The 72,089-nt window shown below is 40.8% G+C and overlaps 1 long non-coding RNA gene across 1 annotated transcript; it reads right to left on the bottom strand.

The window, feature by feature from the left end:
- Nucleotides 1-15,899: 15,899 nt before the first annotated feature.
- On the bottom strand, nt 15,900-60,630 carry LOC142108738 (uncharacterized). Its single transcript, XR_012680219.1, has 5 exons — nt 60,423-60,630; nt 59,656-59,733; nt 33,448-33,496; nt 26,463-26,548; nt 15,900-16,015 (listed from the first exon to the last, which is right to left on the bottom strand). It is a non-coding gene; the product is annotated as an uncharacterized LOC142108738 (long non-coding RNA).
- Nucleotides 60,631-72,089: the final 11,459 nt, after the last annotated feature.

The following is a 72,089-nucleotide window of genomic DNA, read 5'->3' as shown; positions in this document are numbered from 1 at the left end:
CTTGTAATCGTTAATAGTCCGGAAATTGGTGGGTGGGTGTCGGTCCTTGGAGGTGGAAGAATGTTGCAAACAGACGCTCCCGAAACTGAGCTGTAGCTGATACATAATACACTGAGACACATTAGATGAATTTTGATCTGTGGCCTTTCTTGGGTATACATCAAACATTTGAATTCCTTTTATATTGAAAGTTGTTGTGGTGTCCTGCACAGTGTGGTTGATTGGTGAGTTGTCTGGTCAACCACGTCCTGCGTGCTCTTGTGATAGTCCGAGTCCTTCTCATTTGGGGGAGTCCCTAGACCTCCTGAGAGGGTCTTTCTAAAATATCAAAATGAGAGCAGTAAAAGTAGTTTCCCAAAACAGATTCAAAGCTTTGTCACTAAGCTCCCCGATTTCTTGGGTGAAGTCACAATTGTTCATCTGATGCTTGGCAGAGCGGAGCATCTACTAGTACTGTTCAATAAACAGCTTCAGAGAAGGAGTCCACCTTGAAAAAGATGATTTAGTCACGGTCAAAACGCATTGGGAGACTGGGGGAACTTTGCAAATTTCTTTCTTCCTGGAGAACATCTGTGGGAAGTAAAATTCTGTGAGTCCTTTACAATCCCCGGGAATTTACCATCTATAAGAGACACTGCATTTTAACATTTCCATTCTGGTAGGAAGACTTGCACTTGTATTGTAATATTGGTTGATTATATGTTTGTTTTAACTTTTTTATTATGTGAGTGCAGTTTTTTTACATTAAAAATGGAGCAATTTTAAAGAGGTGATGCACTAGATCTCTCATCGTTTCCATGTTATACATATCAATGTGAGGAAGGACTGGGAAGTAGATAAACAGCTGGAAGAGAACCTGGTTTAATATTCTAAATAAGACTAATGCACAATAATCCATCTAGTAAGTGTATCATGTGAAGGGGAAATATCCCCGAAAAATAGGCACCAGCACGTGGATTTCTGGGAATCTTTTGGAGAATACTTAGAACTTGCTCAGAATACTTTTGACATTTTTTTTTTGTATTAATCACTGAGGTTAAGGTGTTTGTATTAACAGAATTACACGTTAATATTTTAAATGTAAGCAAAAAATAAGAGGAGAAGGATCTCAGGATCACAATTTAAATATAAGTATATATTTATTTTTTATTATTTATTTATTGTTACACTTTGCAGAGGAAAGACATTGCTAAATGTTTCTTTTATTTATTCATTCAGTTTGTTTTGATATTTTGCGCAATTTCATTAGAAATGTTTTGCTGTTGTCCTTTTGGGCGCTGTAAAGATCTATATGCATATTATATATCAGCTTCAAAGACGCTTTCAACACCCTAACTCCAAGTTGTTCTCTTGGAGTTAACATCCATACTTGTCCCATTTGTCCCTACTAGACCTCCCCCGTTGTATGTTCTCTTTGTAGTAAAAGAAGGGTTTCCACCTCTCAACCTGTTCTCCTACTATCCATCATCTTTATATCACCAGAACTGTTTCTTTGTGGCACTCAGATATGATACAAAACTCTATTCCGAATACAGCCCTATCCAGTGCCGAGAGCACAGGATATAGGGAACCAAAATAAACAATGCAAAACGATGACATAAAAACATTACTGAAAAGCACATAAGAAAGCTTTACTGACTTGCAATTCCTAGCAAGAGGATATTTTTCCTCTGGTCCTTTTTCTCGATATATATTTTTGTAAAGCGATCGAGCTTTGGGAAGTGATTGTAACTCCTTCTATCTTTATCACAGATCCTTTTTCTAAATGTACTAAGCACATCTTAATCCTAGAAGAGTCACTACTTTCTTTCCACTCCCTGTGATGTTGCTCTAGATTATCATATTTATATGTTAAATAAAAAGCACAAATATAATAACGTATTAAAACTAGATGTAAAAAATTCCCCTTGGCATGGGTTGAAAATAATCTCCCATATGTAAGTAGCATCGAATGATGGAATATTAATGTGGCCACTCTAAACTCGCACAAACTTAACTGACAATAAATTTAAAAAGTTACTTTTTTTTAACATTCTATTGTACATATTGCCTTGAATTTTTCTCTGTAGCTGCAGATTCCATTTTTCTACCTCGTGGCGCAGATTGCATTTTATAATCAAAGATTTGATGGAAGAGCGGTCTTTACACTAAAATGCAATCACCTTTAATCATATTTAATATGCTTATTTTTCACCTCATCAAACTTCTAACATTTGATTTCCAGCATCTGATTTTCCGGAGATTCAGTATCTCGCATTAAAAAAATATTAACTTTCTTCTGAGGCCATCGCACGGCCGAATATTCCAATTCTACATGTCAGAGTCTTTCTTTTCCTTGTTTCGGTCTTCAGGTCTTTAAAAATGCTACATTTACAGAATAGGATATTAGTAGTCACGTGACCGCATAGGTCATAGGTCTATTGCCTTTGTGCAGGTCATAAAAGTACAATGCAATATTAAAATAGCAACAAAATATGACATTAAGGGTGCATTATTCTTTATAAAACACAGGTTTTCCTATTGAACACTGATGTAAAAACTCCCAAGCTATATATAATTTGCAGGAATATATATATATATATATATATATATATATATATATACACACAGGGTGATTCAAAAGTCGCAGTACACCCTTTTATTTCAAAAACTCTACAGGAATTGGGCCGATTGGCCGATTTCAAGATGGCGCCCATCTTTGTTACATACTGTAAAAGATAGACCACGTCACCCATACATTATTGGAGTGTTCAGGTTTTCCAATTTCCTGTAGAGTTTTTGAAATAAAAGGGTGTACTGCGACTTTTGAATCACCCTGTATATATATATATATATATATATATATATATATATATATGTACTGTATATTAACACCACTTTTGTCTTTTTATATTAAAAAATACATGTCTTAAACAAACACAGAGCACATATATATATTTTCATGTTGGAAAATGGACCTTGGACACGATTTTGCTATCAGGATGATTTTATGTAAAATAGGATATTACGCTCCCTACTGCATACCTCTCAACATTTAAAATCACAAAATCAGGTCAAAATAAGCCACACCCATGATCCGACCAAACTTTGCCCACAAACGGGCACATTTGGGTAAACCCCCAAGCACTTTTTGTTAAGCCCCACCCACTTTTCCAGCTGAACATTGAAATGATGACATCAGAAGTCACCGATTATAAGCAATGACATCAGAGCTCATTACTAACATGAGTTTATACAGGTTTATTATTAGTTTGGCAGACAGAGAGTATCTGAGAAAGGTATTTCACCATAACTCCCAACAATTAAAGATCAGGACCTTTCGGAGTGGGGGCATGACCTGTTTCATGTTAGGGATGTGATCACGTCCCTGGTGATGTGTCTAGTGCTTGACTGCCCCCATCTCCATGTTGAATTGCCGTGTGCAACAGTGGTGGGACTCTCTGCCTAAAATAGGGATAGCTGGGGGTATGCATGTGTCCATATTTATCATGAGTTTTGATTGGTTTGCACTTAAAAAATGTGTTAGGAAAAATCTTTAGAAGTATTCTCTGCCCTTTTAAAGACTTTCATTTAGTGGCTTTTACAGACCCTCTTGCAACAATTGCCGCATACATTGCTGTATCTTTCTAGCTATCTTGTTTGCTTTTCATCCATTTCTTTATATCACCAGGCAGTGCTCTTTCTGTTTTCTTTTGTTCCCTGTTGCCCTGGGAGATATTGGATACAGTTGTATCCAGGGAGCAGCTTTGTGTCGTATCCCCCGGCAACAACAAGAGACGACTTTACTGTGTGATAGAAAAGTATGTCTGAAAATCACAATAAAAAGAATCCCTGTGTTTGTGTAGTGGAGAATTTAGACTGTAAGCTCCGATGTCGTAGGGACTGATGTGAATTATTAAATATACTCTTTAATACGCTGTGTGGTATAGTGACGCTATAGAAATAATAATAATATCAAGAAAAAGTAATGTGTTAAGTAAAGTTTGCAGGTGGGTCTGTATAAAGTAATGACAAAGTAATCTGATGGTGAGAATTTTTTTTCTGCTAATATACTGCTTGTTAATTTAGTCTGCTCCAACTCTTCCTATAAAGACGTCATCACCTTTATTTAAAGCAAAACATATTTTAATCTCCTTTAATTAAATCCATTGGTTTACATGTGGATCGTGCTTTAATTGCCGCATGCAGTGCACATACATGTTCCGAGTAAATAGTTACGTGCATAGGCAAACCGAGGGGGGGGTCCTAGTGCCTGGAAACCCCCCTCCAAGCCTGGGGCACTGTATAATTGAGGTGGCTGGACTCTGCTCCTGCTTCACACAGCTCTGCTTGAAAAGGGAGAGCTGTGTGCACCTAACAGTAGTGCACGTAGCATTGCCCATTAATATTATGGGGATAGGAAGAGTTGGAGAGCAGCCAAGCACTGTCTAAAATTATAGCCACGCCCCCATGCATGCTGGTCACGCCCACTGGCGGCATGGCGTTGAAACCCCCCTCTACAAATCCTGCATTTGCCCCTGACGTGATCTGCAAATACTCTTTCATAGTGTCACAATGACATGTATGCACTGTATGTGTTGGTTCACATATAATCCTTACTTTTCCTTTCTATAGATGGAAATGGCAACGAAACGGAAAAAAAAAAATCTAAATAAATTAGGATATAATGCACAAAAAATAGTACAGTTCAATTGATTCCAATAAAACCATAACAAATTGGGACAAATTGCAAACTGTTATCATTGTATCAAAACAGTTTATTTCTTGTCTTCTACATTTAAAAAAACAGAACCAAAAACTGTTCCTCGTGCTGTATATTTTCCAATGAACACCTTACAGAAGTCTTTACCGTTCCATCCTGGTTTAAACTTCTGAGTACAATGTAATATTATGATGAGAAATTAGCCCGGTGCCCACAGGACAGAAGACAGTGATGTGCCGTAGCTTTATTCTCTAATAAAGAAGAAAACTTATTTTACTTCTAGTCATGGGTGTAATGGATAAAAGCGCAGAGCCCATTCCAGCCCACGGAAGGTGTACCTTGATGATGTTACAAGCTTATTGTGCCTCTTAAAATGAAATATTTAAACAATTGAAACCCTGTGGCTCTGGTGCATTAAGTCGACTCTAGATGTAAATCAAACAACATTCTGAATGGCCTTTGAAAAAAAATCAATTATGTTATGTAGGTTTGAAAGAGATGTAGCAGCATTGTACGGGGATCAGACGTTCCTGATTTCCATGAATATTGAAAATTAATAATGCTTCAACTCTGCCTTATTAGAAATGTGATACCTTAATAATGATGGTTGCAAAGTCGAGGTTATATCTGTTTTCCTTGCAGATAGAAGCTTTGCCCGTGTTACCCAAACATCTATCTGGCTTTCTCGAAAATTTACCTATATTAGATTATGCAGATAAAATCTATGAAAATGCTGCTAATCTCCTTCGGTTCCGGAGAGTATAAGCATATGCTTAGATTTGCATTAGATTCTGACTTTGAAATCTATTATTATAAGTCACTTGCTGACTGTGATATCCCGTCTTTACATCTTACAGAAAGGTGGAACATTCGGTGATAGATATCCCGCTTTAAGGATAAGGCCATTCAAATCTCTTTTTTTTTTGAAGGTCAATTCGACTCCTTATGATTTAAAAATAATATTAAAAAGAGATAGGACAGTGAAGGCTGATTGAGTTTTTCTTCTTAGAAAAAAAAAAGAGCAATAACCAATGACTGTTGGAAAGAGCAGAGTTGCTTGGTAAGTCCCACGAGAATGTTATGTCCTTCAATGACCTTGACTTTTAAATATGAATAATTTTTTTAAATACTGTACATCTATATACACCGAGCAGTCTCAACATTAAAACCACTGACACGAGAAGTGAATAACATTGATTATCTGGCTACAATGACACCTGTCAAGAGGTGGGATATATCAGGCAGCAATTGAACAGTCAGTTCTTGAAGTTGATGTGTTGGAAGCAGGAAAAATGGGCAAGTGTAAGGATCTGAGCGACTTTGTCAAGGGCCAAATTGTGATGGCTGGACGACTGGGTCAGAGCATCTCCAAAACAGCCGGTCTTGTGGGGTGTTCCCGGTATGTAGGGGTTAGTACCTACCAAAAGTGGTCCTAGGAAGGACAACCAGTGAACCGGTGACAGGGTCATGGGCGCCCAAGGTTCATTAATGCACGTGGGGAGTGAAGACTTGCCCGTCTGGTCCAATCCTACAGAAGTAGTAAAATGGATTCCCCGGCGCGGGAAGGGAAGATGGAAATGGGGAGAGGAGGGAGGGGGGGGGGGGGGGGCGGACTGTAGAAGAAAAATATGAACGAGGTTGATGATAGAGAACCATGAGTGTGTAGGATATTGAAAGCACTCAATAGCATATAACAAATAATCCAGCCTGCTTAAGGTATTTATTCAAATCCAAAAGGATAAGCAATGTTTGTGTGCTCAGAAAATTTAGCAGTAAGTAAATCAGACTGTTATATAAATAGTACAGAATCTAATCGATACGATATAGGTCCAAAAATCAAGTCTTATATAATGGCAAATAAATATCGTAATTCAATAGGGCCAGCCAGCTTCCTGTGAATGTTAAGTTCAATTAGATCATAAAATATAAATAACAGCAGCGATATTAAATTCAATCAAAAAGTATAGAAACAGCAGCGATGTAATATTCAGACAAACTGACATAGGGATGGTTCATATAGAAATATAGTTGGTGCGGTATAAGTCCATAAAGCACAAAGCCCAGTGTGATGTATCTGCTGAATTTCAGTGTGACGAGCAATGTCTTGATTGGTAATACACAGACGAGCTGTATAGGCTTATAGGCGGACACTCCTTGAGACAATAAAATAAAAATAAGAATAAGCTGTGAACCTACGCGTTTCGCCCCAGAGGTGCTTCCTCAGGGAAAGCTAAACAGCTGTTTATTTGCTATATGATATTGAGTACTTTCAATATCCTACACACTCATGGTTCTCTAACATCAACCTCGTTCATATTTTTCTTCTACAGTTCCCCCCCCCTCCCTCCTCTCCCCATTTCCATCTTCCCTTCCTGTGCCAGGGAATCCATTTTACTATTACCTACAAGGGGTTTGGGACCACTCCCCTACATCATATTCCCCTTGGCTGCAAACACATTTTTTTTGGGAAGCACAGGATCTCCTTCCTTCTTTGTGTTATCAATCCTACAGAAGAGCTACTGTAGCACAAATTGCTGATAAAGTTAATGCTGACTATGATAGAAAGGTGTCAAAACACACAGAGCATCGTAGCTTGCTGCGTAGAGCAGACCGGTCAGAGTGCTCATGATCAACCATGTCCAACACCAAAAATGCCTACAATGGGCATGTGAGCGCCAGAACTGGACCCTGGAGCAAAAGAAGAAGGTGGCCTGCTCTGATGAATCGATTTCTGTTACATCATGTGAACGGCCGAGTGCGTGTGCTTTGGTTACCTGGGGAAGAGATGGCACCAGGACTCGCTATGGGAAGAAGGCAAGCTGGCGGATGCTGTGTGATGTTCTGGGCAATGTTCTGCTGGGAATTCTTGGATACTGGCATTCATGTGGATGGTACCTTTACATGTACCACCTATGTAAATATTGTTGCAGACAAAGTACAAATCTCCTAAAAGACCCAGGGGGTAAATGTATCATGCTGAGAGTGTCCGGCGGGTTAGAAAATTGGAGATGTTGCCTATAGCAACCAATCAGATTCTAACTGTCATTTTGTAGAATGTTCTAAATAAATGACAACTAGAATCTGATTGGTAGCTATGGCAACACTTCCATTTTTCAAACCCGGGAAACTCTCAGCTTGATACATTTACCCCTAGGACTCCTCAAACACTTCACACTTCTTATGTGGTGCCAGCCATTTAACCTTACAAGCTGTAGTTGTTCAGCGGGAACTGTTCTTGTCATTAAGCTTCTCCTGACCAATAAAACAAAGCTCAGTATGCCAAAAACATGTTCTCAGAGGCCATGAGACACCTATCCAATGCAAAGATTTGCCAAAATATCCACACGGACAAGGTCGTAGCCATTAGTCGTAGACCAATTTGCATTGAATTTATTAGTAGCAAAACTGGAGAAGACATATTTGAGTCTATGATTACTCTTTAAGTTGCATCCTGGTAAAAAAAAAAAGTGACAATTAAAAGTAAGAACAAGAAGCAAACCCAAAATTCATACCCGGTTTTATTATACAAACTGATATATTTGTCATGCACAGAGGAATTGGATGATTACATTTCAAGAAGAATTTCTAGGATTGCTCCGAGTATGTAAAAGTATCTACGGGAAGAATTATGTTTGTCGCCTGATTTTTCTCTTTCCAATGGCTGTAAAATAAAAAGCTGCACAATTCAATATATCACTGGTAGAAATTGCTGTGTCTTGAAAATGCAACTCAAAATTAGTTTGGGTAGGTTAATAAGTGTAAAAGTATTTTTTTAACAACTTTCGGTCTTGAAGTGGTTATGGCTGACTAAAGCCGATGTATATTATTGCTGGGCGCTACAGCGTTAAAAATAACGCTCTAAGGGTAACGCAAGTCTGAATGTCCACTCTGAGATGTATTGTGATGTCTTCTCAAACCAGCGTTGCTGTTGCGTAAGAGGGTTTTATTGAGTTATGTCTCAGATTGCAGTTTAATAAGAAGGCACCTAAATAGGTAATGACTGTGTTCCTTCCCAAACAGTGACAGAGGTCACCTTTCTTTGTCTCCTCCCACTCATTTGCATACTGCAGTCTCTGGCATAGTAAACGACATTCCAGCACAATCGAGAGGAGAAAGTTTCAAAAAGAAAATAAATGGTATTATTAAAATGGGTTTTTAAAGCACTTTCTCCTAAAATACAGCCGGTGTAAAGTGTCACTGTGGAGCGGAAATGGCTGTAATTCCTATTGCAATGCGCTCTCTCCTCCCCTTTGTGATACCGACACCGTACGTGGTAAATATATTACCCCCACTCCACTCAACTCCCCCCAACTGTGCCCATTGGCTGGTACAAAATTCTGCTTCTCCGCAAATGCCACCATTTTGCACTGTATGCCAATACACATCTCTGGGTGGCACCAATGCAAAGCGGGGTGTCTGGTGTTACCATAGAGGATCGGGCTCATTAATAGCTGCATCATGAAGACACTCATGTGGGTGTCTTAGCCTTATAGAGCGAAAATAGGTTTGTTACCCCTTCCCCCCAACACCCCCATAAACACTCAACCACACAACCACACAACCACACAACCACACATACACACAACCACACATACACACATACACACAACCACACATATACAAAACGTTTAAACTGCCTTTAATGTAGATAAAATGTTAATTGGTGGTATAAGATTTATGTAGAAATTTATTTGGCTAATAATAATATCTGCCCTTCCTCTGTCTTCCTTTCTCCCACCTTCATAGTCACTATATCTATCTCTTCCTCTCTATCTCTATTTCTCTCTGTCTCTTTCCTCCCGTCCCCCTCTCTCTCATTTTTTCTATCACTCCCTCTCTCTTCTCTTTCTTCCTCTCTCTCTTTATCTCCCACTCTGTCTTTTTCTCTCTTTTTCTTTTATCTTTTTCTCCATTATTCTTTCTGCTTCTCTCCATCTCTCTCTTTCTCTCCATCTTTCTCTCTCTCTCTTTCTCTCTGTCTCTCTCACTTTCTACCTCTCTTTGTCTCCATCTGTCTCTCTCTCTTTCTTTCTTCCTCTTTTCTCTCTTTCCCTGCGTCTCTTTCTTCTCTCTCTCTCTCTCTCTCTCTCTCTCTTTTTACCTCTCTTTCCCTCTGTCTCTCTCTTCTCTCTCTCTCTCTCTCTTTCTCTCGGTCACTCTCTCTCTTTTTACCTCTCTTTCCCTCCGTCTCTCTCTCTCTCTCTCTCTCTCTCTCTCTTTCTCTCGGTCACTCTCTCTCTTTTTACCTCTCTTTCCCTCCGTCTCTCTCTCTTCACTCTCTCTCTCTTCTCTCCCTCTTTCTCTCTGTCTCTCTCTTTCTTTTTACCTCTTTCCCTCCGTCTCTCTCTTCTCTCTCTCCCCCTCTCTCTCTTCTCTCTCTCTCTCTTCTCTCTCTCTCTTTCCCTCCGTCTCTCTCTCTCTTTCTCTCTTTCTCTCTCTCTCTTCTCTCTCTTTCTCTATTCTTCCCTTCTGTCTCTTTCAGAGGACAATACTCAGCTATCTTAGTGTCCTCCAAACCATCCGACCCTATTTGTAGCCTGAAACCTGCTCTCTCTTATTATCATTAGATTCTCTTTAGCCCATCTCAAATTCCGCTTGTCTGTCATGTGGTTACAGCTGGGTCCAACATTCCACTTTAAAGCTGACTATACAGCAGGAATATATTTCCCTCCCCGTACTTCATGGTCAGGAAATGTCATTTCGAATTTCCACCTTTATTGATCCTGGTCAGCTCTTATTGACAGCTGAAAAAGATAATATTTTAATTGGGGATCAGATAGATGTCGCCTGGTATTATGTATCGCTTCTGTCTCCCAGTAGAATAGGTGAGTAACTCTGCAGCCAGAGGACAAAGATTAATGTGTTGTCCTTTTATTACGGTGATCAACAGCAGGAGTGTGACTGTCTGCAGTGCCTGAATAGTGCTCAATGTTACATGGCTTAAAGGTTGACTGAGAAATAATCAATGTTTGTTGCCAAGAACAGTGACTACAGATATACTATAGCTTATTTCTTTTAGTGCGTTTAGGTTACACAGTGACTGGACGGGAGTTAACCCATCACCAGCATTGAACTCCTTAGATCATGAGACTATCGTTGGCGCGGTTGTTGTTATCGCAAAGAGATTTTGTATATCCTCAAAGTGATAAGTTCTGGCAAAAAAAGAAGACACGGATAGAGCTGTGAATTCTATTATCTGGAAAGCTTAGGACAGGGGGTCTGATTTTGAGAGGAACGCAGGCGCAATCGTAATTTACGATTGTAAAAGCTGCAGGTAAGTGTCTGCGTATGTGGGCCGTATTCAGGGTTGATGTAAGTTACAGATACGTCCACTTGACACAGGACCTCAGCCCTCAGATACTTGTGTCTAACGTCAAACCTCTTCAGGCATATAGGGGCACATTTATCATTATTCACATAAAGTGAAAAGTAGTTTTCAATCCTTATCGCAATGATAAGGATTGAACTACTTCTCACATTTATGTACAGCCATGCAGAGAAACAGCAGTTCCGAAAAACTGCTGTTTCAGTGATAAAAAAAATCATACTTACCCCCCTCTTCGGAAGCGATGTCTTCGGGTCTTCTCTTCACTCTTCAAGTGCGCATGTCCAGTTCCAAGAACTGGACATGTGCACACAGATCCCCTCTCTGTCTCTGCAACGATAGTTGCAGAGAGAGAGCGCTGAGTGACAGGGAGGGATCATGTGATCCCTCCACACATGCGCTGTACAGCTCTGCTCTCCGGAGCAGAGCTGACATCATTAGATTTCCTCAATTCGGATGATGTACGCCAACTTCAGCTGTACATTAACATGACAAGTTCCCGAAAAAAAAAGTTTTTTCGGGACTTGTTAGATTGCGGCCAGGAGCAGTCACCATTCTGTTGAATGGTAACTGCTCCCAAAAACGAAGAGGAATGCAAAGCAGCAGATATCCATGATATCTGCTGCGATGCCCCCTTAATAAATTTGCGGAGGACACTGTGGGACCTTAATGACCCGTTAAAAGCACTATCGTGCTTTATTAAATATGCCCCATGGGGTCATAAGTGGGAAAAAGTCGCAGATCAAAATAGCCGTCGTTGGGCGCGTCCACTTTCTGTGCTGTGCCGAAAAAAACGTAGATATGCCACCAAAACGGGCGCGTGTCTCGCTCTGAATCAGGCCCAAGGTCTTCTGGATAACGTTGTCCCATAATTTGGGGTACCATGCCAAAAACATATTATATTATCAAAATATTATTGTTGTTTTCCCCGCATTGGCTATGGATCCCCCCCCCCACATTAAACTGTTTTGCAGCGCTCCTTGCAGTGACTGTAAGAAGAGGTCATTACTGATCATGTGTGTGTGTATGATATTATTCCAGAATGGTAAATATTAACTTTTTTCTTCCTTGCTTTCGGATCTCTCTGGTAATTGGGTTTCAGATTAAACCATCCAATACCTGTACCGTAGAAAAACAAAATACATAGGATTCAATAGGGTCATATACAATCCAGAAAACTTGCAAATACGTTTGTCCCTATGGACATTTGCATGGGATGGCCCCAAAAGATCTCGTTTGTTGTGAGTGGAGCAAATTATTGCCCCTCAGGACAGAAGGATCAGATGGGGCATCCCACGGAGAATGCGGGCGAGCTGCAGTAATTAGCCCATTCTTCTGATACTTTTCTTTTGGCTCCTTTATTAAATGCCAGCAGATCCATGTATTGACCCGTCCAGGACCTGGTGTGGTGGGAGAGCTAAGCAGCCCAAATGGCTAGCACAGCGACTGGTTATATATTGGAGAAGGTGAACGCTGTTACGTAATGACCGTGGGTATTATTTAAAACAAATCATATTACACAGACATGGGCATAACTAGAAGTCACCCGGCCCCAGTCCACCTTGTGTGAGCTTTTAATGCCCAGTGATGTATTTCCACTCGGTAGTTTCAATCTGGTTGTGTTTAGTAGACAAACACCAGCCCCGCACTGACCACACTAGAGTCTGAATACCATGGTTGGGGGTGGTGGTTCATGAGACCTTGGTTGTACATTCAACAGTAATGTCTAATGCCCTGACATGGTCTGGATTTACTGCCTTATGTCGGGTACACACTATACAAAATTTCTCCGCGTGTGATATCCTTAACGATTTTAGCAACAATTAAAAAAATAAAGTCCCGATCAGCATGCAGATTCCTGTATTCCCACTGAACATGTTTTACACCATTTACCTTCAGATCTGTGCTCTTCATCTGTCATAACCATCGGTTGAAAAGATCCTGACTCTGCATACTGCATAGAGATCTATGGACACTGCCGGTCCTGAGTGCAGACACACTGCAGAATTGGAACGGCATCGTACCATCGTTGAACGAGATTTTTAGTCCGATTTAAAAATAAAAGCATGCAATACGATGTGGATTGGAACGATAGCCACTCATCATTGCAGTGTACACACTAATGTGATATCGGGCTGAACGGTCGTTTGTAGTTTGATTGGCCGGATAATCAGCTGAAACAACTGTAGCGTGTACCCAGTCTTTCTTGGCAATCACCAGACACACCCAGTGATATGGCAATGATTCCCACTTCCTGACCTATTCCTGGATTCAGTCTATCCCAGGAAATAAGTGCATCCTACAAGGTCCATTAAACACTGTGCCCTGCGCCCCTTCCAGACTCTTGCCTGCACCAACTGCTGTTTGTCCTGTGCCATGCCTCTAAACTTCACAAAACCCCTAACGGCCACTGCTCTGGCCCATTGGCTATCTCCGATTTCTCCCTGCCAGAATCCTTGTATTTGCAACTCTGTTGTTCTGGTCTTCGGCACCCTGTTAAAAGACCCTTAAAAGACTGTTAAAAACTATCCATTCCTGACATACCACTCCAGTCCGAGGACTACCCAACCCCTGTCAATCTTAATTTCCGCTATGTGATATTCAAATATTCTACACTTTATCACGTCTCCTTCTCCAAACCTAACATAATCCCAGGCTAGCCAGCCAGAGTGCTGATTATAGATGGAATGTGGGGGGGGGGGGGGGCTGTCTCTTTTATCATTAAAAAAAACAGTAATGACATTGAAGCAACACTAATGTTTTCATACCTTTATTAAATAAACAATTGCATGCAAAATGTTTTAAAATAAAACAAACTTTCCTCTTCCATCTTGTTGTTTGACTGTTCCTCCTTTAATGTTTTCCAAAGCAAAACTTTGAAACTTTAAACACAAGAGTGATGTACCCGCTAACAGTTTGCAGCAAAGCACAACAAATACATTGTGTTATCACTGTTGCCCAGGTCGCAGTAACGCCCCTTTCAAACTGCACTTTATAAAAAAAAAAGCAGGGATCAGCTCACTGCAAACCCTCTGCGTTCTTAAGCATTGTCAGGCTTCACCTCAACAAGAGCAGAAGAAAAGGTTCCACTGTTCCTCTATGCCTTGTTAGGTCTATCATCTTTTTTAATTAATAGTGTTATTTTGAAGCCGTCTGAACTGTGTCATTTCCATTATCAAAAAACCAATGGCATTAATGAATAATTTTCATTTCTGATCCTTGATATCATTCTAGTTGATCTTCTGTTTCCCAAGCCGGCGAGTGATAGCATCGTTTTCTGCCTGCGATCAAACTTAATTTGGACTCTGATTATATTATGCTGTTGCGACTGAAGTGTCAATTTTTGTCAGGCAATTAGAAGCTATAACCTGTGAAGTTAAGTTTGATAGGCATTGTACTGTAATTGGATTGTTACAGTAATAGGATGGAATGTTCTTTTTCCCCCCTGACTACTTTCATTGCTAATACTTTGCTAGTACGAACAAAGGACTCTTTATACCATGCAACTTTAGGGCATCGGAGAACACAAAGGGGTCTTGCGGGTTTATTCTGAATGGATCGTTTGAAAATAGTGATCTTTAAACTAATTAGGATTTTGATACCATGTCAACGTTTACCAGCGGTGATGTTAATGGTATCTTTTCAATCGGTGAAATTACATTCACTTATAGGCGCAAAAAAAAATGGCAAACGGGAAAAGATTTAATCATAATATTGAATCCTAGAGTATGGCGGGAGAAAATTTGAAATTAATTGAAAGACTAAAAATAATAGGACAGTACATATGTGTATGTATTTATTTATTCATATTACACAACTGGTCTCTTCACATAGATGTGAATAGAGTATGAAATATATTATAGAGTACAAGTACAATGATATAGAAAATAATGGGCAATAAGATATGAGCAGCACAGTGGCTTAGTGGTTAACACTTCTGCCTCACAGCGCATGGGTCATGGGTTCAATTCTTGATTATGAACTTATCTGTGTGGAGTTTGTATGCTCTCCCCGTATTTGCGTGGGTTTTCTCTGGGTGCTTGGGTTTCCTCCCACACTCCAAAAACAAACTGGTAGGTTAATTGGCTGTCATCAAATTGACCCTAGTCTGTGTGTGTTAGGGAATTTAGACTGTAAGCTCCAATGGGGCAGGGACTGATGTGAGTTCTCTGTACAGCGCTGCGGAATTAGGGGCTCTATATAAATAGCTGCTGATGATTGCACTGAACAGCTAACAATCATCCTTATCTGGCAACTGTCCTCCTTGGGATCAATGTTTTATCGGAGATCAGATACACCAAAGGTTTATACATTTATGCAGATTTAAGATCTGATTCATCTTCGAATGCAATGTCAACGCAAGTTGCGTTTAAAAAACACGCACGTAAGTAGTACGCACGTACGCCCATATTCAAATAGAAGCGGATCTCAGGATACATTTCCAATTGAATTTGGGTATAAGTGCACACTGTCTATACGTTACTTTCCGTCTTTATACAAACAGTACACGCGAAATTAAAAAAAATATTCGTAAAAGAAATTAGCAGCTCATAATACTATAGTCATTAATAAAATATGTGTTTTAAAAACTTTATTGTTTTACATTAAATGCATAATTCAGGACATTGATAATGCATACTGTACAGAAAATGTGTTTTTAACCCCCAAGGTGCAAAGTTTGCAGTGTTATTAGCATCGTAGAATTGATAGCGATTTTTTTTATACTATACCACATAGAAAAAGAGTGGGTTTAAATATCAATGCATTTTTCATAAACAAGTCTTAATGCATAAATGACACAGTTTTTACTGTCCGGATATGATAGATACAAGTACACGAAAAATAGTTTAAACTAAAAAACATGTATAATAGGAAGGAATAAACGTTTAGAAGATGTCACAGAAAATCTTTCTGTGTCCCCCCTATTTGCGTTATTAAATGTTCTAAACTTGCAGTGAAGTCCGTAGAAAAGGATTTTGTACACGGTTCTGAAAGAAATAGTAGAAAATCATAAAGTCCCGTTAGAACGCGTGCAAACAACATATTTTATAAAAGAAATTAACGACTCACAATACTACAATCATTGATAAAAATGTGTATTAAAAATATATTTTTTTTACATTTTTTGTTATATGAAATACATAAATCAGGATGCTCTAAAGGTTACAAGGTTGAAACTAATTAAATACAAACTAATTTAAGATTTGATTTAGATTGGCTTACATTTAAAACGGTATTTCAACTTCAGATTAATTTATTGGTTTAAGCAAGCAACTTCGGTCCCTCTAACCCTATAATGATATAACCAGGAAGAATTGTTTATTTCCTTTCTGCCTGATGATATAAAGAAATGTCTGAGAACACATAGAGAAATTTGACCTATAACTTAACTGTATTGACTGCTAAAAAACGCAAATTTGCGCTAAAACCTTAGCAAACCAATCAGATATTTGCTTACATTGTCAAACCTGCACTAGACTGCAGAAATGGTGATCATTTTCGTGGAGATTTGAGCCATATCAGTAAATAACCAACAAACGCCTTTAGTGGAAGTCGTAGTAGTGCATCCACAAACTAGTAGAAGTCACTAGAAGGTGGACAGCGCCTTTAAACCTCATGTCGCTTCACTTCTAAATTATTCTTCATGTGTCTGTTATATCGATCTCTAACGCTACAAAAACTCTGTGCTGTCTCAGTTCTCCAAATTGCAGAACTATTATGTCTACTTTTCAAAATGTACTTCCACTTATGTTTAACAAACATAAAACAGAATTGTGTCCACAATGTTTATTGACCGAGTTTATTGTTTGGCTTCATTTCTGGATTTGTATAGTGAGATATGTTTAATGTTATTTATTTTACCCATAAATGTTTTTCTATAAAATCTGAGATGTATAATATTCAAAATAACATTTGGCTGATTCCAATGAACTGAGTTGAATTGTGGGATAATACACAATTGGATTCAACAATTATTTGCCAGCTTAATGCGGCACAACCACCGCTGAAAATGTTTTCTTAAGGTGACCTCTCCCCTAGGTGAAGCCCCCAGAGCTGCTACATGTACCATCTTTCCTATATGTAATGCTGCATCTGTAATACATATGCGATAAAGCAGTAAATATCAATAACACACTGACACTTGGGGTCCTAGAACAATGACACAATGACACTTGGGGTCCTAGAACAATGACACAATGACACTTTGGGTCCCAGAACAATGATACAATGACACTTAGGGTCCTAAAACATTGATACACTGACACTTAGGGGGGTATTCAATTGTTAGCGAGACGGGTGAAAATCCTGCGCTCGAAAAATATTAACGTTAATACGGAAATTACACTCTGAATTTCAGCTCGCAGCTTCCTGAGCTGCGAGCTGAAATCCAGCGAGTAAATTACCGTATTAACGGTATTTACGCGCAAATTACCGTATTAACGGTAATATTTTTTCGAGCGCGGGATTTTCACCCATCTCGCTAACAATTGAATACCCCCCTTAGGGTCCTAGAACAATGACACACTGACACTTAGGGTTCTAGAACAATGACACACTGACACTTAGTGTCCTAGAACAATGACACACTGACAGTGTCCTAGAACAATGACACAATGACACTTAGGGTCATAGAACAATGAAACACTGACACTTTGGGTCCCAGAACAATGACACAATGACACGTAGGGTCCTAGAACAATGATATACTGACACTTAGGGTTCTAGAACAATGACACACTGACACTTAGGGTTCTAGAACAATGACACACTGACACTTAGGGTTCTAGAACAATGACACACTGACACTTAGGGTTCTAGAACAATGACACACATGGTCTAGAACAATGACACACTGACACTTAGGGTTCTAGAACAATGATACACTGACACTTAGGGATCTAGAACAGTGATACACTGACACTTGGGGTCCCAGGATAATGACACACTGACACTTGGGGTCCCAGGATAATGACACACTGACACTAGAGAGTCCCAGGATAATGACACACTGACACTTGGGGTCCCAGAACAATGACACACTGACACTAGGGAGTCCCAGAACAATGACACACTGACACTTGGGGTCCCAGAACAATGACACACTGACACTTGGGGTCCCAGAACAATGACACACTGACACTTGGGGTCCCTGAACAATGACACACTGACACTTGGGGTCCCAGAACAATGACACACTGACACTTGGGGTCCCAGAACAATGACACACTGACACTAGAGAGTCCCAGGATAATGACACACTGACACTTGAATCCAGACAACAAACTATAGTAAAATGAAAAGAGAGAAATATAATAATGTCACTGTTTACATAATCACCCTGATAACACCGGATTTGTCATCTATATCACAGTTGTCTCATCACAGAAAACTATCACTTTTTAAAAAAGAATCTGAGGGATTTGAAATATTACTTTTCTCCACAGCATAAAATGATCTTTTTTACCAGCTGGGGCAGAATTACATGCCAGGAAATCATACGTAATATAACCCATCTATAAGCTACTAAGGGGGTGTTTGTGTATGAATCTTTATGGTAGATAAGGATTTATTAAAGTTTAACAAAATGACAGACAACGATGTTATTATAAAGCGTTGGCTTTTATCTCTGCAAATATTGTGCTTGTCGAGTGATTCATGTAATCTGAATATCGATGTGTGTTATAATTACATATATATTTATGACATGAACAGCTAGATGTTGGAGCTAAGATTTTATAGGTCTCTGAAAATTCAGGATCAATAGATGTTTATTTGCTTAAGAACAATGTACGATGGTCGTTTCGAAATGCCGCAGTTTTGTGACCAGGAGATTCCAGCGTTGTAGAACAATGACACGGTCAACGATCAGTCCGTGTAACATGAATGGGGCATAATGTAGCCCGGTCACTCCATAATGATTCCACTGTCCAATTGCTGTTTGCTGATTAAGAATATCATTATTTTAGTATACCTTCCAACAATTAGAATCCCGAAAGTGGGACATTATAAGCCCTGCCCCCTTCTGACCAAGCCCAGCCCACAAACTGGCATAATTAGCCAAATCTCCACCCTCTTTCCTGTTATGCCCCACCCCTTTTGTGTCCCTGGTAATGGAGATGTCGATCCGAAATTGGGACCATTGGGAGGTAAGACTTAGAACGCTGCGTGCTTCCTGGTTTAAGATCTAAAATGCTCATCTGAGTTGGAAGCAGGGACACCAAGAGGGATTTGTGCCCAAGTACAGCAACTTCTTGGGGTCCCTTCCACAGTCCCGGAAGGGGTTTGGCCTCAACATGTTTGTGGCACCTCCCACTACAGAGATACCGGACAGTACCCGTTCAAATACCCCGCCCTTCTCGGCACCCCTGGTTTGAGCATAATGAGGAAATAAGTGATATGTTGTGTACAATTCAAAATAGATTAATTTAAATGTAAAAAAAAGCAATAGCCCAAATTCATTTAAGCTATTTGTGTGTTTAAGGAAAACCCTTAACCGTTCTTCCCTCCATGCTGTTTTTCCTTTGCAGCTACTGCCCCTGTTACCAACGTCTTCTGCCGACTGACCAGTGAATTGGCCAATGAGATTATAGGCGGTGTTTAGTACAATCCTGTTGGCGTTACGCTGTAAGTCATCTGACTTAGTCCGGGCCAATTATATTGTTAAGAGGTATGAACAATCGGAGTTGGTGTCAAGTTATCTTTCTGAATCTAGTACACATGCTAAAAATGTCATTATGCAGACTATTTACTCATAAAAATGTTGCATCTCCTAGATACATTTTTCCTGCTCCAATAAACCCCTTTACCGCTGTGCAATTGTCTAATGTCTGGTGGACTATCTCCTTATCTCTGTCCTTGTTGTGCGCTGTACAAGCTAACTGTTGTGTGACTTTTGTAAAAACTATCATTTAAAAGCATAATAATTTTTACTAACAGGATCTGAGCACAGTAACATCAGTATCATCTCAGAGATAAAAACTTAGATATTGCAATTCAATTTCCTGGCATTTTCACCGATACTAGATTTATAAATGTCCCTCCTTATGTCATGCAGGGGCAGACGCAGGGTTTCCACAACACGCAGCCAGTGGGCGTGACCAGCATGCATAGGGGCGTGGCTATAATTTTAGACAGTGCTTGGCTGCTCTCCAACTCTTCCTATCCCCATAATATACATGGGCAATGCTGCGTGCACTACTGTTAGGTGCACGCAGCTCTCCCCTTTCAAACAGAGCTGTGTGACGCGGGGGCAGGGTCCAGCCACCTCAATTATACAGTTCCCTAGGCTTGGAGGGGGTTTCCAGGCACTAGGAAACCCCCTTCGGTTTACCTATGTCATGATTGTAATCAGGATCAAAGCATAGCCCCCGGACACCCCCGGCAATGCTATGGGTCTCATCTTCCCACGTACACTTAGAGCACATGACTGATTGACAAGTGAAAGGTACGTAGTGCTTTGACCTGATTTCACCTTTTTCCATCTCATGTACAGGCAAAATCAGGACACAAAGTTGACAAATCTACCCATATTGGTGGTATAAACGGAGACATGCAAGGTTGCAAATATTCCGTTTTCTAAATTCACTACATCAATTAAATCTAATTTCTGAATGATTGCAGATGCCGTGGGTTACTGTACATTTGAGGTTTTCTTTATATTAAATACCCTAAAATTAACATTCTAATTTGAAAATCATCTTAAAAATACCTTCAGATGTTTTTTGTTTTATATATGGGAATAATTATAGCAAAATCTATGGCAAAAAGGGTTACGTTGTTTCCTTTATTGTCACCCTGTAAGAAAGATGAATATCAATATTAAATGCTTCTGGCAATAATAGAATTCATAAAAGTACGCACACTGTTTCATGACGACACAAGGACACTCAGTTTAACCCTATCTGTGTCCGCCAATCTAGACTGTAAGCTCTTAAGACCAGTAATTTTATGGGTTTTAATTAGAGATGAGCGGGCTCGGATTCCGCTAATTCGAGCCCATCCGAACAGTGCGGATCCGAACGGGATCCGAGCACTGTTCGGATATTTCCGGCGGGCAAAAAATTGAAAACGAGGCTCTGTCGTCCAAGTCTCGTGTCGAATCTCGCGAGGGGTGGGAGGGAGGGCCCAGAACAATTCCATCTTGTACCTCTTTTTTTGGCATTATGTGCTCAAGCTACCTCGGTGCAACCTTTTGGCCTAAAAACAATATTGTGAGGTGTTCAGAATAGACTGGAAATTAGTGGAAATGATTGTTATTGAATGTTATTGAGGTTAATAATAGCGTAGGAGTGAAAAAAAACCCCACAAAACTGGTTTTTAGCACTTTTTATGCTTTTTTAAAAATAAATCAGAACCAAAACCTTTCGTCGGATGTTTTGGCAAAACAAATCAGAACCCAAAACCTCAAGCTAATCAGAACCCAAAACCTCAAGCTAATCAGAACCCAAAACCCCAAACCCAAAACACTAAAAGTGGCCGGTGCACACCCTTAGTTTTAATGTGATTATGTCAATGTGTTATTCGTATTTATTTTAGTTTTTCACTTTTACTTTGTCATTTTCAACATTTTGTTGTAGGTTCGGCGCTGCGGAACCCTTGTGGTATCTTATTAATATAAGACAATAATAATGTGTATAGAGCAGGTATAGAGGAACGGAATGGGACCATTTGTGAGCACCCACATCTCCCTCTCTCCTTGTTCAGCTGTCCTGTGTTGATAAAACACGTATTTTAGTGATTGTAAAGAGGGTTGAGGTCAGTTAACCTCTCCAGACTGCACATGGCAATCAGACTCCGTCCCTGGCACAAATCCAGGCTTAAATTAGGTGAAATAACCTGAGTGACACCTTCCTTCTTATAAGAGACACCTGCAAGCTGGGTGATCACTTTAGGGAAACCTCTGAGCTATAGAGCTAGATACCAAAATAATATCTCATTAAGAATGAAGGCAGACACACAACGTATACACTGCAATATAATATACCAGTGCAAAACGCAGATCAAATGAAATAGAGACATTCTGTTACATTGTAGCAAGTTCATAAAACCATACTGAATGGAACACAGGTTTTCTCTCAACCCGGAGGATTCTGGGTAACTTTGACATGACATGACTTCATCACATGCTTGTTCCCTCTTCTCACATTATAGATGCAGACGATCAAATCGCCAGCGCTTCGGTTTCCTTGATAATCCACAATGTCGGGCGAATAGTTTTCATTTTGGCGAATCAGTACATAAATCCTTTTTTTTTTTACAAGTCAAAACAGAAAAGTCATTTAGGAAGATGTTTTAAAGGTCAAAAATAAGTTTATGTGCTAATTTTTTTATTTTTTTTTAAATAAAATTTTTGGCTAAAAAAAAAAAGTAACTTTTTAACAGATAATTCTGTTCCGAATTATTATTAAACATTATTTGTTTTCAGGGAGATCTTCATAAACTGAGTCGGTACCCCAGAGAACCCAATTTTGCTGACATGTTTTGCTCCTATATCTTTATAGGGGTAAGATGCAGTTGTTGATTATTCTAATTGATTCGCAGAGGGTAGAATGTTGTTTATCTGGATTTCCAATATAGACACAAAGTAGTGTTTGAAATAATGAAAGGAAACGATGTTATGAAATGACCCAGATGTGTCCTGTGTGCAGTAAGTGTAGATCTTTCCCTACTTGTTCTTGGCTGTTTGTGTGCGACTGTAAATTGTTATATCTTAGATTGTCGGGAACTATCTCTCTTTCAGATCTACATCACACATAAGCAGCCAGATTAAAAACCCCCTTTCTCTACATTTCACAGATGCTTACAGGCAGTATAGGAAGTCTTTGATGCCGTACTTCAGAGAACATGCATCCTGGCTTGTTCATTTCTGTGACAGTATGTTAAACGCAACAGTATTTATGCCCAAATGTTGCTGGGGCTTCATCCTCCAATGAACAAGTTATTTGCCAATGTCCATTAAAGAGAAGGGTAATGTACAACATATAAAATAACCCTTTAATGATTTTATACCTGAGATGAGCAAAGTTGTGGCTAAATTTTGTGTCAATCGAAAGTTTGCGGTAGAACAAAGGCTAACATTTCTAGAGATACAAACTTCCAGTTTTGAATAGCAAATCTGGAAGGCAAACCGAGGGGGGGTTTCCTAGTGTCTGAAAACCCCTCCCAGCAAGGGGCACTGTATGCTTGAGGTGGCTTGCCCTGTGTATATGATGGGGATAGGAATTGCCTGTGTATATGAAGTGGATAGGAAGAGTTGGAGAGCAGCCAAGCACTGTCTAAAACTATAGCCACGCCCCCATGCATGCTGGTCACGCCCACTGGTGGCATAGCATGGAAACCCTTCTCTAGAAATCCTGCTTTTGCCCCCTGCTATTGCTTCATCAATGGCCACTTCACACTGTATCTGTGATGTTACAGAATTTATAGTATATGAATAGAGGTGGACTAATGATTAGACATTTATTCTGCTGCCTGGTGGGGTTGAGGTAGGACTGGGAAGGTTTAACTTCAAAGTCTACTGGTGAAAAGAATTCCGCACCCAATTGTGGAATTAAGTAAACATGTGGCAGAAATGTTTTTTATTGCATTCAAAGATTGGATCGCCAAAACGTCACACCTCTGTGAAACGACCCGATCTGCCAGGAAAGTTAGCGTGAAAGTTCACTTTAGTCATAATATATATTGATATTTCTATCATCCCCTTTATCAGATGGCAAATGTGCTCAGTCAACTCACATCACTGAGTACATTCTGCAAGAAAAGAAGCAATGCTCGTGTCAGTGGTAATGAAGGAAAAAAAAATATTGTCGATGCATCTTCCTCCAACGTATGTAGAATATATATTTTTTTATAATGGGTGACAAACATTTGTGCACATTGCACAGTACTCTGTGTTTGCTGAGTCTGGTGACCCAACCTTGCAAAATAAAATGCTATTCGACAACCTATGTTCAGAAACTGCTTGTGAAGTTGTATCAAGCTGTGATGAGGAAGAGGAAACAGACACACAACTACAAGCAGTTTCTATTCAGCAAGCACACGATAACCATTATCAAAAATTGTTGTTCCACTAGCTCTATCTGAGAAGAGGAAAGCACTCCAGACAGTTGACCCTACCTTGCCATTTAACATTGTAAAGGAATGTTTAATTTATTATAAGCTACATGAAAGTGATAGCGTAATACCAGAAAGGGCTGACACCACTACAAGCCAAAATTCATCAGTTTGAAATTTCGCCGTGATTTGCCAATTTTTAGCCCAAAATTTGTCTAAATTTCTGGGACTTCATATTAAGGTTGGGTTGCACAGTGGCTTAGTGGTTAGCACTTCTGCCTCACTGTGCTGGGGTCATGAGTTCAATTCCCAACCATGGCCTTATCTGTGTGGAGTTTGTATGTTATCCCCATGTTTGCGTGGGTTTCCTCCGGGTGCTCTGGTTTCCTCCCCACACTCCCAAAAACATACAAATAGGTTAATTGGCTGCTAACAAACAGACCCTAGTCTGTGTGTGTGTGTGTGTGTGTGTTAGAGAATTTAGACTGCAAGCTCCAATGGGGCAGGGATTGATGTGAGTGAGTTCTCTGTACAGTGCTGCGGAATTAGGGGCGCTATATAAATAGATGATGATGATGATCTTTGTGTATTATGACTGCCCTTTATTCACTGCTATGTGATGAAGAATTATTGCTATTTTTTAAATAAATCTCAACAGCGCTGACTTATCACCTCTTAAATGATCAAGGTGCACTATAGTTAAAATGCTCATTGCCGGTTAAATCTAACACTTTTATTTTCAGATTAAGTCAGATTTTATTTTCCCCTGTAATATGTCCCATTCAAATGGCGCAGATCACTGTATATTTTCCCTCGTAAAACACATAATATAATAACGGTACAGCGTGAATATAGCAAAGTACATCTATCTGTTTCAACATCTTTGAAAAATGTGGAAATCTCAACACTTTAGCATATACTTTTAGAATGACTATTTATGGAAAATTATTCAAAAAATCCACCCTTTAATCTATCTCTAAAACAATTTTCCTTGCTCTTAAAATGTTTTAAAGTACCACTTACTGCTATCGCATATGACACCAAGGAAGTGATTTATAATTGGATAAATGCTCCATTACTAAATAGTGGTATTACTGTTCCATTTTCTCACGTCAAAACCGTATAATACCCCTTTTTATCAGTCTTGATGATATATTTAAGTTACGTGTTCACAAGAAAAGCCAAAAGTGATTCCCCTGTACATCAGTGGCGGATATTGCTTACATTAGAAGTCCTTGCGATAAGGTCTAGTTATAACATTTGTATCAATACTATCTATCGGTGTAAGCCATATGTATAAGACATATAAATGTATTGACTTAAAACTTGTTTTTTCAGAACTTCATAATTCTTCTTTTACGGATACTCTTCTTAACTATTTGTGTTAGCAGTTTTCTAATTATTGGAGTAACCCGCACGCAAATTGCGTTTAAAAAGAAGAGCACAGGACTTGCGCCCGTATTCAAATCCAAGCGGACTTCAATATATACGTTTCCATGTTAGGCTCCGCCTAAGCGTTGCTTGCTGTATGTAGACAGGCAGGGCAGGATATGCACAAGTACATATATGCAATATAATCGCTCATCAGAACGCATGTGGAAAACAAAAATTATAAAAGAAATTATCAACTCATAATACTATAATCTTTAATAAAATGCATTTAAATTTATTTTTTTTTAAATTAAATACATAAATTAGGATGTTCTTAATGCGCACTGTACATACAATGCGGTTTTCACCCCCTGGGCGCAAAGTATGTATAGATAAATAGTCTGCTGGTCTAGCGTTCCTCGATTAGGGAAACGAGTTAGGGATAATGCCAAAGACCCTTAAGGGTTTTTTTTCTCACTATTTAAAATCGCTTGTGCTATCACATTACTGATACGTAGTTTTGTAAGGGTCCTAGAACTGGTAGAGATTTTTTATAGTGTATCACATAAAAGAGAGAGAGTTTAAATATCAACACATATTTTAAGTCTTAGGGCCTGAGTCATTAAGGAGAGCAAAGCATACAAAAATGAGTAACTTTGCATCTGGGCAAAACCATGTTGCATTGGAGGGGGAGGTAAATTTAAAATGTGGGGACAGATTTATAGTCTGGGTAGGGTGTGTCCTAGGATTAACTTTAAATTTCAGTGTAAAAATAAAGCTATCAAGTATTTGTGAGCTACATGAAAAAGCAGCCAGTATTTAACGTATGTGCAAAATAATAAACTAAATTGCACCCCTTGTATTGTAACATGGTTAGTCCAGGTGCAAAGTTACTCTTTTGCCTTAGTTTCCTTACTGAATCGGACCCACATTATTTTGCAAATACATTAAAATGTCACTAAAGTAAAATTCCACATTCAAAGTTAGACAAACTGTGCCGCTCTCTCTTACCTGATCTTGCAGCGTAGACTACCTGATGGTCTCTCTTGCTTGTTCTTGAAGCGTTGTTGTCAGTTGGCTTCTGAAAACTTGGAGTCCTGTATTGAAAATGTGGAAAAATGCAAAAATGTTAACAAACACTGAATGATTCAAACACAACACTCCGTTATGACCAAATATAAAACAACCCCCTAGTACGGGCATATATAGACAATAAAATATAATTATTTATAATCATGTACTACATCTACCAACCCCTGACAGTCAGTTAATTAACCCCACCCAGCCCTTAGCCAATTAATAATTTTGATGCACCTGCAGCCTATTCTCCCCCCCCCCCCCCGCGGCCAATTAATAATATTAAATATTGATTCCCCGGCAGCTTATCCCTCCCCCCCTCAATCATGATCTCCACCCTACCCCCCCGTAGAGAATGATAATTAAGGCCACGCAGCCTAATCAACACCCCTTTTCCCCCGCGAGTCATGATCTCCACCCCCTCAGCCGTTTTCACTTTAACTTACCTTGAGGACTCCCTCTAAAATCGCTGTCGCCCCACCCCTGACCCAGCTCCCCAGGCTGTAGCCCGATCTGCCTACTGGTTGATCAAGCCCTGCGTACATTTGTGCCACAAATATTGATGCCTTTAAGCATAACAAAATTGGCACAAGTCTATTATTCATTTGTTTTTTTTCTTTATCTTTAAAAAATTGAACACTCTTGAATATATTCATATATATAAATATGCTATCCTTCTTCACACATGGAATAATTGTGTCCTAAATGATGATATTTATATTACAGCTATAAATCACAGTAAGATGCCACTAATAAATCACTTGGATTTTAGAGGTTGAATTTATTTATTAGCAGCCAGGGAAAGTTTTATCAGAACAAATTAAATAATCACCTCTTCATTTAGCAAGCTTTGAACTTAATTACTGAACAAACCACTCATGTTTTGAACGCATGACAAGAATTCCTACTGAAACATTTGCCACTGAAGTGATGGACATCATCACTGTTTCCTCTGGTAAAATGGGAATCATTTATTACTCTTGCTTAATAGGGCAAATCTGCCCCAAAACCACAGCAGCCAATCTGCAATCAGCTTTTATCTGTCTGATGGGTTGTTAGCAATAATATTTTAAATGTGTTTAAAACACAGGAATCTTTTTTCACATATTTCCAGGTTGTAGAGACATTTTCTCAGTGATATAATAGATATTATTTCAGTGTTTCATGTAAGTCAGTTTCAGCCTAATAAACACTAACCTGCTTAAGTCACTACATTATAAACTCGCTAACTAACATCAGAAATAAAGGAAGCAAGTCTGATTATTTTTTTGATTTTTTTGTTTTGTTTTGCAGGGTATTCAGGTAAATTAATAAAAGGCATTTTTTGGGCGCTTTCCAAATCAACACACAGTGCCAACGGTTTTTAGCATCAGATCCCAGGTTTTACTCTCCTGCATTTTGTACGGTGAAAATGCAAACCGTTAACGATGTGTGGCAGTTTGCGAACCCATAAGTCATCTTTGGTTTGTTTGAGGATGGCGGGGGGGGGGGGGGGGAAGATGCAATGATTTGAAAGCGTCAAAATGATGTGATTCCCAGTGAATTGCATCATGGAGGCTACCATCCTGGATTCGGGAGAATGGACTGCTCTCCTGTGAGCCTGGGAGACCTATCCAGAATTAGGGAGTCTTCCGAATATTCCCGGAGAATGGTCAAGTATGGTTTTGACTAAACTTCAGGCAATGAAGGCCAATGCAGGATGGGAAAGATCCAAATTTACCACCTACATTTGCTTTCTGCCCAATCTGGTACTCTGGGGGAGGGAGGGAGCAAAAATGATGATCAGGCCCCCGCACCTAGAGAACCCTGGTCCAATGCTGAATAGCTCTGGCTCCTTACTGATACCCTTGGCCTGTGGGTATCAGGGTAAAAATGTTGAAATAAAGTCCCAGCTCTTGTGACACTACAAGTGCCAACATGCACCGTTCACTCGTGCCCGCAAGTGCGAGAATTACAAGTGTTGCCCCCCCCTTGCTCTATAAATAAATAATATTGCCCCCAGTAGGTATATAAATAATATCTAGAGCCTCAGTTATATAAACAAAACAAAAAATAGTGCCCCCTGTAGATATATAATAAAATAAATACTACTCCCAGAAGTGTTATAATTAATTGTAGTGACCCCTTGTATAAATAAATACATTATTATTTATCCCATTATTATTATTATTAAAAAAAAAAAAATAGCCCCCATAATTTATAATTAAGTGAAGTTTAACTAGCACTTTCCTAAATTCTTCTTCTTTTTTTGCAACATAATCAAAATGGCCCATATAAAACTTTCCCCCGATGCTGAGAGTTAATCTCCGGTAAACCTGCTTATTTCCTAGCCGGGCAGCCAAACAGGAGTTGTCTCTTATCCGTGATTGGCTGAGGTGTAAACCCCACCCCATGTTTCAGGAGAAGCTCCATGGCGCCAACCATCAGCATGCTAATCAGGCTGTTTAGTATGCTAATTGACATGGCTGGCATGCTAATCAGCCCACCGATCATCCCTCGTTTCCCTGCGAGGAGGACTGTTGGGAACAAGCAACAGGCGTAGGAGGAACAGATCGCTCCTCGTTAAGCTATTAACATACTGGGTCCATTATCTCTGACTCCACTACCTGGTCCACCCAGCATAGGGAGGGGTTTGTACTAAAGATAAGAGGATCCATCACAGAGGGAAAATTACTGATTTAACCATTTTCCGGTTAGGTAAAGTTGTCCAAAACTCTGCTGCCCCTTTAAGCTTTTAAGCAGCCACACACTCTTTTTGCTGCATTTTACAAAACTACATAACAGGTACACTTTAAAGTCTAATTATACCCAGAAGTGCAAATTTCATTTTAGGTGCGATATCCTGTGTTACAGATCCCAGAAGTTAACTTAGTTGGGGCTACATGATGTAAATGTATCAAGCTGAGAGTTTTCCGGTGGGTTTGAAAAACCAATCAGATTCTAGCTATCATTTATTTAGTAAATTCTACAAAATGACAGCTAGAATCTGATTGAATGTTATAGGCAACATCTCCACTTTTCAAACCCGCTGGAAAACTCTCAGCTTGATCCATTTACCCCAGGTTGGCAGAGGAGAGGAGAGTTTTTTTTTCATACCGGCAAATCGTTGCCCAGCGGCAACACGCTGTCAGCGGAGACGAGCAAGCAGCGCTGGTGCAAACAATTTAGGATTGACTGCATTAAATAAGTAATGTAATCATTCATTTAGAATATTCCCCAGAAAACTAAATTTTAAACTTTAATGTTGACTGCAAACCAAACTCTTAAGAGTTTTTGAAACACAAATTGCTTTCGGGGATTCTGAGAAAACGCTACCTGCTTGACCTTACGTCTCTAAAACAAACAATGTTGGTTTTTTTTCTTTATTGGAGATAAATTATGATAAATAAGCATTTATTTCCTAGTTCAATTACCACATTGATCAATTACTGCACTGATCAATAGCTGGGCTAATCGATTTCCATGTTATTACCCAGATCAGCGTCAGACCAACTGCACGTCAGCAGGAAAGACGGCTCATTCTTCATAATACTGTCTGCCCCCTTTTTATTCTGGGGGGAAAAAAATGAATGAATTTCTGCATGTCGGCTTCCGCCATTTATAATAAATGCTTTCTGTTTCAGCTTAGGTAGATGGAGTTTATGTTTGTTATAATGAAGGAAGAGCGGCGTGCAACACTTAGGAATTTATGAGTGATTTACATCTGCCTCTAAAGTTCATAAATGAAATGGTGGAGAAGCAGATGCTTCATTCCCCGTCTGTGTCATGTCTGTACATACTGATGGCGAACGAAGAAAGCTGGAACCCTCCAATAAATCAGCAAAATCTATTCTCGCACTTGTGATTTCCAGCTTGGGCATCAAAGCAGCCTCAACAGTCGTGTACTAAATAGCTTTCTTGAGGAGGCCTTAATGCCTTGTAACACTGCGGCTGGAGTCTCTTGGCTTACAAGGAACAGATTTCCGTAATAAATGCTCAGAGAAAATGTCTCTGCACGGAGGACAAAGAGGAAGCCGGAACAGATGGCCGAGTCGGACCTGACCGGCTTCTCTAGTAATTATTAGGGCACGTTATAGGTTGCAGATAGAGGGCACATCTTCTTTCTCTTCCACAATAATTAATGCAAACAAAAGAAAACCAGAATGTTGATGTGCCTTGTTACCATGGCAGTAAAGTTATGCAAGATTATCGTAGTAATAATTTCACCGGCACTTCCTGACAGTTCTCCACGTTGCAACATCTGGCTATTAGGTCATGGTGCTAGGGAAGGGAGGGCGAAATGTCACTAATGTAATTAATAATGGACTTGTCCTCTGGCAGAATCAGTGATGTTGTGTCCTCAAAGATAAAGTAGTACTGATTAAAGGACAACCAGCTTGTTATGGGTGTGTGGGAACAGCATAGCCGTCACCTCAGCAAAGAACTGGGTTTTCATACCTCATCTAGAATTCTGTACTACAGACATGGGTGCTTCTGGCCTCTAAACATTCACCACATGTCTTAGGGTCAAATATACATAATTGTAGCTTCTAGTTTAGTGATGGCCAACAGTTGGCCCTAGGGATGACTAGACTTTTGTGGGTATTTCCCTCGCTAAACTCAATACACAGCCCAGTCATGGTGTAATCCCCGCTGCAGATCACCCCCCACAGTTTCTCTTACATCAGTACTCAAGTGACGAAAACATGTTAGGACCCGACGTCAGGCTGGCTTAGTGCTGGTGCGGTCTACCCCTGCCCCGACCAGCCGGAGCGCCATCTACTGTGGAGCGAGGGTTCTTGATAGTCTCATCTACAGACAGGATGAGACAGCTCCTTCACGAGCTCCTTCATGCTTTGATGTCGGACTTGTTTGTGCTAGCTTGTAACACTTGCTTTCCGTACAATAGAATATCAGCTGATATGTTATTACAGAGGGTTATGTATTAGCCTTTTGCTTTGAAAAGAACGAAAGATATGTCTGAGCGACGGCTATTCGAGCAATCGTGTTGCTGCTTGAAGTCCTTCAGGATTAAGAGGCCCTGAAGCTGAAGTGCGAAGGTGGCAAGATACCCGATCTCTCTGTTGGGCAAATCTTCACTTGGGGTGGGCTGCCGGTGGGAGCCTTGGTGACTGTGAACAGTATCTGTAGGCTGTTTCCTTGAGTCACCCAGGTTGAGATGTACAGTGAACACCGGGCATCGGTGTGAAGCAGTACAGCAGAGATTGGCAGCAAGGTGGGTTGAGGCACCTAAAGATGGAGTGTGAGTGGGTAGCCAGAATGCCAAGCTTGGCGTGTCTAAGTATGCCCAAGCGAGATCTGTCACTAAAGGGTCAAAACTTCCTTTCGGACAGCCCCAAAGCCAGCTCTGGTCCCTCAAGGGATATATTTGAGGGACGTATAGGCAAAAATCGAGCCTTTAAGGTCTACAAGCAGCTCCCCATGTGGCCCCTGATTAGTATTAGGTTGCCTATTACTGCTTTAGTTACACAACTCTTGGTGCCCTAAGATCTGCCCCACTCATTACTCACACAGAACATTTTCTAGATTGGGGCGGCAACCTCTTGTGGCACTACTGTGTGGCATTATGTGAATTGGAGGTACTACTGTGGCATAATATTAACTGGGGGCACTTCTGTTTGGCATAATATAAATCGGGGGTGCTACTGTGTGACATAATATTATTTGGGGCACTTCTGTGTGGCATAATATTAATTGGTGGCACTACTGTGTTGCAAAATATGAATTGGGGGCACTACTGTGTGGCATAATATGAATGTTTATTTGTTTGTCCCATTACTAGCAGTATTGTTATGTTATTATGATAAAATAAGCTTTATAGCCTGAACCAATGTGAGAATGCTGTCTATCGCCCCTGTGTTCCCTTTAAATATACCTCTTAGTGGGACAGTTACGATATGCAAACTTTGAAAGGCGTGAGATAAGTGGGAAGTGGGTGGGCTTCACCGGAGAGTGGATATTATTGGGCGAACTGAAGGGGGGGACTGTGAGGAAGGGGTGTGTGGTTTATATGGGTGTTTTATCCCCATTTTTCCCAATAAATGTTGGGAGGTATATCTGAAACTGCTGCAAGTATGCATCATCATGAACGAATGTTCATCACAGAAAATGCTATGCAAACCCCTTAGTTATTTAATTAGGTTGTGCACAACATTTTAATGTGTGGTTTGGAATAAGAGATATCCAAATCTCCTTCACTTAACGGTACAATGTGCAACAATTACATTTTCTGTGAATCGATTAGTTAATCGTTCATTAATGGTAACAATAAAGTTGCAGCATTTTAAAATCCCATCTTCATTTTAAATTTTGAAAGCTATTTTCAGGCTTTTGAAAAATTATTCATCATCTTATTTACATTGGAACTCCCCAAATTAGAATTACAGTCATCTGTTTTGCCAGCACCAAGAATGACCAATACTGATTATTTTAATTTCAATTCCTTCCAATCTAGGACCACCCCAAACTACAGCCACGGAATTTTAGTGGCTTCCGTAGAGAAAACAGGTTACTGTTTGTGTCTCATCTCTGCAGTGACATTATAATAACTTGTATCACTCTCCAGTATATCCTTATTTTTCCCAGTTATGGTCATTACTGGTATAAATTCTTGCCTTTTAATATTTCCTTGTCTATAATTCACTCTATTGATCCCCTAAAATGAATAGGGATTGTCAGGAATTGAAAACTATAAACAGATGATTTTTTTTAATATTATGAATTACAAATAACAAACAAATCTTTCGGCTGATGAATCACTTTTTTAAGGTCGAGCTGAATTAAAAAAAAAAATCAGATTTCAAAATCGTCTTTAAGCCGCCAGATGTCGTTTAAACTAAATGTTCTGAGCAGTACACATTGTTAAGACACAGGTAACAACAAATTAAAGACAATTACATTATAAACAACTTTTCTTTACCTTTAAAATGTTGTTTAAAACTTCTTTTTTGTTTTTGTTTTGTTTGAATCTGTAAAAAAAAAAATAATTTGTGAATTGATTCCAGAAGAATTAGAACAATTTTGCAAATCGTTCTATGAACTGAACAAGGGAGATTTCTACATCTTTACTCCCAATGAAGTGTGGTGTCGTTTTTTTAAATAAATCATACTTTAATCATTTGTTATGAATTGATTTAAAAATAGCCAGAAACCTAAAATGCTGTTTTTCTTTGCAACAATTGGTCTCCAAAGCAGCATATTTTTTTTCTAAAGATCAAAAAGAACAAAATCTACATTGCTAAATGTTACACAAGTTGCTGCGTTGGGTTTAGTTTCAGTCTGCAGCAGGAGAAATTACGTCTTCATTTAAAATTCCATTCATGTTATCCCTAATAGAGGAGATTGTAAAAACAATTGTTTAAAGACAATAGGGAAGACTGTATCAATACAACTCAATGCAAAATGTAAGTAATTAAGACATGCAAACTATTATACAATTTACTATGAGTGTTGTTTGAATAAATTAATTGTTAACCATTTTATTTCTTGGGAAAGAATACATTTGGCAGAATACAAGTAAGAAAACAGAGTATTGCTTTTATTTTCACTTTTTGAAATATGTGGCTTTTCACCTTTAACTGATTATTCTAATCAAAAGTAATGTTCTAGGTGACATATGTTAAGTAAGAAAATGGTATTTACATGTGTTCTCCAGATACTTCAATTCGTTGGGTCCTGGTAAACTTCTTATTTCCAAACAGAGGGTTCTCTCTTTTGCTCAGGGTAAGAGAGGAGCTAATGGGGAGGGGTCTTGACAACAATCGAGTGACAGACGGGATATATTTGACATAGTCTGGACACCTTAGCAATCGCAATCGCTGGTCCCCCTGATAAGATGTTTGTTAACCTCCATAGTGCAACCTTGAATCTAGTGTATAGATAGATCCAGAGCAAAGATGCATCAGTCATCATCATAGACTACAAAACTTGCAAAACTGTGTTTCATATATAACAGTATTTGCGTAAAGCATTTTAGGATCCACCAGAAGCAGAATCTCTCACATCTCAAAGGGTACTGCTCTTGCATGCGAATGTCCCTATCCGCCTTTATGAATGCAAGGGGCGCATGTGCAAGACGTGTGCAGTTCTAGGCATGTGCATTGTGCAGTTTTGCACCACAATGCTTACTTATATCGCTGTGACATGCTACTGTAAATCAGGCCTCGAGTTCTTGTGCCTATGCTTGTATTAATTTAAATGCAAGGTCATGGCTGAATCCATTAGTGTTTCCTTCAGTGTTCTAAAATCGTTTATTGGTCTGAAATGTCAACAAGGCAGCCGTAGCAAATGCTTAGGACTCAGAACTCTTTGAGGCAAACAAGTTGCAAGCTGCCTAGTGAAGTAAACCTGGGGGAGATTTACTAATGGGCGATTTTGTGCGTAGTTTGTGCTCAGTGATTCCCACATGCCACCCAGACCTCCAAACATGCAGCACAGACTTTCCAAAATAACACTCAAATATCCTACTCACTAGCAAAAATACTAACCTTCTGGCAGTGGCGGATCCAGGGGGGGGGCGATCGGGGCGATCGCCCCCCCTACCAGGGGCTTGCTGCCAACAGCTGCACACTGTGCAGGTCTGTTCAGCAGTGACAGTATGCTGCCCGGCTGCTCTTATTGTGTTTTAAACACAATCAGAGCAGCGGGACAGCACACTTTCACTGCTGAACGGACCTGCACATACTGTGCAGCAGCCGGCAGCCTTAGAACACAGAAAGGAGGTGGGGCCTAAATCGCCCCCTAAAATCGCCCGGGGTAGGACAAATGTCTGGGTCCGCCCCTGCCTTCTGAAGCCCCCAAGCACTGCATTTCTCCTCCTCCAATTGGATGATCTGTGTGACCTCCCTGAAGAGAAGGTCATGTGATGCAAATAAAGTGGAGCATAAGACTGAACAGGAGGTTTACCAGAGAATAAGGCTAATCGGAGCTCAGAGCTATGGGCCATAGTTGCTGCCCGCGGGCCACCTTTTCCTCTCCACTGGTGTAGAGAGTTGATGGCACGCACCATGGTCGGATTGGGAACTCAAAGTGGCCCTGGAAAAAATTCTAGAAGTGGCCTTATCTGGGTGGGACTAAATCAACTATAGGCAGGGACAACACAAAAGGAGGCGGAAGTAGTACAAAGCTGGCTATACCCCTAGAGGTATACCTAGTGCTGTAAAGCGATATGCTGCCCATTAAATACCACCCTTCCCCAGCAAGACAAACATGTCTAAATCGGGACAGTTGGGAGGTACGATTATTGATTCACCCACATAATGGCTGCCTCCTGTGTGCACAGGTGATCGGTACCCTTTGACTAGAACATTGAAAAAAGGACAAAATGAGCAACTAAATTTATCAGTAGCAAACCTGTAAGAAAAATTTCATCACAATATACATATTCGTAATAACGGTGCAGACGAACTGCCAATATAGAAAAATATAGTTGGCAGACTGTCCTGCTCTCTCCTATCTGCTCTTATTGCTTTCCCTACCTGTGGCTGCTGTGTCTTTTGTTCAGTTGCAGCTTGTCTGGATCCTGGAATGTTGGGGGCCCTATTTGGGAAAAAAATGGGTACATGAATAATAGAAAACTCCAACCAGCTTCGGCATTAAATCAATAGCACCCACATTTAATAATTAGGCCTCCCTCCAGCCCCAACATTATAAAAATAGTATTCACATTTGATAAATAGATATATTAGCCTCCAACCAGCCCTGACATTAAATTAATATTATTCCCATTTAATAAATAAGCCTATTGCCCTACTTCCAAACAAGCCCAGTAATAAATAACATTTAAGTTTAATAATTCATATTCACATTTAATTAATAGACTTCATTCTCCCCAAACTCAGAACCACTTTCAATTAATAGCCCTCAAACCACCCCATCTGAAATTAATATCCCCCACTATTAAATTAAATTGCCCCACCATCACCACACAAATAAAATAGCACCCAATTAGCCCCTACCTCACACCCACATTATATTACCGTAAGCCCCCGTACCCTCACACGCACATTAAATTATCGCAAGGCCCCCTGCCCTCACCCCCATTACATGGATATAAGTCCTCTGCCCTCTCACCCATTACATTGATATAAGCCCCCGTGCCCTCACTGGCAATGATAGAAAGGTGTCAGAACACACAGTGCATCGCAGCTTGCTGCATAGCTGCAGATCGGTCAAACTGCCCATGCCCTATCCACCGCAGAAAGTGCCTACAATGGGCACGTGACCTCCAGAACAGGACCATTGGGCAATCGAAGAAGGTGGCCTGGTCTGATGAATCCCATTCTCTTTTACATCAATGTTCTGCTGGGAAACCTTGGTCCTGGCATTCATGTGGATGTTACTTTGACATGTACCACCTACCTAAACATTGTTGTTTAGTACACCCCATCATGGCAATGGTATCCCCTGATGGCAGTGGCCTCTTTCAGCAGGATAATGCACCCTGCCACACTGCAAAAATTGTTCAGGAATGGTTTGAGGAACTTGACAATGAGTTTAAGGTGTTGACTTGGCCTCCAAATTCCCCAGATCTCAATCTGATGGACCACCTGTGGGATGTTCTGGAAAAACAAGTCAGAGCCATGGAGGCCCCACCTCGCACCTGACAGGACTTGCTGATAACATCCCGGTGTCAGATACCAAAGGTCACCTTCAGAGACACCATTCTGGAGTCCAGGCATTGGTGGGTCAGAGCTGTTTTAGCGTCACGAGGGGGACATACACAACATTAGGTGGGTGATTTAAATGTTGTGGCTGATGGGTTTATAACAGTGTGTAGAGAAGTGGAGGCAGCACTATGTCTCATATATAGCAGTGTTTAGAGAGGTGGAGGCAGCACTATGTCTCATATATAGCAGTGTATAGAGAGGTGGAGGCAGCACTATGTCTCATATATAGCAGTGTATAGAGAGGTGGAGGCAGCACTATGTCTCATATATAGCAGTGTGTAGAGAGGTGGAGGCAGCACCATGTCTCATATATAGCAGTGTATAGAGAGGAGGAGTCAGCACTATGTCTCATATATAACAGTGTGTAGAGAGGAGGAGTCAGCACTATGTCTCATATATAGCAGTGTGTAGAGAGGTGGAGGCAGCACTATGTCTCATATATAGCAGTGTATAGAGAGGTGGAGGCAGCACTATGTCTCATATATAGCAGTGTATAGAGAGGAGGAGTCAGCACTATGTCTCATATATAACAGTGTGTAGAGAGGTGGAAGCACCACTATGTCTCATATATAGCAGTGTATAGAGTGGTGGAGGCAGCACTATGTCTCATATATAGCAGTGTGTAGAGAGGTGGAGGCAGCACTATGTCTCATATATAGCAGTGTGTAGAGTGGTGGAGGCAGCACTATGTCTCATATATAGCAGTGTATAGAGAGGTGGAGGCAGCACTATGTCTCATATATAGGGGTGTATAGAGAGGTGGAGGCAGCACTATGTCTCATATATAGCAGTGTATAGAGAGGTGGAGTCAGCACTATGTCTCATATATAACAGTGTGTAGAGAGGTGGAAGCAGCACTATGTCTCATATATAGCAGTGTATAGAGTGGTGGAGGCAGCACTATGTCTCATATATAGCAGTGTGTAGAGAGGAGGAGTCAGCACTATGTCTCATATATAGCAGTGTGTAGAGAGGAGGAGTCAGCACTATGTCTCATATATAGCAGTGTGTAGAGAGGTGGAGGCAGCACTATGTCTCATATATAGCAGTGTGTAGAGTGGTGGAGGCAGCACTATGTCTCATATATAACAGTGTGTAGAGAGGTGGAGGCAGCACTATGTCTCATATATAACAGTGTGTAGAGAGGTGGAAGCAGCACTATGTCTCATATATAGCAGTGTAAAGAGAGGTGGAGTCAGCACTATGTCTCATATATAACAGTATGTAGAGAGGTGGAAGCAGCACTATGTCTCATATATAGCAGTGTGTAGAGAGGAGGAGTCAGCACTATGTCTCATATATAGCAGTGTGTAGAGAGGAGGAGTCAGCACTATGTCTCATATATAGCAGTGTGTAGAGAGGAGGAGTCAGCACTATGACTCATATATAGCAGTGTGTAGAGAGGAGGAGTCAGCACTATGACTCATATATAGCAGTGTATAGAGTGGTGGAGGCAGCACTATGTCTCATATATAGCAGTGTGTAGAGAGGTGGAGGCAGCACTATGTCTCATATATAGCAGTGTGTACAGAGGTGGAGGCAGCACTATGTCTCATATATAGCAGTGTGTAGAGTGGTGGAGGCAGCACTATGTCTCATATATAGCAGTGTGTAGAGAGGAGGAGTCAGCACTATGTCTCATATATAGCAGTGTGTAGAGAGGAGGAGGCAGCACTAAGTCTCATATATAGCAGTGTATAGAGTGGTGGAGGCAGCACTATGTCTCATATATAGCAGTGTGTAGAGAGGTGGAGGCAGCACTATGTCTCATATATAGCAGTGTGTACAGAGGTGGAGGCAGCACTATGTCTCATATATAGCAGTGTGTAGAGTGGTGGAGGCAGCACTATGTCTCATATATAGCAGTGTGTAGAGAGGTGGAGGCAGCACTATGTCTCATATATAGCAGTGTAGAGAGGTGGAGGCAGCACTATGTCTCATATATAGCAGTGTGTAGAGAGGAGGAGTCAGCACTATGTCTCATATATAACAGTGTGTAGAGAGGTGGAAGCAGCACTATGTCTCATATATAGCAGTGTGTACAGAGGAGGAGTCAGCACTATGTCTCATATATAGCAGTGTGTACAGAGGAGGAGGCAGCACTATGTCTCATATATAGCAGTGTGTACAGAGGAGGAGGCAGCACTATGTCTCATATATAACAGTGTATAGAGAGGAGGAGTCAGCACTATGTCTCATATATAACAGTGTGTAGAGAGGTGGAGGCAGCACTATGTCTCATATATAACAGTGTGTACAGAGGAGGAGTCAGCACTATGTCTCATATATAGCAGTGTGTAGAGAGGTGGAGGCAGCACTATGTCTCATATATAGCAGTGTGTAGAGAGGTGGAAGCAGCACTATGTCTCATATATAGCAGTGTGTAGAGAGGTGGAGGCAGCACTATGTCTCATATATAGCAGTGTGTAGAGAGGTGGAAGCAGCACTATGTCTCATATATAGCAGTGTATAGAGTGGTGGAGGCAGCACTATGTCTCATATATAGCAGTGTGTAGAGAGGAGGAGTCCGCACTATGTCTCATATATAGCAGTGTGTAGAGAGGTGGAGGCAGCACTATGTCTCATATATAGCAGTGTGTAGAGTGGTGGAGGCAGCACTATGTCTCATATATAGCAGTGTATAGAGAGGTGGAGGCAGCACTATGTCTCATATATAGGGGTGTATAGAGAGGTGGAGGCAGCACTATGTCTCATATATAGCAGTGTATAGAGAGGTGGAGTCAGCACTATGTCTCATATATAACAGTGTGTAGAGAGGTGGAAGCAGCACTATGTCTCATATATAGCAGTGTATAGAGTGGTGGAGGCAGCACTATGTCTCATATATAGCAGTGTGTAGAGAGGAGGAGTCAGCACTATGTCTCATATATAGCAGTGTGTAGAGAGGAGGAGTCAGCACTATGTCTCATATATAACAGTGTGTAGAGAGGTGGAGGCAGCACTATGTCTCATATATAGCAGTGTGTAGAGTGGTGGAGGCAGCACTATGTCTCATATATAACAGTGTGTAGAGAGGTGGAGGCAGCACTATGTCTCATATATAACAGTGTGTAGAGAGGTGGAAGCAGCACTATGTCTCATATATAGCAGTGTGTAGAGAGGTGGAAGCAGCACTATGTCTCATATATAACAGTGTGTAGAGAGGAGGAGTCAGCACTATGTCTCATATATAGCAGTGTAAAGAGAGGTGGAGTCAGCACTATGTCTCATATATAACAGTATGTAGAGAGGTGGAAGCAGCACTATGTCTCATATATAGCAGTGTGTAGAGAGGAGGAGTCAGCACTATGTCTCATATATAGCAGTGTGTAGAGAGGAGGAGTCAGCACTATGTCTCATATATAGCAGTGTGTAGAGAGGAGGAGTCAGCACTATGACTCATATATAGCAGTGTATAGAGTGGTGGAGGCAGCACTATGTCTCATATATAGCAGTGTGTAGAGAGGTGGAGGCAGCACTATGTCTCATATATAGCAGTGTGTACAGAGGTGGAGGCAGCACTATGTCTCATATATAGCAGTGTGTAGAGTGGTGGAGGCAGCACTATGTCTCATATATAGCAGTGTGTAGAGAGGAGGAGTCAGCACTATGTCTCATATATAGCAGTGTGTAGAGAGGAGGAGGCAGCACTAAGTCTCATATATAGCAGTGTATAGAGTGGTGGAGGCAGCACTATGTCTCATATATAGCAGTGTGTAGAGAGGTGGAGGCAGCACTATGTCTCATATATAGCAGTGTGTACAGAGGTGGAGGCAGCACTATGTCTCATATATAGCAGTGTGTAGAGTGGTGGAGGCAGCACTATGTCTCATATATAGCAGTGTGTAGAGAGGAGGAGTCAGCACTATGTCTCATATATAACAGTGTGTAGAGAGGTGGAAGCAGCACTATGTCTCATATATAGCAGTGTGTACAGAGGAGGAGTCAGCACTATGTCTCATATATAGCAGTGTGTACAGAGGAGGAGGCAGCACTATGTCTCATATATAGCAGTGTGTACAGAGGAGGAGGCAGCACTATGTCTCATATATAACAGTGTATAGAGAGGAGGAGTCAGCACTATGTCTCATATATAACAGTGTGTAGAGAGGTGGAGGCAGCACTATGTCTCATATATAATAGTGTGTACAGAGGAGGAGTCAGCACTATGTCTCATATATAGCAGTGTGTAGAGAGGTGGAGGCAGCACTATGTCTCATATATAGCAGTGTGTAGAGAGGTGGAAGCAGCACTATGTCTCATATATAGCAGTGTGTAGAGAGGTGGAGGCAGCACTATGTCTCATATATAGCAGTGTGTAGAGAGGTGGAAGCAGCACTATGTCTCATATATAGCAGTGTGTAGAGAGGAGGAGTCAGCACTATGTCTCATATATAGCAGGGTGTAGAGAGGTGGAGGCAGCACTATGTCTCATATATAGCAGTGTGTAGAGAGGTGGAGGCAGCACTATGTCTCATATATAGCAGTGTGTAGAGTGGTGGAGGCAGCACTATGTCTCATATATAGCAGTGTATAGAGAGGTGGAGGCAGCACTATGTCTCATATATAGGAGTGTATAGAGAGGTGGAGGCAGCACTATGTCTCATATATAGCAGTGTATAGAGAGGTGGAGTCAGCACTATGTCTCATATATAACAGTGTGTAGAGAGGTGGAAGCAGCACTATGTCTCATATATAGCAGTGTATAGAGTGGTGGAGGCAGCACTATGTCTCATATATAGCAGTGTGTAGAGAGGAGGAGTCAGCACTATGTCTCATATATAGCAGTGTGTAGAGAGGTGGAGGCAGCACTATATCTCATATATAACAGTGTGTAGAGAGGTGGAGGCAGCACTATGTCTCATATATAGCAGTGTATAGAGTGGTGGTGGCAGCACTATGACTCATATATAGCAGTGTATAGAGAGGAGGAGTCAGCACTATGTCTCATATATAGCAGTGTGTAGAGTGGTGGAGGCAGCACTATGTCTCATATATAACAGTGTGTAGAGAGGTGGAGGCAGCACTATGTCTCATATATAACAGTGTGTAGAGAGGTGGAGGCAGCACTATGTCTCATATATAGCAGTGTATAGAGAGGTGGAAGCAGCACTATGTCTCATATATAGCAGTGTATAGAGAGGTGGAAGCAGCACTATGTCTCATATATAACAGTGTGTAGAGAGGTGGAAGCAGCACTATGTCTCATATATAGCAGTGTATAGAGAGGTGGAAGCAGCACTATGTCTCATATATAGCAGTGTAAAGAGAGGTGGAGTCAGCACTATGTCTCATATATAACAGTATGTAGAGAGGTGGAAGCAGCACTATGTCTCATATATAACAGTGTGTAGAGAGGAGGAGTCAGCACTATGTCTCATATATAGCAGTGTGTAGAGAGGAGGAGTCAGCACTATGTCTCATATATAACAGTGTGTAGAGAGGAGGAGTCAGCACTATGTCTCATATATAACAGTATGTAGAGAGGTGGAAGCAGCACTATGTCTCATATATAACAGTGTGTAGAGAGGTGGAGGCAGCACTATGTCTCATATATAGCAGTGTGTAGAGAGGTGGAGGCAGCACTATGTCTCATATATAGCAGTGTATAGAGAGGTGGAGGCAGCACTATGTCTCATATATAGCAGTGTATAGAGTGGTGGAGGCAGCACTATGTCTCATATATAGCAGTGTGTACAGAGGTGGAAGCAGCACTAAGTCTCATATATAGCAGTGTATAGAGTGGTGGAGGCAGCACTATGTCTCATATATAGCAGTGTGTAGAGAGGTGGAGGCAGCACTATGTCTCATATATAGCAGTGTGTACAGAGGTGGAGGCAGCACTATGTCTCATATATAGCAGTGTGTAGAGTGGTGGAGGCAGCACTATGTCTCATATATAGCAGTGTGTAGAGAGGAGGAGTCAGCACTATGTCTCATATATAGCAGTGTATAGAGTGGTGGAGGCAGCACTAAGTCTCATATATAGCAGTGTATAGAGTGGTGGAGGCAGCACTATGTCTCATATATAGCAGTGTGTAGAGAGGTGGAGGCAGCACTATGTCTCATATATAGCAGTGTGTACAGAGGTGGAGGCAGCACTATGTCTCATATATAGCAGTGTGTACAGAGGAGGAGTCAGCACTATGTCTCATATATAGCAGTGTGTACAGAGGAGGAGGCAGCACTATGTCTCATATATAGCAGTGTGTACAGAGGAGGAGGCAGCACTATGTCTCATATATAGCAGTGTATAGAGAGGAGGAGTCAGCACTATGTCTCATATATAACAGTGTGTAGAGAGGTGGAGGCAGCACTATGTCTCATATATAACAGTGTGTACAGAGGAGGAGTCAGCACTATGTCTCATATATAGCAGTGTGTACAGAGGAGGAGTCAGCACTATGTCTCATATATAACAGTGTGTACAGAGGAGGAGTCAGCACTATGTCTCATATATAGCAGTGTATAGAGAGGAGGAGTCAGCACTATGTCTCATATATAGCAGGGTGTAGAGAGGTGGAGGCAGCACTATGTCTCATATATAGCAGTGTGTAGAGAGGTTGAGGCAGCACTATGTCTCATATATAGCAGTGTGTAGAGAGGTGGAGGCAGCACTATGTCTCATATATAGCAGTGTATAGAGAGGTGGAGTCAGCACTATGTCTCATATATAGCAGTGTGTAGAGAGGTGGAAGCAGCACTATGTCTCATATATAGCAGTGTGTAGAGAGGTGGAGGCAGCACTATGTCTCATATATAGCAGTGTGTAGAGAGGAGGAGGCAGCACTATGTCTCATATATAGCAGTGTGTAGAGAGGAGGAGGCAGCACTATGTCTCATATATAGCAGTGTGTAGAGAGGTGGAGTCAGCACTATGTCTCATATATAGCAGTGTATAGAGAGGAGGAGTCAGCACTATGTCTCATATATAACAGTGTGTAGAGAGGTGGAGGCAGCACTATGTCTCATATATAGCAGTGTGTAGAGAGGTGGAAGCAGCACTATATCTCATATATAGCAGTGTATAGAGAGGTGGAGGCAGCACTATGTCTCATATATAGCAGTGTGTACAGAGGAGGAGTCAGTACTATGTCTCATATATAGCAGTGTGTAGAGAGGTGGAGTCAGCACTATGTCTCATATATAACAGTGTGTAGAGAGGTGGAGGCAGCACTATATCTCATATATAACAGTGTGTAGAGTGGTGGAGGCAGCACTATGTCTCATATATAGCAGTGTGTAGAGAGGTGGAGGCAGCACTATGTCTCATATATAGCAGGGTGTAGAGAGGTGGAGGCAGCACTATGTCTCATATATAGCAGTGTGTAGAGAGGTTGAGGCAGCACTATGTCTCATATATAGCAGTGTGTAGAGAGGTGGAGGCAGCACTATGTCTCAAATATAGCAGTGTGTAGAGAGGTGGAGGCAGCACTATATCTCATATATAACAGTGTGTAGAGAGGTGGAGGCAGCACTATGTCTCATATATAGCAGTGTATAGAGTGGTGGTGGCAGCACTATGACTCATATATAGCAGTGTATAGAGAGGAGGAGTCAGCACTATGTCTCATATATAGCAGTGTGTAGAGTGGTGGAGGCAGCACTATGTCTCATATATAACAGTGTGTAGAGAGGTGGAGGCAGCACTATGTCTCATATATAACAGTGTGTAGAGAGGTGGAGGCAGCACTATGTCTCATATATAGCAGTGTATAGAGAGGTGGAAGCAGCACTATGTCTCATATATAGCAGTGTATAGAGAGGTGGAAGCAGCACTATGTCTCATATATAACAGTGTGTAGAGAGGTGGAAGCAGCACTATGTCTCATATATAGCAGTGTATAGAGAGGTGGAAGCAGCACTATGTCTCATATATAGCAGTGTAAAGAGAGGTGGAGTCAGCACTATGTCTCATATATAACAGTATGTAGAGAGGTGGAAGCAGCACTATGTCTCATATATAGCAGTGTGTAGAGAGGAGGAGTCAGCACTATGTCTCATATATAGCAGTGTGTAGAGAGGAGGAGTCAGCACTATGTCTCATATATAGCAGTGTGTAGAGAGGAGGAGTCAGCACTATGACTCATATATAGCAGTGTGTAGAGAGGAGGAGTCAGCACTATGACTCATATATAGCAGTGTATAGAGTGGTGGAGGCAGCACGCTGTCTCATATATAGCAGTGTGTAGAGAGGTGGAGGCAGCACTATGTCTCATATATAGCAGTGTGTACAGAGGTGGAGGCAGCACTATGTCTCATATATAGCAGTGTGTAGAGTGGTGGAGGCAGCACTATGTCTCATATATAGCAGTGTGTAGAGAGGAGGAGTCAGCACTATGTCTCATATATAGCAGTGTGTAGAGAGGAGGAGGCAGCACTAAGTCTCATATATAGCAGTGTATAGAGTGGTGGAGGCAGCACTATGTCTCATATATAGCAGTGTGTAGAGAGGTGGAGGCAGCACTATGTCTCATATATAGCAGTGTGTACAGAGGTGGAGGCAGCACTATGTCTCATATATAGCAGTGTGTAGAGTGGTGGAGGCAGCACTATGTCTCATATATAGCAGTGTGTAGAGAGGTGGAGGCAGCACTATGTCTCATATATAGCAGTGTGTAGAGAGGTGGAGGCAGCACTATGTCTCATATATAGCAGTGTGTAGAGAGGAGGAGTCAGCACTATGTCTCATATATAACAGTGTGTAGAGAGGTGGAAGCAGCACTATGTCTCATATATAGCAGTGTGTACAGAGGAGGAGTCAGCACTATGTCTCATATATAGCAGTGTGTACAGAGGAGGAGGCAGCACTATGTCTCATATATAGCAGTGTGTACAGAGGAGGAGGCAGCACTATGTCTCATATATAACAGTGTATAGAGAGGAGGAGTCAGCACTATGTCTCATATATAACAGTGTGTAGAGAGGTGGAGGCAGCACTATGTCTCATATATAACAGTGTGTACAGAGGAGGAGTCAGCACTATGTCTCATATATAGCAGTGTATAGAGTGGTGGAGGCAGCACTATGTCTCATATATAGCAGTGTGTAGAGAGGAGGAGTCCGCACTATGTCTCATATATAGCAGTGTATAGAGTGGTGGAGGCAGCACTATGTCTCATATATAGCAGTGTGTAGAGAGGAGGAGTCCGCACTATGTCTCATATATAGCAGTGTGTAGAGAGGAGGAGTCCGCACTATGTCTCATATATAGCAGTGTGTAGAGAGGTGGAGGCAGCACTATGTCTCATATATAGTAGTGTGTAGAGTGGTGGAGGCAGCACTATGTCTCATATATAGCAGTGTATAGAGAGGTGGAGGCAGCACTATGTCTCATATATAGGGGTGTATAGAGAGGTGGAGGCAGCACTATGTCTCATATATAGCAGTGTATAGAGAGGTGGAGTCAGCACTATGTCTCATATATAACAGTGTGTAGAGAGGTGGAAGCAGCACTATGTCTCATATATAGCAGTGTATAGAGTGGTGGAGGCAGCACTATGTCTCATATATAGCAGTGTGTAGAGAGGAGGAGTCAGCACTATGTCTCATATATAGCAGTGTGTAGAGAGGAGGAGTCCGCACTATGTCTCATATATAGCAGTGTGTAGAGAGGTGGAGGCAGCACTATGTCTCATATATAGCAGTGTGTAGAGTGGTGGAGGCAGCACTATGTCTCATATATAACAGTGTGTAGAGAGGTGGAGGCAGCACTATGTCTCATATATAACAGTGTGTAGAGAGGTGGAAGCAGCACTATGTCTCATATATAGCAGTGTGTAGAGAGGTGGAAGCAGCACTATGTCTCATATATAACAGTGTGTAGAGAGGAGGAGTCAGCACTATGTCTCATATATAGCAGTGTAAAGAGAGGTGGAGTCAGCACTATGTCTCATATATAACAGTATGTAGAGAGGTGGAAGCAGCACTATGTCTCATATATAGCAGTGTGTAGAGAGGAGGAGTCAGCACTATGTCTCATATATAGCAGTGTGTAGAGAGGAGGAGTCAGCACTATGTCTCATATATAGCAGTGTGTAGAGAGGAGGAGTCAGCACTATGACTCATATATAGCAGTGTATAGAGTAGTGGAGGCAGCACTATGTCTCATATATAGCAGTGTGTAGAGAGGTGGAGGCAGCACTATGTCTCATATATAGCAGTGTGTACAGAGGTGGAGGCAGCACTATGTCTCATATATAGCAGTGTGTAGAGTGGTGGAGGCAGCACTATGTCTCATATATAGCAGTGTGTAGAGAGGAGGAGTCAGCACTATGTCTCATATATAGCAGTGTGTAGAGAGGAGGAGGCAGCACTAAGTCTCATATATAGCAGTGTATAGAGTGGTGGAGGCAGCACTATGTCTCATATATAGCAGTGTGTAGAGAGGTGGAGGCAGCACTATGTCTCATATATAGCAGTGTGTACAGAGGTGGAGGCAGCACTATGTCTCATATATAGCAGTGTGTAGAGTGGTGGAGGCAGCACTATGTCTCATATATAGCAGTGTGTAGAGAGGAGGAGTCAGCACTATGTCTCATATATAACAGTGTGTAGAGAGGTGGAAGCAGCACTATGTCTCATATATAGCAGTGTGTACAGAGGAGGAGTCAGCACTATGTCTCATATATAGCAGTGTGTACAGAGGAGGAGGCAGCACTATGTCTCATATATAGCAGTGTGTACAGAGGAGGAGGCAGCACTATGTCTCATATATAACAGTGTATAGAGAGGAGGAGTCAGCACTATGTCTCATATATAACAGTGTGTAGAGAGGTGGAGGCAGCACTATGTCTCATATATAACAGTGTGTACAGAGGAGGAGTCAGCACTATGTCTCATATATAGCAGTGTGTAGAGAGGTGGAGGCAGCACTATGTCTCATATATAGCAGTGTGTAGAGAGGTGGAAGCAGCACTATGTCTCATATATAGCAGTGTGTAGAGAGGTGGAGGCAGCACTATGTCTCATATATAGCAGTGTGTAGAGAGGTGGAAGCAGCACTATGTCTCATATATAGCAGTGTGTAGAGAGGAGGAGTCAGCACTATGTCTCATATATAGCAGGGTGTAGAGAGGTGGAGGCAGCACTATGTCTCATATATAGCAGTGTGTAGAGAGGTGGAGGCAGCACTATGTCTCATATATAGCAGTGTGTAGAGTGGTGGAGGCAGCACTATGTCTCATATATAGCAGTGTATAGAGAGGTGGAGGCAGCACTATGTCTCATATATAGGAGTGTATAGAGAGGTGGAGGCAGCACTATGTCTCATATATAGCAGTGTATAGAGAGGTGGAGTCAGCACTATGTCTCATATATAACAGTGTGTAGAGAGGTGGAAGCAGCACTATGTCTCATATATAGCAGTGTATAGAGTGGTGGAGGCAGCACTATGTCTCATATATAGCAGTGTGTAGAGAGGAGGAGTCAGCACTATGTCTCATATATAGCAGTGTGTAGAGAGGTGGAGGCAGCACTATATCTCATATATAACAGTGTGTAGAGAGGTGGAGGCAGCACTATGTCTCATATATAGCAGTGTATAGAGTGGTGGTGGCAGCACTATGACTCATATATAGCAGTGTATAGAGAGGAGGAGTCAGCACTATGTCTCATATATAGCAGTGTGTAGAGTGGTGGAGGCAGCACTATGTCTCATATATAACAGTGTGTAGAGAGGTGGAGGCAGCACTATGTCTCATATATAACAGTGTGTAGAGAGGTGGAGGCAGCACTATGTCTCATATATAGCAGTGTATAGAGAGGTGGAAGCAGCACTATGTCTCATATATAGCAGTGTATAGAGAGGTGGAAGCAGCACTATGTCTCATATATAACAGTGTGTAGAGAGGTGGAAGCAGCACTATGTCTCATATATAGCAGTGTATAGAGAGGTGGAAGCAGCACTATGTCTCATATATAGCAGTGTAAAGAGAGGTGGAGTCAGCACTATGTCTCATATATAACAGTATGTAGAGAGGTGGAAGCAGCACTATGTCTCATATATAACAGTGTGTAGAGAGGAGGAGTCAGCACTATGTCTCATATATAGCAGTGTGTAGAGAGGAGGAGTCAGCACTATGTCTCATATATAACAGTGTGTAGAGAGGAGGAGTCAGCACTATGTCTCATATATAACAGTGTGTAGAGAGGTGGAAGCAGCACTATGTCTCATATATAACAGTGTGTAGAGAGGTGGAGGCAGCACTATGTCTCATATATAGCAGTGTGTAGAGAGGTGGAGGCAGCACTATGTCTCATATATAGCAGTGTATAGAGAGGTGGAGGCAGCACTATGTCTCATATATAGCAGTGTATAGAGTGGTGGAGGCAGCACTATGTCTCATATATAGCAGTGTGTACAGAGGTGGAAGCAGCACTAAGTCTCATATATAGCAGTGTATAGAGTGGTGGAGGCAGCACTATGTCTCATATATAGCAGTGTGTAGAGAGGTGGAGGCAGCACTATGTCTCATATATAGCAGTGTGTACAGAGGTGGAGGCAGCACTATGTCTCATATATAGCAGTGTGTAGAGTGGTGGAGGCAGCACTATGTCTCATATATAGCAGTGTGTAGAGAGGAGGAGTCAGCACTATGTCTCATATATAGCAGTGTATAGAGTGGTGGAGGCAGCACTAAGTCTCATATATAGCAGTGTATAGAGTGGTGGAGGCAGCACTATGTCTCATATATAGCAGTGTGTAGAGAGGTGGAGGCAGCACTATGTCTCATATATAGCAGTGTGTACAGAGGTGGAGGCAGCACTATGTCTCATATATAGCAGTGTGTACAGAGGAGGAGTCAGCACTATGTCTCATATATAGCAGTGTGTACAGAGGAGGAGGCAGCACTATGTCTCATATATAGCAGTGTGTACAGAGGAGGAGGCAGCACTATGTCTCATATATAGCAGTGTATAGAGAGGAGGAGTCAGCACTATGTCTCATATATAACAGTGTGTAGAGAGGTGGAGGCAGCACTATGTCTCATATATAACAGTGTGTACAGAGGAGGAGTCAGCACTATGTCTCATATATAGCAGTGTGTACAGAGGAGGAGTCAGCACTATGTCTCATATATAACAGTGTGTACAGAGGAGGAGTCAGCACTATGTCTCATATATAGCAGTGTATAGAGAGGAGGAGTCAGCACTATGTCTCATATATAGCAGGGTGTAGAGAGGTGGAGGCAGCACTATGTCTCATATATAGCAGTGTGTAGAGAGGTTGAGGCAGCACTATGTCTCATATATAGCAGTGTGTAGAGAGGTGGAGGCAGCACTATGTCTCATATATAGCAGTGTATAGAGAGGTGGAGTCAGCACTATGTCTCATATATAGCAGTGTGTAGAGAGGTGGAAGCAGCACTATGTCTCATATATAGCAGTGTGTAGAGAGGTGGAGGCAGCACTATGTCTCATATATAGCAGTGTGTAGAGAGGAGGAGGCAGCACTATGTCTCATATATAGCAGTGTGTAGAGAGGAGGAGGCAGCACTATGTCTCATATATAGCAGTGTGTAGAGAGGTGGAGTCAGCACTATGTCTCATATATAGCAGTGTATAGAGAGGAGGAGTCAGCACTATGTCTCATATATAACAGTGTGTAGAGAGGTGGAGGCAGCACTATGTCTCATATATAGCAGTGTGTAGAGAGGTGGAAGCAGCACTATATCTCATATATAGCAGTGTATAGAGAGGTGGAGGCAGCACTATGTCTCATATATAGCAGTGTGTACAGAGGAGGAGTCAGTACTATGTCTCATATATAGCAGTGTGTAGAGAGGTGGAGTCAGCACTATGTCTCATATATAACAGTGTGTAGAGAGGTGGAGGCAGCACTATATCTCATATATAACAGTGTGTAGAGTGGTGGAGGCAGCACTATGTCTCATATATAGCAGTGTGTAGAGAGGTGGAGGCAGCACTATGTCTCATATATAGCAGTGTGTAGAGAGGTGGAGGCAGCACTATGTCTCATATATAGCAGTGTGTAGAGAGGTTGAGGCAGCACTATGTCTCATATATAGCAGTGTGTAGAGAGGTGGAGGCAGCACTATGTCTCATATATAGCAGTGTGTAGAGAGGTGGAGGCAGCACTATATCTCATATATAACAGTGTGTAGAGAGGTGGAGGCAGCACTATGTCTCATATATAGCAGTGTATAGAGTGGTGGTGGCAGCACTATGACTCATATATAGCAGTGTATAGAGAGGAGGAGTCAGCACTATGTCTCATATATAGCAGTGTGTAGAGTGGTGGAGGCAGCACTATGTCTCATATATAACAGTGTGTAGAGAGGTGGAGGCAGCACTATGTCTCATATATAACAGTGTGTAGAGAGGTGGAGGCAGCACTATGTCTCATATATAGCAGTGTATAGAGAGGTGGAAGCAGCACTATGTCTCATATATAGCAGTGTATAGAGAGGTGGAAGCAGCACTATGTCTCATATATAACAGTGTGTAGAGAGGTGGAAGCAGCACTATGTCTCATATATAGCAGTGTATAGAGAGGTGGAAGCAGCACTATGTCTCATATATAGCAGTGTAAAGAGAGGTGGAGTCAGCACTATGTCTCATATATAACAGTATGTAGAGAGGTGGAAGCAGCACTATGTCTCATATATAGCAGTGTGTAGAGAGGAGGAGTCAGCACTATGTCTCATATATAGCAGTGTGTAGAGAGGAGGAGTCAGCACTATGTCTCATATATAACAGTGTGTAGAGAGGAGGAGTCAGCACTATGTCTCATATATAACAGTATGTAGAGAGGTGGAAGCAGCACTATGTCTCATATATAACAGTGTGTAGAGAGGTGGAGGCAGCACTATGTCTCATATATAGCAGTGTATAGAGAGGTGGAGGCAGCACTATGTCTCATATATAGCAGTGTATAGAGTGGTGGAGGCAGCACTATGTCTCATATATAGCAGTGTATAGAGTGGTGGAGGCAGCACTATGTCTCATATATAGCAGTGTGTAGAGAGGTGGAGGCAGCACTATGTCTCATATATAGCAGTGTGTACAGAGGTGGAGGCAGCACTATGTCTCATATATAGCAGTGTGTAGAGTGGTGGAGGCAGCACTATGTCTCATATATAGCAGTGTGTAGAGAGGAGGAGTCAGCACTATGTCTCATATATAGCAGTGTATAGAGTGGTGGAGGCAGCACTAAGTCTCATATATAGCAGTGTATAGAGTGGTGGAGGCAGCACTATGTCTCATATATAGCAGTGTGTAGAGAGGTGGAGGCAGCACTATGTCTCATATATAGCAGTGTGTACAGAGGTGGAGGCAGCACTATGTCTCATATATAGCAGTGTGTACAGAGGAGGAGTCAGCACTATGTCTCATATATAGCAGTGTGTACAGAGGAGGAGGCAGCACTATGTCTCATATATAGCAGTGTGTACAGAGGAGGAGGCAGCACTATGTCTCATATATAGCAGTGTATAGAGAGGAGGAGTCAGCACTATGTCTCATATATAACAGTGTGTAGAGAGGTGGAGGCAGCACTATGTCTCATATATAACAGTGTGTACAGAGGAGGAGTCAGCACTATGTCTCATATATAGCAGTGTTTACAGAGGAGGAGTCAGCACTATGTCTCATATATAACAGTGTGTACAGAGGAGGAGTCAGCACTATGTCTCATATATAGCAGTGTATAGAGAGGAGGAGTCAGCACTATGTCTCATATATAGCAGGGTGTAGAGAGGTGGAGGCAGCACTATGTCTCATATATAGCAGTGTGTAGAGAGGTTGAGGCAGCACTATGTCTCATATATAGCAGTGTGTAGAGAGGTGGAGGCAGCACTATGTCTCATATATAGCAGTGTATAGAGAGGTGGAGTCAGCACTATGTCTCATATATAGCAGTGTGTAGAGAGGTGGAAGCAGCACTATGTCTCATATATAGCAGTGTATAGAGAGGTGGAGGCAGCACTATGTCTCATATATAGCAGTGTGTAGAGAGGAGGAGGCAGCACTATGTCTCATATATAGCAGTGTGTAGAGAGGAGGAGGCAGCACTATGTCTCATATATAGCAGTGTGTAGAGAGGTGGAGGCAGCACTATGTCTCATATATAGCAGTGTGTAGAGAGGAGGAGGCAGCACTATGTCTCATATATAACAGTGTGTAGAGAGGTGGAGGCAGCACTATGTCTCATATATAACAGTGTGTAGAGAGGTGGAAGCAGCACTATGTCTCATATATAGCAGTGTGTACAGAGGTGGAGGCAGCACTATGTCTCATATACAGGGCTGCCAAGAGGAATTCAGGGCCCGGGTACAACAAACTCATGGGGCCCCCCCATAGTTGAGTAAGCCCTAAAAATTTTTTGCGCCGCCTAACGGCGGCGCAAAAAACACGAAGCGGGTTTGGTCATACATTCAGGGGCGTGTCAATGCGCCATTGGGGCGTGGCTAGCCTAACGACGGTGCAAAAATTTTCGGGAATGTGGTCATACATTTGGGGCCGTGGCAATGCACCGTTGGGCGCATAGCTAGCACATCAAAATCACTAGGTCCTGAATTCACCACAGCGTCACATATGTCCAAGCACTCCTGACTTTTAAGACATCCAGCACCACAGTGTAGTATACAAAGAATGCAGTGTGTACACAAACAGTTCAGTCTTGGCCTGCGCCCACTGGGCTCACCAAACATTGGTATTGTCCCTACTAGAATCACAACATTTCACACACTATGCTGCTCTGTCCTACCTGTTCTTCTCACTTTCTCCACCCGAGGCTGCTGGTTTCTTTAGTTGTGGCTTGCCTGGATCTTGGAATGTAGAAGGACCTATTTGGGAAAAAAATGGCTACATTTAGAAAATTTCAGTCAGACGCAGCGTTAAATCAATAGCACCCACGATTAATAATTAGGCCTTCCTCCAGCCCCAACATTAAAATAATAGAATTCACATGTAATAAATAAACCTATTTCCCGTCATGCAAACAGCCTAGCAATACCTATTTCCCGCAACCATCACTGCCATTAAATAATTCATAGTCACATTTAATAAATAGACCTCATCCTCCCCAAACTCACCTCCACATTCAATAGGCCCCAAATCACCCCATCTTAAATTAATAATCCCCACTATTAAATTGCCTCACCATCACCCTACAAACAAAATAGCGCCCATTAATTAGCCACCACCTACCGCACACACACTACATTGCAACAAGCCCCATCACAACTACACTGCGCCCTCCATGCTGCTTTCCCCCCTTTTTATTCACTCTGTGCCTCTTTGCCCCTTTTTTTTATAACTCTGTGCCTCTCTGCCGCTGTTTTCCTCCTCTGTGCCTCTCTGCCCCTGTTTTCCTCCTCTGTGCCTCTCTGCCCCTCTTTTCCTCCTCTGTGCCTCTCTGCCCCTCTTTTCCTCCTCTGTGCCTCTCTGCCCCTCTTTTCCTCCTCTGTGCCTCTCTTTTCCTCCTCTGTGCCCCTCTTTTCCTCCTCTGTGCCCCTCTTTTCCTCCTCTGTGCCCCTCTTTTCCTCCTCTGTGCCCCTCTTTTCCTCCTCTGTGCCTCTCTTTTCCTCCTCTGTGCCTCTCTTTTCCTCCTCTGTGCCTCTCTTTTCCTCCTCTGTGCCTCTCTTTTCCTCCTCTGTGCCTCTCTTTTCCTCCTCTGTGCCCCTCTTTTCCTCCTCTGTGCCCCTCTTTTCCTCCTCTGTGCCTCTCTTTTCCTCCTCTGTGCCCCTCTTTTCCTCCTCTGTGCCTCTCTTTTCCTCCTCTGTGCCTCTCTTTTCCTCCCCTGTGCCTCTCTTTTCCTCCTCTGTGCCTCTCTTTTCCTCCTCTGTCCCTCTCTTTTCCTCCTCTGTGCCTCTCAGTTTCTTTCCTTACCTTTTGTCAGCTTCTTTCTTTTCTTCTCTTCTCTTCTGTCTTCTCTTCTTTCTTCTTCTTTGGTCTTGTCAGGCTGCGGCGCTCCTCACTGACTGACTGCCGGGCGTGACTTGATGACGTCACGCCCGACAGTCAGTGTGAATGGAGAAGACAGGAGAGGAGGGACGCGGCGCCGCGGTCACGTGAGTATTGATTTTTTTTTTTTTTTTTTATTTCTTATAGCTCCCCCCACCAACGCCCCCCCCCTCCCCCTACCCCGCGGGAATTTTTTTTTTAAAAAAATAAAAATACGCAAAATACAAAAAAATAAAATAAAAAAAAAAAATGACAAAAAATAGCAGCAAGGGCCCGGCCCGTTCCCCCTGGCATGGCCGGGCCCGGGTAAAATGTACCCGCTCCCCCCCCCTCTCGGCGGCCCTGCTCATATATAACAGTGTGTACAGAGGTGGAGTCAGCACTATGTCTCATATATAGCAGTGTGTACAGAGGTGGAGTCAGCACTATGTCTCATATATAACAGTGTGTAGAGAGGTGGAGGCAGCACTATGTCTCATATATAGCAGTGTGTACAGAGGAGGAGTCAGTACTATGTCTCATATATAGCAGTGTGTAGAGAGGTGGAGGCAGCACTATGTCTCATATATAACAGTGTGTAGAGAGGTGGAGGCAGCACTATGTCTCATATATAACAGTGTGTAGAGAGGTGGAGGCAGCACTATGTCTCATATATAACAGTGTGTACAGAGGTGGAGGCAGCACTATGTCTCATATATAGCAGTGTATAGAGTGGTGGAGGCAGCACTATGACTCATATATAGAAGTGTGTAGAGTGGTGGAGGCAGCACTATGTCTCATATATAGCAGTGTATAGAATGGTGGAGGCAGCACTATGACTCATATATAGCAGTGTGTAGAGTGGTGGAGGCAGCACTATGACTCATATATAGCAGTGTGTAGAGAGGTGGAGGCAGCACTATGTCTCATATATAGCAGGGTATAGAGTGGTGGAGGCAGCACTATGTCTCATATATAGCAGTGTATAGAGTGGTGGAGGCAGCACTATGACTCATATATAGCAGTGTATAGAGTGGTGGAGGCAGCACTATGTCTCATATATAGCAGTGTATAGAGTGGTGGTGGCAGCACTATGTCTCATATATAGCAGTGTATAGAGAGGTGGAAGCAGCACTATGTCTCATATATAGCAGTGTGTACAGAGGTGGAGGCAGCACTATGTCTCATATATAGCAGTGTGTAGAGAGGTGGAGGCAGCACTATGTCTCATATATAGCAGTGTGTAGAGAGGAGGAGGCAGCACTATGTCTCATATATAGCAGTGTGTAAAGAGGTGGAGGCAGCACTATGTCTCATATATAGCAGTGTGTAGAGAGGTGGAGGCAGCACTATGTCTCATATATAACAGTGTGTAGAGAGGTGGAGGCAGCACTATGTCTCATATATAGCAGTGTGTAGAGAGGAGGAGGCAGCACTATGTCTCATATATAGCAGTGTATAGAGTGGTGGAGGCAGCACTATGTCTCATATATAGCAGTGTGTAGAGAGGTTGAGGCAGCACTATGTCTCATATATAGCAGTGTATAGAGAGGTGGAGGCAGCACTATGTCTCATATATAACAGTGTATAGAGTGGTGGAGGCAGCACTATGTCTCATATATAGCAGTGTGTAGAGAGGTGGAGGCAGCACTATGTCTCATATATAGCAGTGTGTAGAGAGGTGGAGGCAGCACTATGTCTCATATATAACAGTGTGTAGAGAAGTGGAGGCAGCACTATGTCTCATATATGGCAGTGTGTAGAGAGGTGGAGGCAGCACTATGTCTCATATATAGCAGTGTGTAGAGAGGTGGAGGCAGCACTATGTCTCATATATGGCAGTGTGTAGAGAGGTGGAGGCAACACTATGTCTCATATATAGCAGTGTATAGAGAGGTGGAGGCAGCACTATGTCTCATATATAGCAGTGTTGGTTGAGAACTGTGCACGGACACACGGCCAAGTTGTAAGGACAATTTGGAAGTTTCTGAAGATTGTGGGCTTAAGGGGTGTAGTTTTAATAATTGTTGCTGTGATGCGTGATGAATATATTTTCTGTCACTGGATTTAACTTTTTTAAATCTGGTAACCATGAATGATATAGAATCTTGCCCAGTGCATGAATAATGCATTCTGCAGTGTGCAGATATTATAATGTGAGGACAACCGGACCTCACTGACCTGCCAACCTTTACATTAAACATGGACACTTTTACGTAATATGCTTAAGAATTTAAATTTACGATGATCGGGTCAGGGTCTGGGCCGCTCCTTGGTAGCGGCCCAGTAGCGATTCATTCTCTAGTGTACTTTTTATAATTTTACCCGATTTCACAAATCACTTGTACTTGTTCAACAACTTCGTATAGACTCCTGGATTCACACTTTGTGCCAAGACAAAAGCAGACTGATGTGAATCGAGCTGTAGATGCAAATTCAAAGGCTTGACTAATGAAACAATCGCTTGTTCTAATCCTTTTTCCTAGGTTCTCTACCATTCAGACATGAAATATGACTGTTTACAGTTTCCTTGTCAGCTGCTCTGCAATACAGTAAAAAATCATTCTCATCTCCCTGCTCATTGTGTGGAGGGAGAATAGATAGTGTTGCATGTTAAGAATATGCAATGAGATGTAAGTAGACGTGTTGACGTATTTCTACCGTTTTATTGTTGTTGTACCTCTGTCGCTCTTATCTGAGGTTCTCTGATGTGTATTTTGGTGGCTAGGTGGAAGCGAAGTTGATAAAGCTTTGTGGGCAAGGGTAGGGCGGGGTGACTACACACAGTAGAGAATAAATACTGTATATTTTTTTAATATAAGCACCCACTGTCTTTAAGAGTAAGATCACCAGGCACTTGTATGCTTAGAAATTCGCTTTTCACGTATACATAAAACTCAGGATTACAATTGCATTGCAGAAACCTTGCCCTCTCTTTGGGTAAATACGCTAGATTTTAGGCTCAATATTATTTTTGCTAAACTAGTGTCAGCTGTTGACGTTTTCAAATGAAAAAAAACAAAACAGGTTCTTGTATTTTTCAGAGAAGTTCATTCTGACGGCTACAGGATGACGGACAGTTCAACAGCACGTCAATGGCTTTTAGGCTCTTTAATTCCATCCAAAAGCAAATATATCTCGTCACCTAAGAAGAGCTGAATTTTCCATCAGCAGTTAACAAATGTTCATGCAAAAATAGGCAGGCGTTCTGCCAAGCTGCTCCAGATTGTCTAATAGAGCTAATTTTTGTAGACTATTAATTCATCTTCTTAACTCCGTCTGCATTCCAATCACATAAAACTGCCTTTCATTCTGTGTATAATTGAAACACTATATATGTGTAATGCAAAATAATAATAGCATAATACAGACAGTGGTTGAGTGCATTGATATAAACAAAACATACAAGTAAGAAAATGTGATTTTACTTTAAAAAAATATATATATACATATGTAGAAGGGAAAAGCAAAACATGTAAAACACACATTTCGTCAGCTGTTAATTACATCAATTTAAAACCATAGGTAAATGTTTATGGCACTTTTCACAGGCTATATTTGGATGGTTACTTTGAATTATCTCCTAGAAGCATTGCTTTGCTGTTCAGATGAGGATGTTTTCCTGTGTTCACGTACAGTTCTAAGCCTTTAAGCCAATTATACCGAATCCCCTTGTGAGAAAAACTCTTCTATAATTTACCTGGGAGCTTTAAACTTCTTACAATCTTGTTTGAGTACAAGCAATATGCAGAAAGTAGTCCTAGTTTTTAATATGAGTTTATTTATTTTTTAACAGTGAAATGTAGAATTAAAACGATAATTCCAAACAATTTTTACCAACATGAGGGAAGCAAAATTAAATCAAATTAAAACTAATAAAATATAATAACAAGATCTAGCACTTTTATTTTTACTTATTTCACTTCAAAAGTTTGCATGTCACCTACGATTTGAATTAGGCAATCAGAGGAAAAGATACCTTAAGTTAAAACCCCTGAGGGAACCAGAAGATCTGAAAAGTTCATTTGGGGAAATGTATGCAAATTGTGACCCTTTAACTTTCATTATGAGTAATGTTGTTCTGCCCCTTTTCAATAGCACTGTCAAATGTATATTATTTGGAGGTATAAAAAAACAGGCTACAAGTATTAAATGTGACATAATTGTCAAATCTGGAAAAAAACTGAAACATTGTATCTCTTTTCAAGACATATTGGAATCTGCTCGACCATTAATACATTTTTCTATTTAATTTCTCAGCACTTATAACTTACAGAGCCAAACTACAATAGATGCACACGGACTTATCATCAGTTTATTAGTTATTAAATGACATTACTTCACAAGGAGTCATAAATCCTTAGACACTTTTCAGATCTTGCATGGTTAATAGCCCTTTCCCTAATAAAAGGAGGATAGATACATTTATTATTTTTTTGGACTGTTTGATAATATTACCGCTGGTGTAAATGACACCGATACATTAACAACTGTCTTTTTCTTCTATTATAGATGTTAATTCATTTTGCTGCCTATAACACTGTCTCATATACCTGACTGCGGATCTTTAAATCTTGTCTAAGGCACTTGGAATTTTTCTGATGTTTGAGTCGTCTGAAATTGTTTTACAGCTGAAAAAAAACATAGAACCCAGAAGTAATGTCTCTTTCTTTAGAAAACCATTAAAGAGAATTTAACAAATTAAATGTATGCTAACAGGAAACCTTCAGAAATCAGCCCCCAGAGAACAAAAGATCAATATGTAAACAGTATCGATATTATCTATTTCATTGTTATTTAATATTGTACATCACTCAGAGAATTCAAATACTGCAGCCTATGCTTTGTTTAAATTTAAAATAGAATAACTTGTGTGTTTTGAATTTCTTTAAAATGCTTAATACATAACTAGAGTGAGGAAGTTTAATTGTAAATAAGTAAGAGGAAACATTTTGTTTATTCACAAAACAGAAAGAAACAAGTAAACATTGAAACTGTTGTACATTGTAAAAAACACAAGGTGAAATGTAAATAGGCAGGTTATTGGTGATAAATTAAAAGTTGCATTTGCACAAGGTGTATATATATATATATATATATATATATATATATATATATATATATATATATATATATATATATATATATAAGGCATGCGGTATGAATAATGACAACTGTGAATCATAATGCCTTTCCTTTTTTCGTAACATAGTGAAAATAACAGACATATAGTCTATGCATTATAGATTTCTAGCCCATTGTTAGATGCCAAGGATGAACAAGGTATCTGGTCAATGTGCTCCATTAGGTATTTTCTTACCTCTAGACAAGGCTGCAGGTGATTTTAGAAGGCCGATGGACACAGTAAATTAAGACCAAAGAAAAAAGAAAAAAAAAAAGCACGATACGAAAGTTTTTAAGGAAGAGGTTTGTCTGCAAGGTAAGCCTTTGAAAACGATTTCTGTGTTCCTCTGAAACAGGCTTCCTTCTATCAAGCCAGTCAAAGACATCATTGGCAGAAACATCTGAAAGAATCATCGCATCTTGGCTGTCACTGAAAAAGCAGAGATTTTAAATAATAATTGAGAGTGAAGTGGGAATAAATTAAACAAAGAAATGATGACATACCAAAACAAGAGAAAGAGGGAGAACATTATATCCATCTATCCATATAGTCCTCATTTACGTGACGGAATTAAATCTTTATTTTAATTATTTTGCAGGAATATTGCTCGTAATTTAAAAAAAATAAATAAATGAATGTTTCATTGAGCTGTATACATCTGTGTAACTAGTAGCAATAGTCTGCCTGCAATGTGGCCAAATATAAACATATATTATGCAATCATGATATTACTTCAAACACTTGATTATTCACATGAAAATCCCACCACTTCTGCCTTAGTGTTACGCCTTTACCTATACAAATAAATTACAAGACAATAAATGCCCCCAGTGAATGCCAAACTCGTATAAAGCAAAGGAAGAGACGGGGAAATGTTAATTGGGAAATAAATTACAGTGTTATATTGTTACAGGAGGCACAATGTATACACAGACCTCAGGTTCAGGCAGAGAATGCAACATATTATCAGATAAGAGTGGTACAAGTGTGTAACAGCGTCAGAATCACAAAACAAAATTGCTCTGCACCCTATTCAATGCCTATTCTTTTAAGGGGTGCAACAAGTTTTAATTATATTGATACAGATTTACATAAGGAGATGATAGTTCTAAAACTTCACCAAAAAAATTGCAAAGTTACTATAATAGTGATTCTTATATTATATACAGTATATATAATGTATATTTACTTGGGCACCTTAAACCTCTTTAAAGACAGCAAACTCAATTATTTATGTTTGTACAACATATTTAAAGGGATTTTCTGCTTTAAAAAAACTTTGCTAAATAACTTGTCTTAGCAATAATAGTAGTTTGGAGGGAACCGAAAACCTACATATAGGACAGTTGCATATTATTTATTGATATAGCGCTACCATATAACACTGTGTTGTACATAGAATAAATCATTCACATCAGTCCCTGCCCCATTGGAGCTAACACTCTAAATTCCCTAACACACACACACACACACCCATTAACATACAATGTATGTCTTTTGGAGTGTGGGATGAAACCGGAGCACCCAGAGGAAACCCACGCAAACACAGGGAGAACATACATGGCACAGATAGGATCGGGAATCAAACTCATGACTCCAGCGCTGTGAGGTAGCAATGCTAACCACCATGCCACCATTCTGCCCACATATCAATGGCTCTGTAAAAAGCTGACCAGCTGCAGAGGTGACTGGCAGAGTTGCCATCTATACGTAAGTGCTGGGGTACTGCTAAATACAGCAAGTGGTGGACTTTCCAGACATGGAACCTCTCCCAAAGTAATATCATTGGTAAGTTAAGGTATTTAGTCAAATACATCTTTAAAACCACTTTAATACAAGAAAGAAGAGTCAAAGTTGCCAATGTTGGTAATTGATATTAAGAGACTGTTATTTATCCCAAACAGTGAAAATCAAATTGTCAACATTTATAACTTACTCGGATTGTTCCTAAAAAAAACATTAACATTTGTGGTTAATGTCTGAGTTATTTAAAATAAAATAAAAAGATTGTTGGCAAATTCATTAAACCTTTATATTTCTTTTACTTTATTTATTTATTTTACACACAAAATCACACACATACTGCTTAACCTGCACTTTCAGATTGTGATACTATGTTGCAACAAAAGCAGCTTCTTAGAGAGAACAGGTAGTCTAGAAAGCAGCTTCTGTGTAACAATAAATCTTCAGTTCTGAAAACACTGTTACTGGGATAGGTATAATTTGGGTGGGAGAGACAGGTAGAGACAGGCGCGGAATGTCTGATGTCTGCTGGGAAGAGACGGTCGCATTGTGAATTTACAGATAACTGAACGCATTTTCTACACTAATCATGATGATTCCTGACAACGCCATCTCACTTTATTTTTTTCATGTGTATAAGTACGTTGTTGGGGTTATTAAGGTGAGAGCGTTAACGTGTTGCTGGTAGCTGTGCACAACACAGAGAACGAGCGTGAAAGCAGATTTTCTATTTTTTTTTTTTAATGCTTATTTTTTTCCATAATGATCATTAAAGACTTCACGACAAAGGAAGACCGATTCAAGTCCGAACGCAACTTGCACGTTAAAAAAAAAAGAGCGCAGAAATTGTGCGTATTTCCTCCCGTATTCAAATTCAGATCTGTTTTTATTAGAATCTGGGAGTAAGTACGCCCTGCCTACAGGGACTCCAGTATACACACAAACGTATGAGCGATAAAAGATTAGAACGCTTTATACATTATAAAATAAATGAACAACTCTTAACAGTATAAATGTTAATAAAAGTATGGATTTTAAAAAATAATATGTTTCTATATTATTTTAACATTAAAAACATATATAAAGAGGATTTTAATGCATACTGTATATACAATGCATTCTTATAGTCTATCTTAAGTCTAATTGCGTTCATTGGCGCAAGGTCTATTTTTGAGTATGCGCAGATCTATTTCACGCTAGGCTAACAGACATACGTGTGAATATGACTCAGGCCCAGTGAGTTTAGAGTTAAGTATAATGTAATATACAGTAGCTCTTTGTGTATCTTGCTGCTTGGATACCTGAAACATATTAGCAAGTGATAGTTTTTGACATATTACGTATTTACATACACAACATGCATGTGTGATGTCCTAGCAACATGACACTTATATCTCTGAATCCCATCCAGATACAGCTTATCTGTGCCATACACAAGGCATTATTTAATAACAACCAATCAAACATAAGCTTTCATAACACCATTTCAAGGTACTTTTGATTGGGGTCTGAGCTCCTTTTAGCATTCAGTCTTCATGTGCTGAGTTGTCCTCAGTTTTAAACTGGGGGGAGGGGATATATAGCAACCTGTAGCCAATCACATTGTTACAATTCTAACAGCAGCACAGGTTGTTTCAGGAGATGAGTTGATCTTATGGAAGTCAGTGACCTGTGCACGTGTGTGACCATGTTAGAGAGGATAGGGCTGCATGTGACAGGGGCAGTGACATGATGTGAGGAGGGGAATGGAGACAGCAGGAAGCCATAGACTGAGAGTTATATAGTGGAAGGAGCAGGGTCCCCAGCAGCACAGAGTATATCAGGAGATGAGTGATGTGTTAGTGAGGACAGGGCTGCATGTGACAGGGGCAGTGACATGATGTGAGGAGGGGAATGGAGACAGCAGGAAGCCACAGACTGAGAGTTATATAGTGGAAGGAGCAGGGTCCCCAGCAGCACAGAGTATATCAGGAGATGAGTGATGTGTTCGTGAGGACAGGGCTGCATGTGACAGGGGCAGTGACATGATGTGAGGAGGGGAATGGAGGCAGCAGGAAGCCACAGACTGAGAGTTATATAGTGGAAGGAGCAGGGTCCCCCAGTAGCACAGAGTATATCAGGAGATGAGTGATGTGTTAGTGAGGACAGGGCTGCATGTGACAGGGGCAGTGACATGATGTGAGGAGGGGAATGGAGGCAGCAGGAAGCCACAGACTGAGAGTTATATAGTGTAAGGAGCAGGGTCCCCCAGCAGCACAGAGTATATCAGGAGATTAGTGATGTGTTAGTGAGGACAGGGCTGCATGTGGCAAAGGCAGTGACATGATGTGAGGAGGGGAATGGAGGCAGCAGGAAGCCACAGACTGAGAGTTATATAGTGGAAGGAGCAGGGTCCCCCAGCAGCACAGAGTATAGCAGGAGATGAGGGATGTGTTAGTGAGGACAGGGCCATGTGACACGGGCAGCATTTTGGCTTAGTGCTTAGCACTTCTACCTTACAGCAATTGGATCATGAGTTCGATTCCTGACCATGGCCTTAGCTGTGTGGAGTTTGTATGTTCTCCTCATGTTTGCATGGGTTTCCTCCACGTGCTCTAGTTTCCTCCCCCACTCCAAATAACATACTTGTTGGTTAATTGGTTGCTAACAAATTTAACTCGTGTGTGTGTGTATGTTAGGGAATGTAGACTGTAAGCTCCAATGGGGCAGGGACTGATGTGAATAGCAAATTTCCTCAGTGCTGTGGAATTGGAGCTATATAAATACATTATAATGATGTGAGGAGGGGAATGAAGAACATTAATATAAAATAGCGACATTAATATTAACCTCCTTTAAACAAATCCAGCTTGACCATCTTATCATGGTATATTATATTAATATACAGCAATTACGTACCCCTTCTGTGTTCCTATGCTGTCTCCCAGCATGCTGGACAAGAAGCTTAACTATACTGGGAGACTGTCATACCCTGTAGACATCTCCCAGTGCTCTGATTGGTGAATAGTGCCAGTCAGTCACCAATCAGTGTGTGGAGATTTCCCAAAACTCTGATTGGTGAATGGCTATCCACTAGTTAGCATTCTAGGAGCCATCGATTGTCCATGATCACACAATCCCCGTCCAATTGGAATGGCCAAGGAGATTCCTTTACCCTGCCTAAACACAGTGGTGAGTTAAACCAATATTCATGAGAAAACAGCCAATCAAATCAGTTGAAGAAAAATGACATCATTTGAGGCATGAGGCACTGTGACTTAGTGATGTCCTGTTTCTTCGGCCTTAAAACTCTTAGATGTTGTCCATAAACCCCTGAGACGTACCTACATAGCTTCATGGTCAGACCCAACAGTACCCAGGTGGCATCATCAATTGAAAATTGAAGTGTTCTACTTAAAGTTATATCTGTTTATTTTTGTGCTAGTTACAGATACATCTGTTTATTTCTGTCATTAAAGACTTTAATAAGAAGAGAAAAAAAAGAAATGATCAATGAACCTTTTTATTCATTCTCTCCTCCAAGTGTGCAGGTGATTTGGACATAGATTTATGGAAGTTGACCTGAAACTCACTGGTAGACACTGAATGGGTTAACTACGGTATTGCAATGCTGTTCTAATTACCTGAGAATGGGGATGAGATGAGGAAGAGATAGAGAAGATGAAAGGAACGCTTGAAGCAGCTGCATCTGGTCTTATCTCCTGAACCATCATGTGTCTTGCCCTCATTGGCTGCACGAGGCCTGTGGTACAGGGGACGAGCGACAGATTGAAATAAGTGGGTGTAAAGTGAGTAGGTGGGTGCCTGAGATTCAGATGTCTAGCTTCTAATCATCCATCACATTTCCATTTCCTCTATCACAGGCCCCAAATTCACTCCTTAAACTCTAACTTTTACAGACGTCGCGGCTTGTAGACATGCAGAAGACAGAACAACAAATATGATATTGGCTCCATCATACAAACATTCTGCCTAAGTTCCATAAAAATTCAAATAAATTGCAATTTTTGTTTCATCATCAAAATAATAATAATAATAATAATAATAATAATAATAATAATAATAATAATAATAATAATAATAATTGTATACTATTCAATCAATTACTATTACTATAAACACTAACTGCAATTCATTTGGAAAACAGTGCTGAAAAGATGTTTGTGGATCTTTCACAAGTTATTACTGCTGTATTTATTGGCGTTCTAATAGTAGTGTAGATATAAAGAAAACAAATAACACTAAAATAATATAGATTGCATTGATCCAACCGACACTGTCCTTGTTGTACTTTTCTAACCTCTATCATCATCCAGATGAGTTTAATGCTCTGTTCCCCATTAAAAATGCTTACTTGTCATCATTAGAGTCAATTTCACAATTGAAGCTTGCAGAAGAGAATCCTTCTACGCAAAGAGGTTTGCCAGGGCCGTGGATAAAGAAGTGTTGAGGCTGGCGAGAATGGAAAGGATTAGAAAATCTGTCTGTCCATCCGTGGCTTGGTGGTGTGGACAAATAAGAAGATTTCAAAAGTAAATTTCTTACGAGTGAGAGTCCAACAAATGCGACTAATACCAAGATCATAAAGGGCTTCAGGGTAATGGGCAATGATCCGAAGGTTATGTTGTATAGTGGAAGAGTCCACTATGAGACAAACACAATGAAAATGGAATGATACCAAGTTGGCAATCACTGCTTAATGTAAAGTAGACCACTGTTCATGTCAGGTTTGCCAAAGACGTCTGGACGATTGAGAAGGTTACGGACAAAATGTTCTGTGGACACATGAGATGAAAGTGAAACTTTTTGACAGAAGCTGGGGGCAGCACGGTGGCTCAGTGGTTAACACTTCTGCCATACAGCACTGGGGTCATGAGTCCAATTCCCAACCATGGCCTTATCTGTGTGGAGTTTATATGTTCTCCCCGTGTTTGTGTGGGTTTCCTCTGGGTGCTCCGGTTTTCTCCCACACTCCAAAAACATACTGGTAGGTTAATTGGCTGCTAACAAATTGACCCTAGTGTTTGTGTGTGCATGTTAGGGAATTTAGACTGTAAGCTCCAATGGGGCAGGGACTGATGTGAGTGAGTTCTCTGTACAACGCTGCAGAATTAGTGGCGCTATATAAATAAATGATGATGATGATGATAAGCTAGAAATGTTCTGTTAGAAGAAAATGAAACTGTATTTCATCAATAGAACCTCATCTCCTCGGTGAGGCATGCTGGTGGAACTTTCACGGTTTTGCAGTCTCAAGTCCCAGATGGTTTGCAGCCATTGAAGGATATTTCTTTCTATTTTACCAGTAAATCCGTCAGGAGACAACATTGGCCTTAAGCACACAAATACCGAATTGTTAACAGAATGAAAGAGGACAACAGAATGAATCTTGAGATTTCATGTGGCAGACTCCAAGGAGTAGTTTTACTACAGAATCTAAAAAGGAAATTTGGAGGTGTTGCCCATAGCAACCAATCAGATTCTCGCTATCATTCTCTAGAATGTACAAGATCAATGGTAGCTAGAATCTGATTGGTTGCTATGGGCAACACCTCCACTTGCTTTTTTTTTTTTTTAAACTTTATTAAATCTACCCTTCAGTCTACTTGACATAATTAAAAAGTTGTGACAAGCTCAAGATAGCCCAAAAATATCAATGAAATGAAGTAGCTGAATGGGGCAAAATAAATCCATATCAGCAAATGGGATTGATCTATAACTGCAGGAAATATTTTGCTGAAATTCCTGCTGTGACATGAGAAGCTATAATGTATTAATATGATGGTTCACGTACTTTATCCATCACTCAGTGGTACTTACAGTCATTGCAAAATCCACGATTCATCCTTAGCTCCAGTGAGTCTGATTTTGCTCTGCCTGATGGGCAATACAATAGTTTTCCCACATCTACGGATTCCCGGCTTTAATCGTTGGTCAACGCTTGTGTGCGACGGTTGCTTTTCATGGGAATTTTTCAATTTTTTTTCTATATTTATTTAGAGCAGGTCAAACTATAAAGAAGATACTTTGTTTTTATTTTATTTTTTATAAATTGTATCTGTGTTTTTTGTTTATAAAAGCTGGAGAGGTGCATAACATTTATATTTATTTTTATTTTATTTTAAACCGTTCCAGCCCTGTGAGATCGGGAATAGCGATGGACCTGTGTGGGTCATTTTCCTTTTTGTTTTTCAGTTTTGATTCAGAGCAGATGGTCAAATTGCTCCAATTTGTGGCTATTGATGCGACGTTGCAAAATGCGTTGGGTTTCGCAAATTTTCAGGCAAAATTCAGCTGTATCCGGGGGAATAGAATTTCTGGAGTTTACTAGTTCTCCAACGGTAAACACTGACAACTATTAATACTGAGAGTTGCGACGAGCAGATGTTTTTAGTTTTATTCCATGAATTAATGTGAAGTCTCAGATTCCTCCAAAATCCAACAATTACATAAATACATGAATAATTTCCCTATTTTTTGTTTCTTTCTTATTTTTCATTTGAAATTTCAGTTAAATACCCCGCTAAATCTTGTTTTCCAGATTTTGAACGTGCGCGTAGCATTGTGACATCACAATAACGTTTGTACTCTTGAAAAAACATATACTTTTGGTCCGTTTATTTAGAATCTGGACTTTGGCGAGAAGTTCAACATGCAGGGCGAGGACAATAATGTCACTCTAAAGTCTTTACTTACAGGAGGAGAAGCCTAAATTGCAGCATCCGGCTCCGGCTGCCTAGACAAGAGAGCCGAATCAATATCACATGTTTTCCAGTGCAAAACGAATGTTCTAGTCATTGCCTGAAAACACAATATACAGTTGGCTTGGTTAGAATGAGAAATTAAAATATAATTCCCTAAAAATCCAATTCTGTGTATCCCAACTCCAGTCTTGAAGGGGTAGAGGTTGTTAATCTAAAATTTATTAACCTATATTATCCAAATAATTTATTTTGGCGCAAAGAAAAGTTGGGCAATTGTGGACTTATTTAAGATGGTAAAGAAAATGTCTAAGTGGTAACATTCCAAGTCTAAGTGGTAACATTCCAAGTCTAAGTGGTAACATTCCAAGTCTAAGTGGTAGCAACCAATAGGATTCTATTGATCATTTTCTACAATTTAGTAGATACAAAATAGCTAGATTGTAATTTGTTGCTATTGGCAACACCTCCACTTTTCTATTTAGGAAGGTTTGAAAAATCTACCACTATCTGTTACTGTCACGTCATGAGATTGGTTGCGCCGTTAGTCCACGCAAATGGAATTCCGGTAGACTTGAAACTTCAAAGGGGCACGGATCACAAAGACGTGGAGAGAAAAATCAAACTAATGAAACAATAGAATTTAAGAAATCATTATCTGGACAGTTCAATTACTTTAATTACACAGTAAAGAATGAACACAGGTTTTGTGTTAATGGGACTATAAACGCATCGAATAATAACAATCACACTTCAATTTTATTATCTTATTATTATACATCACATTAATATTTTACTCTGTTGTGTCAATAAGAAACAACAAACACTAAGTTTGATCATATTTATTGATCCGTTGTGCCTGAAAGCCTGTTTAGAGGTCAACAAAGCCTGTTCAGAGGTCAATAATAGATGGTAATGTACTGAAGCGTTATAACTAAAAATATTATAACCAAATTTATATATTTTCATAATAAAATATATTGCCGAGCTTGACTATATTTGCTTTTACATAACATATTATGATAATAACGATCATTCACAGAAATATTTGTTTTGTATCTTCCTGAGTTATATAAAGCATTGCTTTACAGACACAAGACAATGCAACTTCTATTGAGTTAGCGTCAGTTCCGTGGTCGCAGAAGAAACGCCTGTAATAATCTACCTGGCCGTTATTGACTTCCTGCGGCCAGCAATAGGTCTGTGGTATTCCTCGGTAGCTCCACTTGAAGGTATAAGCATCAAGAAGGCATCAGGCAATTCAGGGAGAGAATGATGTGTTACCACTAGCAATGTCAGTTTGTCAGTGCTAGCAAAATACAACCTTATCAACACCATCATCATCATTTATTTATATAGCGCCAACATATTCTGTAGCGCTTTACAATTGGGGACAAACACAGTAAACTAATAAACAAACTGGGTAAAACAGACAGAGAGGTGAGAAGCCCCTGCTCGCAAGCTTACAATCTATGGGACAATGGGAGTTTGATACATGAGGTTAAGTCTACATTTTGTATTTCGGCCCATCCAGACTGCAAAGGTAAAAGTGACTCATAAGCTAAATGATCCTGTCAGACAACAATGTTGGTCAGGGGGTAGTTGTCTTGTGTGAAATTGTGCAATGGGTGGTAATAGGGTAATGTAGTGAGGTTAAGAGGGTGGTTGAGGAATATTATAAGCTTGTCTGAAGAGGTGGGTTTTCAGAGAACACTTTAAAGCTTGTAGACCAGAGGAGAGTCTTACTGTGCGATGGAGAGAATTCCATAGAGTGGGTGCAGCCCGAAATAAGTCCTGTAACCGGGAATGGAAGGATGTAATGAGGGTGGATGAGAGACGCAGATCTTGTGCAAAACGGAGCTGCCTAGTTGGGAGATATTTTGAGACAAGAGAGGAGATGTTGGTGCAGCTTTGTTGATGGTTTTATAGGTTAGTAAAAGTATTTTATAATTTATAAAACAGAAAACCTTGATTGTGGCAATGCTGCATTAAATGTCTACTGTTTGTTTCAGCCTCTTTTCTCTAAGATTGTTCTCTTGATACAAACGAGTCAGCTGGGTGTTAGTTACCGTTGTAGATCTGCTGTTTTTGCTTCTATCCGCTTCAAGCTCGTGGTAATAATCACTGACCCGTCAAGTGCCACCTCTCTCTGGCCGTGTGCAGAACGGTACAAGGGACAATGTTGTCCACGCCAGCCGGCCTTGAGATGTTGGACAATATGTTGAACAAGATGTTGGACCTTGTCTTGTAGGTCAATATTTTTATGTGAACCTAAAATGGGAACCTTAAGCTTCAGTGGAATATATGAGTGTGTCACGGAGGCAAATTAAGCCTTTGACTGCTATTGATGAAGGATCTACGTCCCCGTGTCATCATTATCATCAGCTATTTATATAGCGCCACTAATTCCGCAGCGATGTACAGAGAACTCACTCACATCAGTCCCTGCCCCATTGGAGCTTACAGTCTAAATTCTCTAACATACACACACAAAGAGACACACAGACTAGGGTCAATTTGATAGCAGCCAATTAACCTACTAGTATGTTTTTGGAGTGTGGGAGGAAACCGGAGCACCCGGAGGAAACCCACGCAAACACGGGGAGAACATACAAACTCCACACAGATAAGGCCATGGTCGGGATTCAAACTCATGACCCCCAGACATCACCATGAGGCTAGAGAAGGGGAGGATATGGAGGCCCAGGTGGTTATAACTGCATTCCTGTGCTCCTACCCAAACCTCGGTACCAGGGGAAAATTTCTGTGGCTGCTTTCTGGGACTCCTGACCACAGCTGTGTCTAGAAATTTCTCTATCCAGTTAAAAAACAAAATTTGAAAATTTGGCAGGATTTCTCCAATTTTAGATCAATTTAAGAAATCAAGCAGGTCTGCACAATACACACCCATCTACTGCTGCTGTGAGCTTTCAATTTAGATTGCTGTTCTTGTCCCGAGTGCTTAAAAAAACGGGGACACATGGATGAGCCAGAGATGAAGAATGATAACAGGAATGTCCTTAGAACTCTATAAAACACACTTTAACATCTCTGGGCCTGATTCAAGTACAAACCCAACTTGCAGTTAAAAAGAGTACGGAACCTGAACGTATTTCCGCCCGTATTCAAATCCAAGCAGATCTCAAGATGTGTTTCGATTTGAATCTGGGTGTAGATACGCCTTCCCTGTATGTAGATAGACAGAAGAGACCTCAGTATGCACACAAGCATATGTGCAATTTAAGGTCACATCAGAACACATACAAACATACGTGTACTTTTCTAAACAAAGACTATGCATGAATTGCATTCATTGACATAAGGTCCATTTCTGAGCATTCATGAAGCTAATTCACGCACACAACTGGACATATGTCCGGACAATAATCAGACCATCTGAGTCTCAGACGCAGGCTCA

Source organism: Mixophyes fleayi, chromosome 12 (genome assembly GCF_038048845.1).
Source record: "Mixophyes fleayi isolate aMixFle1 chromosome 12, aMixFle1.hap1, whole genome shotgun sequence".
In the NCBI taxonomy this organism is placed as follows: domain Eukaryota; kingdom Metazoa; phylum Chordata; class Amphibia; order Anura; family Limnodynastidae; genus Mixophyes; species Mixophyes fleayi.
The sequence above is the reverse complement of the archived record's forward strand: the minus strand, read 5'-3'. Positions and strand labels throughout refer to the sequence as shown.